At 35.7% G+C, this 72089-nt stretch overlaps 1 protein-coding gene and 1 long non-coding RNA gene across 5 annotated transcripts; one reads left to right on the forward strand and one right to left on the reverse strand.

Annotated features, from left to right (window-relative positions):
* The first annotated feature begins 29233 nt into the window (after window positions 1-29233).
* On the forward strand, window positions 29234-31769 carry LOC113353228. 4 transcript variants are annotated; one of them, XR_003361163.1, is made up of 9 exons: window positions 29234-29354; window positions 29434-29484; window positions 29889-30021; window positions 30104-30176; window positions 30266-30420; window positions 30664-30792; window positions 31022-31250; window positions 31365-31427; window positions 31541-31769. It is a non-coding gene; the product is annotated as an uncharacterized LOC113353228 (long non-coding RNA). The 4 variants fall into 4 exon arrangements; XR_003361162.1 differs by having other exon boundaries at window positions 31022-31243; XR_003361165.1 differs by having other exon boundaries at window positions 30668-30792; window positions 31022-31243.
* A 22649-nt stretch (window positions 31770-54418) lies between these two features.
* Window positions 54419-58000, reverse strand: LOC113350970. The gene is made up of 8 exons (XM_026595063.1): window positions 57376-58000; window positions 56928-57316; window positions 56457-56768; window positions 55963-56180; window positions 55711-55794; window positions 55330-55653; window positions 55142-55241; window positions 54419-55060 (listed from the first exon to the last, which is right to left on the reverse strand). Exons 1-8 carry the CDS (start codon window positions 57998-58000, stop codon window positions 54419-54421), a joined length of 2694 nt encoding a protein of 897 aa, XP_026450848.1.
* Between the last annotated feature and the right edge of the window lie 14089 nt (window positions 58001-72089).

The raw sequence follows: 72089 nt of genomic DNA on the forward strand, positions 1-72089 counted from the left end.
CGATAGCGCAAGATATAAAAAGTAATCACAAACATCTTCGTCTCATCGTTTGTGATTCTACAACATCTTGTTTCACTACCATACAATTAAGATTGTTGTGAGGTGATTGATATTTCTAGGTTATTCTTAGGGAATATAAGTCCGGATTATCAATTGGTTCCTGTTCACCTTGATTTATCAAAATACGCAACAAAACTTGTAGGTTTATCTGTGGGAGACAGATTTATCTATTTTGTAGACTTGTTTGTGTGATACAGATTTTTCTATTCATGTCTTTGACTTTGGGTCGTAGAAACTCTTGGTTGTAGGTGATATCAGCTAAGAGAATCAAGTTCGTAGTATCCTACTGGGATCGAGACGTAAGGAGCGCAACTTTACCTTGAATCAGTGTGATATTAATTAGGGTTCAACTACAGTCCATACCTAAGTTAGTTTGTAGTAGGATAGTGTCTGTAGCGGCTTAATACAGTGTGGTGTTCAATCTGGACTAGGTCCCGGGGTTTTTCTGCATTTTCGGTTTCCTCTTTAACAAAATTCTGGTGTCTATGTTATTTCTATTCTGCATTATATTTTGTTATATAATTGAAATATCACAGGTTGTGCGTTGTATCGATCAATAGTGAAATCCAACCTTTGGTTGTTGATTGGATATTGATTGATCCTTGGATATTGATCTTTGGTACCATCCAACTTTAAACCTGGTATTTGATTAAGACTCGCAAATTTATATTTTCTTGAGTAAGATCAAATCAAGAGAAGAGATATTAACTGTTTGATATACTTTTATCTAGATTGAGTCTGACTGTCTAGTTGATTCTCTAGAAAGTATATTGGAGTTAGTCCATATAGATTGCTAATCGAAATATTGGGTGTGGTTGTTAGACCCCTGCATTTTCATCCCCCTTAGTCCATGCTTTACTCTTTCGTTATATATTGTTATGAAGAACATATATCCTTTCTTAGTGATCAAAAATCACCTTGTTTACTCCATATATTTCTCCCCCTTTTTGTCACAAAAAAGACAAAGAAATAAAAAAACGAAAGAGCAAACCTAAAGGATCTTAAAAGTTCATAAGACTTGTACAACCTACAAAAGTTAAGCATGAAGGTTTCACATAATATTTTAGATAACAAATACTAAAACCGAAACTACAAAATCAATTTAGCTTTAGTATGTTATCAAGGAAACAATTTACCGAAGAAATTTTCCCTTTAGTTCGACAAACCAACTAAGAAAACTTAATTCTTTTATCGAACCGATTATGTATGTAAAACCGATTATTTTGATAAGACACAAATAAAGATCATAATTAACTCTATTTCTTTTATCAGAATCTAATTATTCTAGAAAATAACTTAGATTTCTTTTTAGACACAACAAACTAGGATAGTTAACTAGTTTTTCTTGTCAGGTCATTTGATTAGAATTGAATAACCGAATCCACCAATTGATAAGTCTAACTAAGATCAGAATTAACTTAGTTTCTCTTATCCGAAATCAAATGGACTAAACACAAGAGCCGGTAATCTTTTGTTAAGGAAAAACAAAAAAATACACAAACCAAAATAAATTGATTTGTCATAGTTTTTCTTAACCGGAAGAAATTGAAACGAGTATAATCAATATAAACACCGCAATTGCATCGAATTTCGTTAAGAAAATACAACTGATAACAAACAATAATGAAAATACCAAATCAAAGTCAAAGAAATTGACACAGTTTTTCATAACAGGAAACAATTAAATCACAATAGACAATTGTACTTAGGTTTTGTTAAGAAAAATCAAAGAGTAATTAATGGTAAACTAATATGGATTAGTGATATGATAATTTCTATGACTCTAATAGCCATAAGATGTTACTAATAAGGAGACGTGTCGGACGTGAACTTTCTCAAATATCATAAACTCCGAACTATTTCCAGAACTTGACTCTTTTTCAGTTTGGAAAGTCTAAACGCCTATAAAGTTTTTACACGTTAATTAGGAAAGATATTAAGAAGAATACTCACGTTTCTAAAAACCGATGATATGCTGCCATGGGCTGAAAAGTAAGTTTATTTCAGCTAGTTAAATCCGGAATAAAATCAGAAAAAAAAATGATTTACCAAAATTTTCTTTAATTACATGATAACTAAAATACAGTAATTACCTTTTTCAAACAACTCAAAATTTCAAGGTTAAGTATTAATAATTTCCACTTATGCTTCTCCTCAATTTTCAAAAGATCAAACTATGAAAAGAACTAGTCTTATGTGTAAGGATCCTTTATCACGACTTTAAATCCGTAGGCCCTTAACAAGAACATGATGGACCATCAAATTTACACCATAGAGCTTGCTCCCATTTCAGGATTTTCCATTTTTTTTATGAAGATGATTTCCCAAAAATAAAGTATTAATTTTTTATAATTATTTTTGGAAACTCGAATTTTTAACACACACCAAAAAAGAAGATAAGAAAATTCAATTATATGGTAATCCATTGTAGTAATAATTTTGATTAATTTGGGATGTGTCCAGCTTTTCATTATTTACCAATGACCTTCCTTTATTTCTCTTGAGTCTTAATTTACCACATTTTGAGATTTTATAGAAAATCGGTTTCTGAAGTCACGAATCTTCATAAGAAGAAAATGCATGTAAAAATCTCGGACTTCAAGGTCAAATTCAAAGAAAGATTATAGTACTATATGGTAAAACCTCCAGATATTAGTACACTTTGCGATCAAAAATTTATTAACATATGTAAGTTATTATCATAGGGAGGTATACCTAGAAAATATAATACTTCTAATTCAATGTATGTAAATACTATTAGATAATGTACTTATATGTTTATAGTTCCACCACACAAGCACATGTATATATCTTGGAACTTGTATGGTTATTATGATTTTTTTCCTATAGTTATACATAGTAGTAGGTATATAAGAAGATAATTCATCAATTCTAATAACCCAAGAATGCGGTAAAAACCCAAAATATTACATTTTCTTCTCAAACAACTATAAATAAACAACTTATTTCATCGTAAATTTCAATGTAATAAGATCTATATTTCTCTAATATAGTGTCGATAATTAATATATGGAGGTAGATTTCTTAAGAAGGGACTGAAAAAACACAGTAATATTAAAATGTGGATATTATTACTATTTATAACTGAAAAAACACAATAATATTACCTCTTCTTCTCAAACAACTATAAAATATAAGTAAGTTATTTCATCATAAATTTTAATGTAATAAGATCTATATTTCTTAAGTACAGTTTCAATAATTAATATATGGAGGTAAATTTCTTAAGAAGAGACTTAAAAAACATAGTAATATTAAAACATGGAGATTATTACCCCAAACTGTAAAAAATAGGTATATGCAATTCAAAGAATATTATACAAATTTTTCAGAAACCTACATTTGGCAAAATTTCATTGAAGATTCATGGCTCGAAGTCGTAAAAATAGAGGTAATGGAAACAAAAGATGCGGAGACTTTAAAAGAAAAGTTCAAACATTAGAAAATGCTAAAGGTACGAATCTTAAAAGTTAATAAGCTAAACCAACAGAATGTTAGAGAGGTATAACTACTTGAGATTGGAGGGAAGTAAAGCTTTCATAGTTAGTGTTTTTTCACTTTACATGAAATGACTGTAACAAGGTTTACATAACATAACTGAGGCATCATGTAACAGTTTAGATAAAGATTACCTTCTATGACCTAAAATAGAGGAGAAAAATTGTGTTAGAGAAATCAAAGAATAATATTAACCTTTATAAATTCTTAATAAATGTTATCAATTGTTGTTTAACTAAATATAATGTCTTATGCAGTTCAGGTAAGGAACAACAAGACTCCTCCACCAATCTATCACAGTGATGACTGTGCTTATTCAGGGAAGCGTAGGAATTTTAGAAAACACATATGTAGGTACAACCACGCAGTAAAAATTTAGTCGGTAACATGGAAGCTTTAAGAAAAGAAAGGGAGAAAGGAAGGTATGATATGAGATAATGAAGTTTTGATTTGAAATACTCTTATAATTGATTTGAAAAAATTACCTTTAAATTCATGCCAGCACTAGTTGTGTAGGTCTGCCACTGAAGTATACATGTCATGGAGTTAGACAATTCTGTGAAAAGAGGGTGTGGGAGTGATGGTGAGAAGTTTTACATGGTGGTTGTGAAGATTTTGAGGTAATTTTTATAGGTAGAGTTTTGTGGTGGTGATTGTAAGGAGATTTTATTTTTATGGTTATGGTGAAGAGATAAAGGTACCTTTGGAGACTTGTAGAGATAACTCTCTACATATGTTCACAACATCAATACCAATATTAATTATAAATATTAATAGAGAGAGATGTGCTCTATTGTGTTTTTGATGTTTTATTGGTGATTGGAGAATGTTTCATGGTGTTTATGGTGATGTTTTCTGAAGGGATGGAAGAAGTTTGTGAGAGAGATATAACACCTATTTAATATGAAAAGAAGGAAATCCTCTCTGGAGTCTGGCTTTGAACTAAACAACACCTAATTGATCACAAAAGAAAATAAACAAACAATTATAGGAATCACATAAACAAAGAGAGAAACATCCATAAAAATAAAAAATTCTCTAATTGATCAATTGATATAAAAAAAAAAAATAAATCAATTTTTTTGAGAGGTGGAGAGATTAAATCTCTCACCTTTAGGATTTTGAATATTATGAAAAATCAATAAACAAATAATTAAAAAAAAACTTGAATTAGAAGTGTTAGAGCACTGCTCGGTCGAACTCGCAAGCGTTGCTATCTCAAGCTTGTTTGTGAAATTTAGTTGTCGAAACTATAAGTCTCGGTTTCTAGTCTATTTGTAGATATATCTCGGAATAAGATAAAATGTGTAGTTGATCTTTAGAATTCACAGCGTTCATCAATTGAAGACGAAGAACTACTAAGGGGAGCTTGTGGAACTTTATCAACAAAAGGTATGTGGAGATTTGGACTCATCTATCACTCAGAATTCTATTTCTATTAATTCTATCTCCTATTGAGGAAAAATTCGTATAGATATATAGACTTTACATTATACACATTTGATATTTCGAACTGAGTTTAACTCGCTTACGTATTTCTCGGAATATGTGTTGGTAAGCTTTCGCTTTAACCAAGTTCATCTTTTATCCTTGACGAAATTCAAAAGATGATCATGTGAAAATCATATGGTAACATCTTACATGATTTTTGTGAGACACTCGTTTGATGTAGGCTTAGAATGTTTCGTATTGATCATCAGATCACTTTGAAATTAGTTTGAAGCTAATAGTTTGTGTCAGACAACTATTTTCGTCTTCCAAGAATGTTTCACTGAATCAAATGGGAGTTTAGAAAAATTAACCTTGGATTGGATATAACACAATATGCGTACTTGTATGCTAACTGTTGCAAGTATATTCCAAGTCCTGGAATTTAGCATGCATACCAGTATGCGTACCGATTCAACAATTGAAGTCCGAGAACTTTTATGCATACACGTATGCATACTGATTTCAACTGAGTTCGGTCATGAACGACAGTATGCGTACCCATTTGCGTACTAGCGAACAAGACCAAGTCCGGGAACTTAGGTATGAGTACCCGTTTGCATACCTGAGTGGGTTAAGTTCTAAAATCAGTTATGTATGTTTACATACTCATGAAAAAATACATTTATATAATAAGGAATGAAATCTTTGCAAACCGTGGCTATAGTGTTCATGAATCGATTCAAGTGAATCAAAATTGATTTTGCTTCAATTGTGTCTTGTATACTTCTATGAGAATATAAAGAATTGAATAACTCTATAACTAGTTTCATTTGAGTCATATGAACTAGTTGTGACTAAGATGAACAAGGTTGATATGAAAATGTTCGTATGGCTAACTTTTATTGTTGATCCAACCAAGTGTACACGTTTAGGTACAGTTACCCATATCTAAATAAATGAACATTTCATTTGTGTATAACAAGCTAAGTCAATCTAATGGTTGAAAGATATCAGCTTGAATCTAACCAGGTTTTCATCTACCGATGAATATTGAATGCTTTGTTACCAAGGTAACATTGATTGCAAACCCTGATTCGAAGACTATATAAGGGAGAACTCTCTCAACTGGGAAACCTAATCACCACACCTTCAATGTGATACTAGTTGTAACTGGTCGATTCTTCTTTAACCTAGGTTTTTCCTAAAACCAACGTAGGTTAATGACTTGAATACTTCATTGGGTTTCTGAAGCAAGACCCAACTATTTTCTCTGCAGTTGCGTGTTCTGATCTTAATTTGTTCTATAATATTGAGTATTATCTTCTCTAAGATTTTTTCGATATTCAATCTCTGATAAGTAAGATAAAAAGTAGTCACAAATCTCTTCATCTCATTATTTGTGATTCCACAATATCTTGTTTCGCTACCATACGATTAAGATTATTTTGAGGTAATTGGTATTACTAGGTTGTTCTTCGGGAATATAAGTCTGGTGTATCAATTGGTTCATATTCACCTTGATTTATCAAAAGAAGGAACAAAGACTCGTAGGTATTTCTGTGGGAGACATATTTATGTAGTCAATAGAATTGTCTGTGTGAGACATATTTTTTTATCAAGTCTTTGATTTTGGGTCATAGAAACTCTTAGTTGTGGGTGAGATCAGCTAAGGGAATCAAGTGCGTTGAGTCTTGTTCGGATTCAGAGGCGTAAGGAACGCGATTGTACCTTATCAGTGTGAGATTGGTTAGGGGTCAACTATATTCCATTCCGAAGTTAACTTGTAGTAGGCTAGAGTCTTTGGTGTCTTAATACAGTATGGTGTTCAAATCTGGACTTGGTCCCAGGGTTTTTATGAATTTGCGGTTTCCTCATTAACAAAATTTCTGGTGTCTGTGTTATTTCTTTTCCGCATTATATTTTTATATAATTGATATATCACAGGTTGTGCGTAGTTCAATCAATTAGATAATCCAACCTTTGATTGTTGATATAAATTGATTTCCACTTGAACATTAGTCTTTAGTAAGGTTCAAGTTATTTCTCATATTGATCCGGCTCATGGATTCCTAACTGTTCGATTGCAGATTGATTTGAGAATAAAGATATAACTCATGTATGTATTTTCCTTAATTGAGTCTAATTGTCTAGTTGATTCTCTTAGAAATATATTGGAATTAGTCCATACATATTGCATAAACGAAATATTGGGTGTGGTTGTTAGACCCCCTCTTTTTCAAGAAGAGCACTCATCTAGATTTGAATTAACCAATACATAATCTTCTCTTAATGATGAAACATCCCATTGACAAACGTTGGAGAGATGTAGAATTTTCTCTAACATGTTGTCAAGGTGACCACAAATAACAAGAACTTGAGAGATATATACAAAGATTTACATACATATATGGATATATGCACAATTATATTTTCCTAAAAGTTTTTATTTTTGTTGGTGGTTCAATGACTTTTAAATCCTACTCTTTGAGATGGTCAAATCATCATCCACCAACATCAGTATCAAAGCTTTCCACGTAACCATCAAATTACATATTTATAAATGTTTTGACTTGACAGTTTTTTTGCAAAGCAACTTGCGGTTATGGTATCAATACTAATAGTAATTATGGTATTTTTCATGGTTTTGTTGCACATATAGGTTGGTTTTTGAGAGAGGAGAAGAGAGAGATGCATGGATAAATAAAATGTTCATTAAAGAAGGAGTTATGAGGAGGACTTCAAGGAAAAAAGATAAACCAAATATCACAAAAAAAAAGATTATGCGCGTCAAAGAGTAATTAATGGTAAGTTAATAGGGATTAGTGATGACAGTCTCTATGATTCTAATTTCTGTAAGATGTTACTAATACAAATATTTATTATTATTTATTTATTTATTTTTCTAAGACATGAATCGTAGATACATTGTTTTATGGATATTTATTAATAATTAATACAGTTTGATATTGGATCGTTGTTTATGATTAATTATTTACTTTTAGGCATGGATATACATGCTGACATTGGTGCATAGAGAATGCATTATGTCAAAACTTGATTGACATGTAACTAGGTACAAACTGACTTACTAATATAAGCAATCACCTTTGGCTCTAAAGAGAGGGAGAAAAGATGAGATGATGCATCACCCTGACAATACCAAGATGAGATCTACGTACCTACTGTTCATCATACCTTAAAGAATAGCCAAATCAGAAATATTTTTTCACGATGCTTGTTGAAAGCGAACAATTAAAAAATTTGGATTAGGCGCAAGAGTTGCGACTAAGTCAAGATTTGTAGAGTGTAGTATTTTGTGACATATACTTGTATAGACAAGTAAGCCACCACTCTAGCGCATTTTCATATTATGCGTGCTTGCGACCACTACGGATATGCGGGGATGGTTCCCTGATTTTCTCACTATGTGAGTCAGTATGATATAATTAGATTATATGCATGTAACCTTACGACTTCCGACTTTGTTATGAAGTAAAAATTCGATGATTTCTACTTTAGTATGTGTTCTATGGCCATGTTTGATCCGGCTTAAAAGATACATATGTGTGAAAGCAATTGATTTTTTGAACTTCATGGCAATAGGGCGAGAGGAAGGTCATCAAACTCATGATGTTTTTTATGCACAAACGACAACTTAAGTTGCTTTGCTGGAGTTGCAACACAAGTGAATGTATTTACATGAAGCTAGCACCAGGGTTAGACTAGCTCTACGAGGGATCAGAGTAGTCTAGACCAATGAGATATTGATGGACCTAGGTGTTGATGGTGGTTTTTAGCTTAGGGTCAAAATCGTAAAACCTTGCATCTGATGTGACGTCACTCTGCAAGGAAACAGAGCCACATGTACTAACCTCTCCACTGACAAATTTATTGAGCCGCTCAATATACTTACATGAAATTTATCCAGACTGGCGAATCCCAGATGTCCTGTAAATTTCGGCGCCTCGCGTATATTCACTTAATATAAGTTTTTCTGAATGCCTTCTATGTTGTTCCCCAGCTGAACTCTTAATGTTGATATGGCATGGCGATTTGTGTTCACTCGCAGCAAAGTAGCACCAATCTCGAAGTATCAAGAATAAGATCTTTGCACAAGGTATTCAATCAGAAAAGCATGCTGCTCTCTGGCAACGAACTTAAAATAACTCTATGTCGACACATAAAATTCAGTCAATCGTCCTGACTAACTTGCAGAAGTTAGGGTTTCCCGCCTCGCGCAACGCACCAGACCTTGCTTGTCAAAATTAATTAAATCCGCCGCAGTGCACTGGAAGTGCGGCCACGCCCTAGCTTGCCAGACCCACTTCCCATTAACCAATCAGGTCATCCTAAAAGCGCCACACCCTCACCAGAAGTGTGGTCGCGTCTTATGTTTTGCCGCCCCCCTTTTTGTGGCCAATCAGGTTATTCTAAACTTGCCATCATACATTGAAGGCCAAACGCACCCGACCGCGGCAACTTCGCAACATGCCAACTTCGTGGCAACATGCCTTAAATATCCACCACACGTCAATTCCTACTCCTGTGGACGTTTCCACACTATGGCCTTGCCATGGCGCCATTTGCACAAAAGTAGCGCCATGCCGCAGCCGCACGCCACGTGCACTAATTAGGGTATTCGACAAACCCGAATATGAGCAAATTACTACCAAAACCAAATAACGTTCCCAGAACAACGGGATTGGCGTGGCAACAGGGCCAACATTGTCACGCCACATGTGGGTCCGACTCCATGATGTTTTGGCCACGCCAAGCCCTAATTCTACCACGGAGAATGCTTCCACGACGCCTTGGCCATGCCAAGCCCTAATTCTTCCACGGCGCCTTGGCCATGCCAAGCCCTAATTCTTCCACAGAGAATTCTTTCACGGCGCCAAGACTTGGCCATGCCAAATCCTTCCAACGGCGCCAAGACTTGGCCACGCTAAATCCTTCCGACGCCAAGACTTGGCCACGCCCAAGTCCTTCCAACGGCGCCAATACTTGGCCACACCAAGTCCTTCCAACGGGGCCAATACTTGGCCACGCCGAGTCCTTCTAACTGCGCCAAGACTTGGCCACGCCCAAATCCTTCCACGGTGCCAAGACTTGGCCACGCCAAATCCTTCGACGACGCCAAACCCTAACTTTGGCTGCGGAGCCAATTTTTAGCTTTGTCCATGCCGCAACATCACTGGCATACCACTATGCCGCGGCTACTATCATGTCGCTATGCCGCGATGCCATGGATACGCCACTGGCATGCCATTAGCATGTGGCTGACGCCACTTCGCTATACAACAAGATGTGGACATAATCAATGACCATCCTTTTTCATGAGATGCAATCTTAGCCATCCAAGTTCGCCACCAAACTCATGAGATCGCGACAAGTTTTAGGCGACTAGCCAAGACGAGCCTAGCATTACATGCTGTTTACCTGCGGCAAGCCTCTCAATTTTAATTTTCCACACGTAGAAAAGTGCTACATGTTTTCCATGAAAACACTCGAGACATCAAAATATGTCACAAACTGGGGGATGCTCATCAGGGTATTGGTCTGGCGGTTTACAGCGTGCGGCATGCAATGCGCCCGTTACAAGAAAGTGTCATGAAGTAGGATATTAGTGGTGGTGAAAAGTAACGATGTAAATAATTCATTTCCTTCATCATGGAAGAGTAATAACCGGAGGTTACACGAATTCACTTCCTTCATCATGGAAACATAGCGCCTGGCAGTTACACGTTACTCTTTTCTTCCACCACTCAATTGTTTCCACTTTCTAAGAGACCAAGGCACGTTTCACTATGACTTGTATAAATAGGTCCCACCTATTTCCACCGAAAAACAATTTTTTTGGTCGGCAACACACAATATCTGGAAATCACCTGGTAGATTTCCATCCGGCTCACCAGTTCTACTTTCTGATACAAGTCACAAAACGCCCACATTTCTCGAATCAATCATTCTGTTCTAATCACTTTCTTCGCTTCCATCCCTAAGACCAACCCTTCTCCTTCTCTTTGTGACCGAAGCAAGCATGGAGCGTCCATTTCTTGGTTTAGGCTAGGATTGTATATATGGATCTCTCGAATCAAAAGTACTCCCGTGCAGTACACTGTTTAGGGTTTAGATTCGTTCTCACCCACACACCCGAAATTACCGAAATCAGCAGAAACGGTTTTCACCTTCAAACACTAGAATACTACGAGATACAAACACTTTTTTCTTAAAGGCTATGCTGACTCATATTGAGCTGCTAGTATGGAGCTCCCAAAATGATGATACCTCAACGGTCGCACGAGCTACTTACTAATATGAATTTTTCTTTCTTTTGGTACAATCCACACACACTATGTGCGAGTGAGAGATGCTAGATATTCAGTTTGGATTCGAATATGGTCGCCCATATATATATGGAAGGACCGGTAGGGTTCCATATTCCTTTAGGATTTGGACCCTATATAAGCATCTTATCATATGTGTAGAGGTGTAAGTGGTTCCACCGATATCACACAAAAGTTTTACCATTAGAAAAGGGGTAATTTTAACCCTAAAGAGAGTTATCATCGAAAATGTTTCAAGTTCTTAGCATGTGAATCAAGTTTATGCTCATCTTTGGAGATTGAAGTACCTGTAGATCGTCGTGTTGAAACGTTGCTGATGTTGTTGTTCCTTGTTCTTGCTTATCAGCGTTCAAGTTCAAACTAAGAACCAATATCCGCTTCCGTTTTAATCGTATAATCTCTGATATTGGTATCACGAGCTATTGGTTTGATGGGTTTTCGTGCTTGAAACAACATGCTATGTGTGCTTGAAAGATGTTGGTTTTCAATATAGTACATGGTAATGTTATACGTCCCGGAACTAGAGCTTTCCAAGTAAAAATATCCCTAGAGTATCAGCTTCGAATCCGTCATCCTTTAAGTTTTATTAAGAAAAATGTTTGCCCAAATACGAGATAGTGTGGTTTAGCACTGCCCATCTTCATGAATGCAGCCTTTGACAGTCCCGTTTTGGATTCTCGCTGTCCTGAACAGCTTCGGACAGTGGTTCATGAATGTATCCTACAACCATTTATCACACCAGAAAGATAGCAGCTCATCTGAATTCAAACTCCAACCGGAATTGACAGAACTCAAAGTAAATATGCCAACTGACTAAATGATAACATTTTGCACCATGTTTGGTTTCCCAAAGAAAATTCTTCATATTCCTCTCCAAGATTTTAAGTCACTGAGTTTAGGAGCTTTAAAATAGAGCAAAATAATGCCGACCTCTCAATACTCGTTATTCGTTAAGAAGTCTGGCCTGGCCTCTATATCTGCCTCATAGTTAGTCAGCAGCACCCAAGCCCCAAAGACAATAGATTGCATCCCTGAGGACACCGCCAGTACAACATTAGCTTATTCTCCTCAGGTGGTATCCATTTACATTCCACAGGACATCTCACCCTAACCTTACGATGACTGACATTAAAAAAACCTGACTAAGGCTAGGTCTTCTTAATATAGCTTTTAACCCTATGCGAATAATTCACAATCAACAGTAAGATCTTTGTTTCCAGATCCTGAAAATTGATGCTTTCGCCTTCAAAACAGGCTGCATTTCTAGTCTTCCATAGTTCAGATTTCGTAACTAGAATAGCTGGGAGCCAGAGTTCTTCAGCTAATGCACTTCTGTTTGTCATGGCTTTATAACAGTCTTTAAAGTCAGCTACCAAACGACAATTGAAAACCACTGCCAACCAACTCCAACATTGTTGAGCAATTGGACAGTCCCATAAATGTTACTGAGACTCCCCACAGCATTCTTGGAAAGATAACAGCGATATGCTAGTTGAAAACCAATATCCACCAACCGATCTTGTGTAACACAGCATTGCGGATGAAGAAGTTTCCAGTTTAATGCATTAACTGTAGGATGCATTGCCAGTCTCCATAGTAATATACTACTGTAAAACCTCCCGGTTACAGGGTCCCTAATTGACTTTGAATTCACATACCCGAAAATAGTTAAAAAAGAACTTTATGAATAGCACATCCTAAATCACCTGTCCATTGGCTAATTTCCAGAGAGAAAGATGATATAGGAAAGAACCAACCAAACTCAACCTGTTGGTATCAATTTTCAAGTGTGAGAGCACCTCATCTCGACATTGGAAGACAACTGTTCCTTTAATCTTTCCCAAATATCTGGTCTTTCTGAATGAAGACTCACATAAAGCTTCACAAATCGTGCATCTGATGGCCACAAAATCGAATAATCCAATGCCTGTGTGTGTGAACGGATAATCATGGCAATATCTTCAGTTTCCATTTTAATCTCTGACAGGTAAACTACCAGCAGCAGTTCACGAGATCGTTACATGCACAATCCATGGCTAAAGGACATGGAGCTTATTTTGTTTGCAAACAGTTAGGAATTGAGTTTTGGTGAAAGGCTTCCACACATTAAACTGTGGAGTCTGTTTGTTATTTATATCAGAGAATACAAAGGTTGTTATAACTTGTCAACCTATTCATGAGAAACATACGCTAGATTCAACTGAAAACTAAAGACCCGTAAGACTAACTAAGATGCACAAAACTCGGTCATTCCTTCATACACGGAATGCAAGCTCATTTGGTTGAGAGTATTCAGCAGATGACTCTCTATTGCTAACACTCCCCCTCAAGTTGTACTCTAGTTTACGAATGTGCAACTTGTCACGTAAAAATTGAAATTTTGGCGAAGGTAGCCCCTTAGTAAAAATGTCAGCTATCTGATCCGGTGAACTGATGAACTGAACTATCAAACGTTTGCTTGCCACCCTTTCTCTCACAAAATGATAATCTATTTCGATATGCTTTGTACGAGCGTGAAACACCGGATTAGCTGTAAGGTATGTAGCGCCTAAATTATTACACCACAGCACCGGAGGAGAGATATGAATTCCAAGTTCACGAAGCAAAGACTCAATCCAGATAATTTCAGACGTTGCAATGGCAATGCCCCGATATTCAGCTTCAGTGCTGGATTTACTTACCGTCTTTTGCTTTCTGGCACTCCATGAAATCAGATTGCCACCAAAGTAAATACCATAACCACTAGTGGATCTACGGTCATCCAGGCAACCAGCCCAATCAGCATCCGAGTAACCATGCAAAGAAAAGTCTCGTGAAGACCATAATCTAAGGTATGCTTCAGATAACGAAGAATACGTTTTACTTGATCCCAATGTTCAACATAAGGATTGTGCATATACTGGCATACCTTATTTACAGCAACAGAGATGTCAGGTCTTGTAAGATGGAGATATTGAAGAGCACCAACAACGCTGCGATATAAGGTGCAGTCTGCAAACTTTTCACTGCATGTCTGCCTTAATTTTAAGCTAGAAGACATTGGACTCGTCACCGGTTTTACCCCATCCAACTTAGTACGCTTAAGGAGGTCTGTGATATATTTGCGTTGAGTAAGAATTATACCACCAGATTGCCTGATAACCTCAACACCTAGAAAGAAATGAAGGTCCCCTATGTCTTTTATCGCAAACTCCCTACTGAGGTCTTGAATGAGCTGAGCAACCCTTGAAGAGTCCGACCCTGTGACAATAATGTCATCCACATAAATCAACACATAAGTAACTGAAAGCTTGGTTTTACAGACAAACAAGGAAGTGTATGCAACTGAACCTGTAAAACCAAGAGTCATCAGATAGTTACTGAGCCGTGAAAACCATGCACGCGGAGCCTGCTTTAACCCATATAATGACTTATGCAGTTTACACACATGAGATGGACGATTAGCATCTACATATCCTGCCGGTTGTTTCATATATACCTCCTCATCCAGAGTACCATGGAGGAACGCATTCTCAACATCTAGATGCTTCAAAGGCCACTTTTTCATGACAGCAATAGAAAGAACCAGACGTATAGTACATGGTTTAATAACAGGACTAAAGGTTTCTCCATAATCTACCCCTTCATGTTGATTAAAACCCTTTGCCACCAGCCGAGCCTTACGTTTATCAATTGTCCCATCAGAATTTTGTTTTACTCGATAAACCCACTTTGAGCCAATTACATTCATGCCAGGTTGAAAAGGAACTATCGAGTATGTGCCATTTCTGATGAGAGCATTAATATGATTATCCATAGCCGTACGCCATTCTGGAATTTTGCATGCTTCTGAGTAACATGTAGTTTCCATGAAGTCTGAATCATTGAGGGGATGTTTAGATGCAGACAGACACAATTTTTGAACAGGCTTGTTAATACCAGATTTTGCCCTTGTCTGCATAGGATGTGTAGAGGACACAGCATTAGTAGTAGTTACTTCAGAGCAGTCCTGAAGAGGCACACTTGTGACAGAATCAGCAGCAGAGGTACTTTGAGCATGCAGATGTGAAGTAGAATTTGTAGGAGAAGCCATGGAAGGTTCCAAAATAGCCATATCATTGCAGATACCCAGATGCTGATCTGCATTATTAGATACCACTTGCTGTTGCGTAGGAAGATAATTTCTACGCATAAAATGAGGAGAATAAATAAATGAAGTATCTGAAGGCACAATACCTGGACCATGCAATGGTACACACTGCTGCTTTTGACTGAATGGAAACGACTGTTCTTCAAACCTTACATGGCGCGAAATGTAAATTCTACCAGACTCTCTATGTAGGCAGACATAACCCTTATGAGAACTACTATAACCTATAAAGACACAAGAAAGTGATCTAGGCTCGAGCTTGTTTGAGTTATAAGATCTGAGGCAAGGATAAGCAAGACAACCAAAAACCTTTAAAAACTTGTAATCTGGTTCTTTATGAAAAAGGAGTTCTAGAGGAGTTTTAACTTCACAGGATGATTTAGGCAGACGATTAATTAAATAACAAGCAGTGACAAACGCATCAGCCCAAAAAGAAGAGGGCATATGTGCTTGAAATAAAAGTACAAGGCCAGATTCAGTGACATGGCGAATACGTCTTTCTGCAATGCCATTTTGTGGTGATGTATGAGGACAGGAGAATCGGTGTTGAATACCAGATTCATTTAAATACTTAGTGAACTTTTTGTACTCTAATGCATTGTCAGACTGAAATTTTTTTATTCTATGATCTGTAAGATTTTCAATTTGTTTTTGAAAATTAATAAAAATAGACAAAGCATCAGAACGTTGTACCAAAGGAAACACCCAAGTGAAATGCGAATAAACATCCATTATGAGCATATAATATCGAAAACCAGACCTGGAGAGTTTGGGGGAGACCCAGATATCAGAAACAACCAAAGATAATGGCTTATCATAAGATGTTCTGCTTAGAGAAAAAGAAAGTTTTCTGCTCTTACTAACATGACAAGAATCGCAGAAAGTAAACATTTTATTAGAAACTGGTAGTGAAAACCTATTGCAAATGCTAGACACGGTACGGAGCATTGGATGACCCAGACGATGATGCCAGGTTGGAAAGGAAGACGCAACATGAGCTTGAGAAGAACCTTGTCTGCTGACTTGCGCCACGCCATCAAGAAAGTACAGTCCATTCCTATTCAGTCCCCGCAGCAGCAGCTTTCCCGTTGTCTTGTCCTTCACAAATAAATGAGATGAGTGAAACTCAAAGAAAACACCATTATCTTTGCAGAATTGAGAAACTGATAACAGGTTCGTTTTTATATTGGGCACATGAAATATGTTATTCAAACAGAATAACCTTGAGTTATGTGTGAAAGATGCATTACCAGTATGTGTGATGTTAAGTGCATTACCATTTCCCACATACACTTGTTCAGTGCCTGAATACTCATGTGGAATTGTCAAGTTGCTCATATCTGCTGTCAGATGATTTGTAGCACCAGTATCTGTTACCCATTGATTACCATAGGAAGCTTCAGGAAAATCAATATATGCAGCTTGAGATTTCTGCACATTAGTGCTAGGTTTGTAGCGGAACCAGCATTTGTCACCAAGGTGTCCTTTCTTTTTGCAGATTTGACACTTTTCAGCAGTGTTGTTGTTTTGCACAGGAGACTTGAGCGAGGTTTAGACTGATTTTGTTGATACTGAAAAGGTCATTGACTTGGATTATGGTTGTTGTGTTGGTAAGGTTTTCCTCCTGATGAAGAAAAAGCAGCAAGATGGGCAATTGGTTGTTGTATATCCTCAAGATGACGTGTAATACACATATCAAAGTTTAGAAGATGTGAGTAAAACAGTTCCATGCTCAGGTTTTCTAATGTGCCTAAGGTGGAGACAATTGAATCATATGCCTGATTCAACCCATTGCTGATGGATTGTTTCTTTTCATCATCACTGACTGTATATCCGGATGCTGCAAGCTGTGCAAATAGTTCTTTAGCCTCATTTAAAAAGACTCGTAAAGATTTATTACCTTTGCTCAAGTTGTGTAACTGTTTTTTGAGATTCATCTGGTGAAACTTTGTCTTTGGAGCATATTCTGACTCCAGAGCATCCCATACCTCCTTAGATGTGTTAAGATCACGTACAACACCAAGATATTCAGGAGTAAGAGTTGAGTTCAGCCACCCAACCAAAAGAGAGTCTTGTTCTTCATATGCAGTGAACTCTGGATTTTCAGTGTCAGAATCAGGTAGAGTTCTAGGAGGTATAGGTTTGGAACCATCAATGAATCCAGTTAGTCCATGGCCCTTCAGAATTGGTTTGAACTGCGTCTTCCACAGTGGGTAGTTGTTTTCTGTTAACTTAAGAGTTACCAGATGATGGATCTGGATGTTTCTCAATTGAGTTGTTGTCGACATTCTATATGAATTGGTTTTGGAAGCGTAGCTTGGATCAAGGCTGATACCAAGTTAGGAATTGAGTTTTGGTGAAAGGCTTCCACACATTAAACTGTGGAGTCTGTTTGTTATTTATATCAGAGAATACAAAGGTTGTTATAACTTGTCAACCTATTCATGAGAAACAGACGCTAGATTCAACTGAAAACTAAAGACCCGTAAGACTAACTAAGATGCAAAAAACTCGGTCATTCCTTCATACACGGAATGCAAGCTCATTTGGTTGAGAGTCTTCAGCAGATGACCCTCTATTGCTAACACAAACTACCAGCAGGGTCACGAGTTCTTTCAGGGTTTCAACCACCCGATTCTTTCATTATTTCTAGACAAATGCACATCTCATGTGAAGAACACTTGGTCATCCGTCAACTGAACTAATTTGTTATGTAAATCTTATGTGTTATGTCTACCAATATCATTGGCACTTCATGATTTAGAAACCGCAATATCATTGGCATTTCATGATTTAGCAACCGAAAGTTTGAAGAAAAAAGTGCAATGGTTTTTCATGTGCAATAAATATTCATATGTTACAGAGGGGTAAAAATATGAGCAAGTAATAGACTCCCTCCGTCTCAAATTAGATGAGCTAATTATACTTTGCATAATTCTTAAAACAAGGGAGAAAGGGGAGTATGTTTAAGTATTCTTTACACCATTATGAATAGTAATTAATAAAATTTAGAAATGATTTATCTCTTAAACTATACCACGATTTTCGTAAATTTTATATCGCTGAAAAACATTTTAAAACACCTACGTAACGAATATAAACATGGCTATCAAAGTATACATATATTTCTTATATTAACAATTCTCTATATAAAAATAGAGTTTTTTCGAGCGTTGTGGTTAATCGGAGCTTCTGGTTGATTTTGGCCCCACCATTTATAATTTTTTAGTAATTTTTTGATATATCCGGTAAAAAAAGCTAAAAAAATATTTTCAAATCAAAGGAAATTTTACAAAATATTACAAATCACCAAAAATGGTCTAAAATATATTTAATCACAATCAAACAATAAAGAATTACATCGAGATCTATATTTTTCATCATGATTTCATCATAAAATTACATTAATAATAAAATTTAAAATTAAAAAGTCCAATGTCCAAATACACTTCTAAAAATCAAATTAGCCCCAATTACAATCCCAATCAACTAATTCAACCTGGATTACAATTTCAATTTCATCAAATTTAGAACAATGTTTAAAATTTGAGAAATACCCGGAGTTATCGATTTTTACACGTTGATTTACTTCTTCCTCCCCGAAAATATTGATCCTTTAACCTGTCAAACAGATGAAATACAAAATCATCAAAAGAACATATTAAACAAATAGAAAACAAAAAGAAAAAAATTGAAAAGAAAAAAGAAAACATTTGTGCGAAAAACAAAACAAAAAATCCCAGGAGTATTTCGTGTGCAATTATTTTAGGAAAATTTCTTGTTTGGTCCTAGGCCCATATAGTTATTTATAGTAGGGTCCAACCGGATTTTTTTTTTATCCGGAGGTCCAAAATTAATTAAAACATGGAAATGTCCATAATGCCCATTACTACCAAACGTGTGTGTCTACACTGCTTACAAATTTGAGTACATATCTGGTACACTGCTTAAAAATTCGAGTATATATTTGTTACACTGCTTACAAATTTGAGTACATATCTGTCGCACTGCTTAGAAATTTGAGTACATATCTGTCGTACTGCTTACAAATCCGATTATATATCTGAATGCTTACAAATTCGAGTACATATTTGCTGCACTGCTTCCAGGTAGAGTACAAATCTGTAAGAATCAATGATAAATAAATTAAAAAACATATTACATCACATACATTGTGATGATTATATTTTTTCTTCGACTGTATTGCCATGATTCTGGGGGCAAAGCAAGGATCTTCTATTATCGTTTTCTTCTTAACTGCATATAGATTGACTCGCTTTACGTACTGCTAGTGTCAATGCCTGCAGACACACAAAAATTAAAACGTTCATCATAGGGGCCATAACTTATGCCCAAACATACAGAGTCTAATTTGAGGAACCATACAAACCAATGCAAATAAAACTCATAATGCACGACAAATGGTCTCCACCAATAAATCCAGAATTTAATGAACCTGAAAAACTGTGGGCTGCACGGTGATATTACAGACTGAGCCATCCTGCTCTATTGCGGTCTCCACCAATAAATCCTGCAGAAATACATCGAAGTCTGGTCAACAAAAGCAGCAATCTCATAGAAATCCAGTCATAATATAACTGAAAAACTATATTACTTCTGCTGAAATAAGTCGTGCAACTATGTTTTTTGTTTTTGCTAGTTTCTTACAGTTAATCGACAACCAAAAAACTAAACTTGAAGCACATAATTGGCATTCTTGATGCCCCTTCCATTAATCCAAAGCATCTAATATACAACAGTTAATACATTAAGAAAAAGAAAAAAAAAAATAGTATCAACAATGAGAAGACATTTACAGCATAAGCTGCGCTTTACCCCGAAGCTAACATTAATAGTTTTCCTCAATCATAGCCATAAAGAATTTAAAAGGGGTGTAATTAAATTCAAATTACCATGGGAGGTTATCAATGATTTTACCTGTCGATTGTTACCATATAATGAGAAATTTTTTATCAGCAGTAGCTTAATCAAATCTAAGAAGAGCCGAACCTGAAACGCATGAGACATTAATTTAACATCTAAAATAAAAATGGTTCTAAACAAGCACATGGATTGCAATTCGGTGGATCAATGAAGGAACCCCAACCTTGAGGGTTACTGAGAAATGTACACATCTATTCCAACAACGAACTTAACTTTTCGGTCCAAACACTGTAGTTTGTATGCTTAGTAATTTGTGCCCATATCCATCATCCATGGATGTAATGTGATGCCAAGCAAGGTAGAAAGATCCTGCTAGCTTTCGTATTAAACATGTATGCACAGGCTTCAACTCCAGAAATGTACCTCTTCGGCTGGCTCTTTGCTGGTAATCCGAATAAACGTGTGGACAAACCATATACAGTATATAGGTATGGTACCAAATAAATATCAAATAGACGTTATTTTATCACTTTCCTGAAGGAAGAAAGACGTCATTTTTATGGAGAAACAAGATCATATATGGATTTTCCTGATGTCCAAGAAACGAAAGTTGCAAGTTAACCAACATGATGATATCTTACAGAGAAGTTAAATAGTATGGGTTAATAATAACGAACTATAAAGGAAGATCTAAATTGCCTAAAAGCACCAAAAGTTGATCACTACATTAGTTTTATCAGATCATTCAGCACTACCAAGAATTTGAATCATTTGATGTCTGAACTATAAAAGCAGTACCAATGGAGTAACGGTGGTTTTGAGTAGCAAAAATAACACAGGGCAAAAGGAAACACCAATGAAAGCCTATTCTACACAGTAATCTACTTTTCATGGATTTCATAGGTACATCAGCGGGAGAAAAAGAAGCAATACCAAAAGGAGAGAAATTAAACCGTGGTTGTACCTGCAAAATGGCGAGTAAAAACCTGTATATGAATACGTACCGCGTAAAACACATCAACAAAACTAGAATCTATTTCAGTATTTCACACACGTACTGAATCAAACACAACAAAAAGCACTTACTATCACTATGTGACATATGTACTAAAGATTCTTGAATTACAAATCAACTGCATGACAAGAATAGGTGACAGATCTATGAAAAATAAGAGAATCGAAAGACATATTACCGTATTTAACATACTTACTGAAGGATAAGACTAAAAAGGTGACAAAACTATGAATCAAACACAACAAAGAGCACTTCATATCAGTATCTGACATATGTACTTGTGGATAATAACATCTGAATCTACAAACAAGCGTGGTTTTGAAGCGAAAAACAAAAAGATAATCAAATTAAGGAAGTTCTTTTCAGTATTCCATATATGTACCTATGATTCATAAGTTAAAATCAACTGCATGTCAAAAAAAATTTATAAATCTACAAATACAACAAAATCAAAACAATTATATCTCAGTATTGCATATATGTACTTCTAGATCAAGCAAAAAAAAAATTAAAAAACTATAAATACAACAAAATTAAAGCAATTTTTATCAGTATTCCATATATGTACTGCTGATTCAAACAATTTGTAACAACAAACAAGCATGATCTGAACTATTTTGATCAAAAACTACCAGTACATCATATATGTATTGATGGTTCATAAAGAAAAGCAAAGTGAAAAAAATCTAAAACTAACAAAAAGAAACTAGTATAGGCAAATCTCATAATGAAATAAACAAAAAATGTGAGGATCCATCTAGATCTGACCTATTTTCATGAAAATAAACTAATAAAGCATGGAGATCGAAAAATCAAACATCAAAAAGGACCATATATGTGTACAGATCGAAAAAATCACCAAACAATTCAAGATCAAGATAATTCAAGTGATTATGTAAAAATTGTACATTCAAGCAAAGATTACTAAACTGAAGTGTTGACTTAGCAAGACAGAGCGATTATTTGGAAGCACTAGGATAAAGAAAAGCAGCAGTGAAGATCGAGAGACTTGTTTAGTATAGAAACAGCTTATATCTGGAATCACAATGTTTAACGGGCCGCCATTAAAGAGAAAATCTGAGAACTGGGAAGGAAAACCCTCGAGAAGGAGAAGGAGATGTTTCTGAAAGAAAAGGTTTAAAGGAAAATGAAAAGAGGGTTTTGATTATTTTAGTGTTTCACATAAATGAATCACATTATTGTGTTTTATATACTCGAGGGTGTTTTGGGAATTATAATAATACGTTTCATGTGTTCCGCACGTGTACAGGACCTAGGCTTAAAAAATTGGGTCCATTTTTTTTTGTTTTAATTATGGACCTCTGGTTACTGGGCTTTAGCGGGTGGACCTGCCACTAACTAAGACTACTATATTAGTACCTATTGGTAATTCCTACATTATTTTATCATTCATTTCATAACGAAACTAAATAAAATAATTTCTATTATTATTAGATATGTAAAAGATATTCAATGTTTTTTGGGAAAAAGAAAATATCCCAACAGTAAATGCAGTATCTTAACATATAGTCGGAAATCTATTATTATGGAAACTATACAAATTTTAAGATATTATTGTTAAAAGAAAAACTATTTTTGTATAGAAGTTATGGGTTCGGCGATTCACTATATAAAGCACTCGAGCAACAACTAAATTTCACTTTTTCCACGTTTTCTTTTTACTTCTAGGGTTTTACTTTTTTCTTTCTTTTGCTCTTGCAGTGCAGGGTTTGTCAGTTTAAAGTCTTATATATTTTTGTGATTTGTTTTGCATGTACCATCAGAAGTGTAATAGCTGTGGCAATGGGAGCTCGTGAATGCTAATATCAGAGGTAATGGAACTAATGATGTTTTTGTTTTCATGTGGGATTTTTTGATTTTAACCCTCCTATTTTACTTTTGTTGTGGATTGGTTTACTATCTACGAAATAAAAAAAAATGTAGCATGACGAATCCAAGGTCGTGATATTTGTTCTCCAAGTCGAATGACCGCTTAGGTAAATATATTTGTTAACCGGAGGTTTTCTTTTTTCAAGTGCCTTTGCATGGTTTTTCGCTTTGTCCTAAGAACACACCCGCGATCTCTTCTCTTTCCTTCAGTTTTCCTTTAACTGTATAGGTCCCATGTTAAGTGTTGTCTTGATTAAGGGTACGCTGAATAATTGGAAGAGGACGTGGGTGAGTTTTCGCTAACGGCTGGAGTCAAGTGGTCCACAGCACAGCCATGGATATGAGTCGTTTCAAACAAAATGAATCCTTCAAATACCGTGAGAGAAGAAGGTAACGGCTATCAACACACTTTTTATTTTCATTACAATTTTTTTTTTTGCTCTGTTTTGTGTTGCAAGATAGTTGGATTGCATGAAACATTCTATATTAGCTTAGTGTGCTAAAAAAATACCAAACTTGGGTCTTGCCGCCAGTACTGAACCTGTTAAGAAGGTAAGAAAAAATATCATGTTTGAGTTGGTATTACTTTTGCAATTTATCTCGTCGGTTTATTTTTGATTGGTTATTTTTTGTTTTTTGTTTTTTTTTGTAGAAAAGTAATGTTTTGTATCATCTGAAAATATAGTAAGTAGTTGTACATGCTCCCAAAACAGTTGTGAAGGCTCCTTGTAACAGCCAAGAAAAATTTAGTAAGTTTCAGCTTTTCAAAAATCAAGATCGAACCAGGCAACCTTCTATTGGCATATGGTCTTCAATACATATGGCAATTTACTCTTTCTGTATGATTAAGTAGTTGACTTGATGCTAATTGATAATAGTACCTTTATGGTAATTGGAGTTGGTGTTCTTAGCTCTTATGGTAATTGGAGACGGTGTTCTTAGCTCTTACTCCAGTAATTTCAATTATTTTTCGTGATCCATGGTATCTTTCCTTCACAGGTGGAAAGAAACCTTAAACTGAATACAGAAACATCATGTTTTTGTAAATTGAAATTATCATTGCTGGTATTTTTGAGTAATCCTGATAATCAATCTTGCCTTTTTGGTTAAAAGTGGAAAAATATTGGGGGTGATTTAATCTCTTTTTATGGCTACATAAATACGCGCGTATTTGATTGATTTTTTGTGTTAGATCGTCTTTCATTTTTCCTTAATTCCTTAATTAATGAGCTATTAAACAAACATTCTGTCAGTTTGTTTCATGTTAGATATGTAGGTCCTTATACTTGATCCACTGATAAGATTATTTGCAAACGAATCCAGATTATTCATGATTTCAAACTTGCGGACTCACGTTAGACCTTCATTTTGGTTTTAATAATCGTACTTCGGTCATATATGTAGTTTCTGTTAATGCTCTAGGTCTTTTTAAGTTTCTCTTTGTACTACAATCTCATAGGGTAGTACTTAAGATCGATTTTGCCTTGGCTTTTTGTTTTTTTTTTTTGTTTTTGTCTGCTGTCAACTACAGAACTTCATTAGTGGTTGTTTTTGCCTTGGATTTTTTTGTTTTTATGTATGGTTTAGTGGTGCAGGTGTATTGATTGTTTTACATCATAATAGTTTGCATTGGTTTGGTTGTTTTTGTGGGATAGCAATGTTGCCGGATAGTCGTTGCCGGATAGTCCAATTTGTTAAACGAACACGAACACCCTTTATATCTAAAAATGTATATTAGTTGGTGATGACGCACATGCTGTGATTGATTAATTAATTTTTTCCATGTTATGATTATCTTATACTGTGTTGTAAACCAAATTGGTGCATTTTTAGGAGTTCTTTTTAAAAGGTACTGTGACGGCGACAAAAATGGATACCAACCTATGGAAATTTATATGGTGATCCCTATCACATCATGATACTGGCGTTCTTCATGGGATAATCGAGAGACCTAGGGCTGCATAGCCGGATAGCTTATTTCCAAGGTTAACTCTACGGCTTGCATGGTTTTCCTTCTCCTAGCGAATTCACATCATGTGTTTAAATTGTGGGTTTCGGCCTTCTGGATCATACCTGCGTGGAGGTTCTCTTCCCTAAGAAGGTTGACAGTGTACGTACGTATACGTAATTAGTTAATTCAGTTTCACGTTTATTTGTCAAGGGTGGCTAAATATGGATGTACAAGGTTTCTTTGTTTTTTTTTTTTTTTTTTTTTTTTTTTTTTTCGAACTAGCTCACTTGATACTTTGTCCGTCATATATATTATCCGCACCCACCCACTCATATCTCACTTGATACTTGATACTTTATCCGCACCCACCCACTCATTACAAGAAAACCTGGCTTAAGCGATCAAAATCCCAGCAAGAGCCCATAATTTTAGTCACTTTAAGGATTTAAGCATCCAAAGTTGCAACTGCCATAAAGTTTGGCGGCTACAAACCTGTGTCATCTAATATCTAGCCACGACCGAATGTGTTTGCTCGCTACATCACTCTTTCAAGTCATCTATAGCAGCTTGAAAAGTGCTCAGGTAGCTATTCACTTTGAAGCACCGACTCCTAGCAACTAAAAAATGAATCGGTTGGTACAACCTCTCTGAGCAACCAAGTTTAAGCGGCCACCACATGTTCAAAAGAGAAGTCAGTTTTGTAAGTAGGCATTTGAAACCGATAATGATCTCATTTTAGTTTCTTATTGGTTAGATTAGTGTCATACGGATCATGGTTGTTATCTTAGTTTACTATTAGGGGTGCACAATGTTGTCGGTCCGGTTTTTAGGCAAAACCATTGACCAAACCGTATACACCTCGGTTTTCGATTTCAAAACTGCCACGGAACTGTTGATGGATCGGTTGCGTTTGAAACCGATCCTAGTCCGCTTGGTCATTTTTCTGGCTACTACTGTTTTAACTGGTTCCAAATGAGAAAAAAAAAACAAACAAAAGAAACCAAAAAACTATGAAATAGATCTCGGAGCTTTACCGAAACCTTGAAAATTTAAAACTATATCGATAATCCCTCCGGTCAAAAAATATGTGGAACTTGGTCAATTATGCCGATTAACGCATCAGTTCTCATCTCGGTGAAAAATAGAAATCAGCTTGGCGAAGGTGAAATTTTTGGTCTCGGATAAATTAAGTGAACTAAATGGATATCTGAGTTGACTTAATAGTCAACCATATAAACGCATGGAATCCAAGAAAAATCGAGTAACTATTGAATAAAATTGATTAATAACGGGTGAAATTCATTTGAAATTAATAGGCAATAATACAATTATACCCATGGAATCCAAGGAAAATCGTGTGGAGCGAGCGATGTTGGATAAGGTTAATATATAACAAGTGAAATTGACTAAAGAGTATGGACATTCAGATAAAATTATCAATAACATGAGAAGCCGATGTAATCCAAGAGAAAATGGGTGAGGTTGACCAACATAAAGTAAAACTGACAGATAAAAAAAGAAATTAAGTGTACTAAATGAAAATTCGATTTGATTTAATAGTTAACTATATAAACCCATTGACTCCAGGAGCAATCGAGTGATGTCGAGTGATATTGAATAAAATTGATTGATAACATGTGAAATTGACTATAGTCAATCGGCGCATACGGTTAAAATGATGAATAATTAGAAGAAAACCGATATATCTGATTGAAAAAGAATGCGTCAACCAAATTTGGTAAGATTGACCGGTAACAAATAAAATTAAATGAAGTGGATGGAAATTTGATTTGAATTAATTGGTAACCTTATAATTAAACCAATGGGAATCTAAGAGAAATTGAGTGAGGCCGAGAGAGATTGGATAACATTAATATATAACGGATGAAACCTTTTTCCGGCGACTTCGAAAAAGAAAGTGGCTCCGAGGTCGAAACATGGCCGGGAGTGGACTACTATAAGTCGGAAACTATGTAAGAACGTACCAATATACAATATGCCAGAACATGATATTACTTCAAGACTTCTTGACGATATGTATACACGGTATGCGTATAATATGCCAGAACATGGTTTGTTTAACGTTTCAGGATATATTTCGAAGGAATCTTATCTATAAATGGATGTATTCATCGTTCGTACGGAGTAGATGCACTTATAGTAGTCCACTCACGGCAAGGTTACGATCTCGGAGCCAAGGTATGCGTACAATATGCCAGAACATGGTTTATTCAACGTTTCAGGGTATATTCCAAAGGAATCTTACATGTAAATGGATGAATTCATCGTTCGTACGAAGTAGATGGACTTATAGTAGTCTACTCATGGCCAAGTTACGATCTTGGAGCCAAGGTATGCGTACAATATGCCAGAACATGGTTTGTTTAACGTTTCAGGGTATATTCCGAAGGAATCTTATCTGTAAATAAATGAATTCATCGTTCGTACGAAGTAGATGCACTTATAGTAGTCCACTCACGGCCAAGTTACGATCTCGGAGCCAAGGTATGCGCACAATATTCCAGAACATGGATTGTTTAACGTTTCAGGTATATTCCGAAGGAATCTTACCTGTAAATGGATGAATTCATCGTTCGTACGAAGTAGATGGACTTATAGTAGTCCACTCACGGCCAGGTTACGATCGTATGCGTACAATATTCCAGAACCTTGCCGAAGCTTCTTGGTTCACAGTTTGTATTCTGTTATACCACATTTGAAGTTCGAATCAACACTGAGCTTCATATTTATCGATTTAGATGATGTATCATGCTAAGTTTGAAGTCAGAACCCTCCCAGAGCTTCTTGACTCATAGTTTGTATGTTGTTATACCACATTTGAAGTTTGAATCAAAACTAAACTTCATATTTATCGATTTCGATGATGTATCATGCTAAGTTTTGAAATCAGAAACCCTCCCGGAGGTTCATGGCTCATAGTTTGTATGTTGTTATACCACATTTGGAGTTCGAATCAACACTAAACTTCATATTTATCGATTTCAATAATGTATCATGCTAAGTTTGAAGTCAGAAACCCTCCCATAGGTTCTTGGATCATAGTTTGTATGTTGTTATACCACATTTGGAGTTCGAATCAACACTGAGCTTCATATTTATCGATTTTGATGATGTATCCAGCTAAGTTTGAAGTCTGAACCATCATGAATTTCGTGGTGCATCTCTAGTAATCTTATAATCTGAGTTTACCAGTGTGAACTAAATCTACTTCATGACCTGTATGACTTGTAAAAATTACTTCATGACTATTCGAAATTCAAACCCGAAACACAAAAACACAAAGAGAAAGCACAAAGAAACACACCAATTATCGAATTCATTTTTCGTTTTCCCGATTCATTCTTATATATTTTTTGGATTTTTTTATATCAGAATGTCGAAAATAATGTTCTAAATTTATTTATATTTTTTTTGGATTTTTTTTCATGTTAAAGGTTGATAATTAAACCGAAAACATGAGTTCGTATTAACACAAAAGAAACACAAATGCGTCTCAATCCGTATGAGCATCACAAATAAAATCTCAACCGTCAGATTCTTTTCTCAATCCGTATGGATAGATCCAACGAACTCCGTCCATCACTTTCATTCACCCACCAAACCCTCCCAACCACTCGAACTCTATCTTTTTTGCTCTATCTTCATCTTCTCTGCTCTTCGTCTCCTCCATAGATCGATGACCGGCGGCATTACTTGAGAAAATCTAATTCACTTAACCCATCTTTTACTCGTCATCGTCGTCTCCTCTCCCCCTCTTCACCTGCTTCTTTGAAACTCATTTTCTCTTCTTATTCTCTCTTCTTATTTCTTCTTTTCGTTCTTCTTTTCTGCTCTTCTTCAGTTGAAAATCGAGAGGTCAAATTGAGTTATGGCTTGAAGAAATTTATATCGTGAGGATGTATAAAAGAAGCAGGAGTTGGTGTTTCTGCTAATTATGAAGAATAGGATTGAGTCCTGTTATGAATCGAGAACTAGGGTTTTCTCAGTGAATCGGTAATTGAGTTAGAAATTGAGAAATTAAAGTGGGTTCGGTGAACACATTATGATGAGGAAGAATTAGTGATTGATGTGTGAGTTTTAATGAAGATTAGAGAAGCTAAGTTTTAGGTGATTATTATTGTTTTGATTGATGCTAATTTTTTGTTTGAATTAGAGTTTGAATGTGTGTTTGGGTTTTTTTGTGCAGATATTGTGGTGGATGATTTTGCGAGTTGCAGGAATCACATTATGGATCTCTGTAAGTGGATCTTTGTGATTATTTTTTGCGGTTTCTTGAAATTGGAACTTTAATTTCCTGTTTTGTGTTTTGGGGCCATATGAAATTGTAATTAGGGTTTTGTTTCTCGTTTAAGTATTAGAATTGCAAGTTATCAAAGTCTTGCAGCTGAATTTCTTGTTGTGTCAGCTAATTTGTTATAGAATTTGTAACCACTTTCTAGGATTAAGTCAGCTAATTTGTTTTATTTTGTTGTATGTAACCTCTTTCTAGGATTAATAATTGAATTTGGAGCTTCATTGGATTGAATTTGATTAAGTTATTGCAATATTTACTTCTAGTTGTATTCACTGGACTTAGGGATTGTATATCATTTCTTAGTTTTGAACTTATGATTGTTTTGGATGTGTATTGGATTGGTGTAGCCGAATTTTGTGGCTGAAGAGGATGTGGAAACAGTTGAAACTGCTGGAACACAAACAGTTGAATTCTGTGTAGACATATTTCTAAAATTCATGAATCCAGGAGGACTTACAAGTTGATTTAGGCATACTTAGGGTATATATCTTGCTTCCTTTTAAATTTTGAGACTACTTTGATATGATACTGACTGATTATCTTGTCTGCATCTCACTTTTAGGATCTTCGATCTAAACTGGAGGAATTCTTCAATGCACAAATGGCTTACTTGTGCGGATAGAATAGAAATCATGGTAACTCAGACTCCAGTCTTCACTTTTATTTTTCTTCTCTCTTTTATGTTGGTTTGCTTACTTTTCTTGAATTGTTGAGCTTACAACAGATGCTCGGTAAGCTTCACAGTTTCTTAAACAAAGAGATTCCAGAAAACATGATTGTGAGGATTTCACATGGCTACATATAGTTCCCAATTCTCAAAGGCTGTGGCTCATGAAAACATGACTGCGAGGCAACGACAATTAAGAAAAAGGAATTTAGGTAACTCACTCTGTCTCTCTCTTTCTCTTAGTTCTTTATTACTAATTTCAACTTGTAGTTGATTCTTCCTGCCAATCTTACATGCTCAAGAGTTACGACAACAATGCCACTCAGTCTTAGTTACATAACCATTTCTAGGACAATGATACTGCCAAGTGAGCTAGTGTTTATTTGTGCAATGATGTTGTGCTTATTTCAGTATGGGTGAAGAATATTTGTTTGACCTTTACTGTTTTGTTGTAGGAAGACTGGTGGAGATGAGGAACGAATGGCAGCCATTGCAGCTTACATGAAGCTTAATTGGCAGGGCCTTCAGAAGAAGGTTGTCTTTGTTACTGTTATTACAGATCTCAACACCTTCCATCGCACATGGTGAGTTCCTTATTCTTATTAGTGTGAATTAGTACATATGTTGCTTTCACGTTATCAGATCAATCATTCAAACTTTCCTTTCAAATGAGTGAATCATTTTATCAGAAGAATATTTTAGACCATGCCTTTGATGTACAAAAATGGAATCAGTTTATTCATAATACGAACGAACCATAGTTTGCTTGAGAATGATCTGTGAGCTTATACAATCATTCTTTTTTTGTTTCAGGTTCAACACTGGTGTCAACCAATGCTACTGCCCTTCGGACGAGGTTTCCAAGAGGGCGTTGGTTGATGGCCTAGAGTCATCCCAGATTCGCGTGTTTGCTTTGCCATCCAGGCCCTCGTTTTTTCGGCTGTAAAGAAAACTGCAAGAGCTCTCGGCGAAGCACTATTCAGTGCAGAACTTGGTAAACCAATTGGACAGATCACCATGGAAAGTCCAGTAAAGGTAATAGGTAATTCACTTGTTCTGTATATCTAACTATGTAGTCAAGTGGGATTTTTTTTTGATAAAATCAATTTTAGATGCTTTTACTGGAGTCAATAACAGTTTTCTTTGTTCACCACAGATCAGATGATTCGAGACCCAAATGGAGAAATGGATGGGTGCTTGTGACTGCATTATAACCAAAGTATGGAGACACATTTCTTCTTATTAGTATTTTCCTGGAAACCCATTGGTCACTTTATCCATCTTTACTTGCATTGTCTTGTTTTTAGTTCTTATGATTATTATTTTTTGTAGGCTGGACTTGGAACAATTGCGGAGGCCTTGATAAGGGGCCTTCCAATCATGAAGCAATGGCTAGGCAGTTGTATTGCAGGCTCTGGTGTTGTGTTGGTGCAGTCGGTGTGTCCAAGGGCTAGAAAGGTTTTACTAAAACAAAAGTGTTGTTAGATTTTTAATTTTTTTTGGTGTTGAAGTTCTGTAAAACTGATCTTATGTAGTAACAAACAACAGATCTTGTCTTTTTTTTAAGAAATGACGTAAATGATCTATGTGATATCATAAAACTTGATTCAGTTTTTAATTTGGTTCATAATTTGTTTTAGTATCAATTTTAATTTTAATTTCAATTTGGGATTATCTAAATCGAAATCGGACAGATACTTCCGGCACCGGCAAAAATTTTGGTAGCTCAAAAATATAAGCAACCAACTTCAGGTATTTCACTTGCTCTATTATTATGGTTGGTCTATCTATGAAGCGATCGGAGTTTCACTTGCTCTATTATGGTTGGTCTATCTATGAAGTGATCAACGTTTTACTTGTTGTATTTTGGTTGGTCTAGCTTTAAAGCGATCACTATTTTGCTTGCTCTAGGGAGGTCGGTTTATCCATGAAGCAATTAAGAAAAAAGACGCTACATGATAGTTGTTTGATTACTAAAGCGATTGCCTAGCTTCTCTAGACTTGTAGAAATCCCACCTTTAGCAACTCGAGAGCGAGAGCCAAATTAAGTCGCTTTAAGGGTTAGAGCGACTCAATATGGGCTTTTCCAACCAAAAATGCCTGGTCGCTTAATCCAACTTTTCTTGTAGTGACTCATAGCTTACCCCTAACAAATATATATATATATATTATCCACCCGTGTCCAATACATTAAAATGACGGATATGGAAATGTAACCGTGTCCAGTCCATTACTTGATGGGTAAAATATACACGAGTGAACGGATGAATGGAGTGGATGCGGGTGGATTGGCGGAATTCAAAACATAATTACAAAATACTAATTTTGTAGTGTGTCCAATAAACACAGACAACAAAAGATTAGTGATCATGCATATTGGGTCCATAGTATCCTTAACTTTGTCTGTCTCTCTCATTCTGATCATGGTTGTTTCTATGGTTTCTAAATGTAAGTACCTTGCTCACGCTCTAATATTTCCCTCCGGATTGGGTGTCCTACGGATGGGTAATGTCTTACCCACGTCCAACCGTTAAAATGACCGGTTTCAAAAATTCACCCGGACCTAATCCACCCGAGAGACGGATTGGGTTTCCACCAGCTAAAATGCGGATTGGTTTCATAAGTGTGGATGTTTTTGGTCACCCCTAATATAGATTGCCCCAACAAGAGGTTGGTTACTTGGGTTATTTCTCAATCGACATCCATTGCCGCAGCGAATTCACATCATGTGTTTGCAGACTTCACTAGGAGTTCTTCGACATCTGAACTTCCAGTCCCCTTCCCTGTTGCAGATTTATGTTTCAACTGATAGTGGGCTTATTCAAACTCAGTACTTCCCACAAATATAATTTGAAACAAAAAAATGGAGACCACCTAATTTATCAGTATAAGATAAATTCTGGTGCATCTCGGCTTGATGAAGTTTCACCTGCACGATATGAATTAATCCTTCATTCTGATTAAGGTACAACTGTCCAAGCTGGATTCGTGACCAACAATTCCTCCAGCCATGAAGAGGCAGAAGACCGACTCTGCTAGAAGCAACACAGTTGGTTGCAAACATGGACACTCAACATTTTTTGATTGAAGGAAATTGCAATGGGATAATAGGCTGGGAGCTGTATGAGCGGTAACGTCCAAGCACGGCTCTGTGAGAAGGGCGGTGGACAGAAATGGCCTTGTTGTACCTCACTCCCGTCTTCAATGGGGTCTGCTTTTCTTTTTTGGGAGAGTATGCCAATATGATCTTAATGAGGTGCGAGGCTTTGCATCTGACATTCGTAGGGCCGGGAGCCTACAATAAATCCCTCCGGCCGGATATGACACTAGTGGTAGGTGGTCCCGCGGAGCTTTCGGAGAAGGGTAGCCTAGTGTTTGTCACAGCGTAAAGTAAACACAATCCAGTGGAGAAACGAGGCCATAATCTCTAAACCAGAAGTTCTCAAGATTTTTCTTTCAACCATAGGAGTAGTAATAAAATGGTAGATACTTTAGCTAAGCAGACAAGGAAACAAGGACATAATACCTCATAAACGACAATGGAGACTAATGCCTAGATTTCTTTTCTATAATTTACATAATGATTTTCGGTATTTAATTTCAAATGTAAATCCATTTCAATCTTATGAGGATAACTTTTTGTTGAAAGATACCCATATTTCAAAATACTCGCTTACCATGCAACAATACTTGAAATTTTTCTAGAGGAACAAATTGGTATTATATATTACATGGATTTCAAAGTGTGTTGTCCCAAAGCAAAGGGTGAAAGTAAAAGTTACTGGTGTATTAGATACAATTCAATCGTACTTCCCAAATCACAGTAATTTAGGAAACACATAATTTTGGATTCTTGAAACAATTATACTTCCCAAATCATAGTAATTAAGGAAACACATAATTTTTGATTCTTAAAACTATTAAGCCGCATATTCTTATAAGTCAGATACATACACTACAAGATAAAAAATAGGAGAAGGAACTGCAACAACAATCGATATAGTAATAGGGAGGTCAGCTAAACAATTGGTGAATTGTAGTATGATTACACATTCAACAACAACGAGACACTTCGATATTTACAAAAATAAAACTTCTTTCTTTGAATTGCTGATCAAACAATACAATCTAGGTATCATTGTTGATCAGACGATGCAATCTAATGAATCGATCCAACAATGAATTCTCAATACTGAAGATTATCAGAATCAGCACACGAATGTGCCATACTTTCCAGATGACTAAGTAGAATTTTTGAAATTTGATCAAAAAATATAAATTAATGCACGACCATAATTTTTTTAATTATAATTTTTTTTTCTATCGGATTACATTTTTATTAATTTTTAAAAATCTGTATAACATTTTAATAATATTTTTTTGGTTTAAATGAAATTATCCAACATCTCATAAAACAAAAATAGACCCGCGCATCGCACGGGTGACAAACTAGTAATCAATTAAAAGGATAGATTTATAAATACCCTCTTGATTAGTGAGATAAGTCGTCTATTTATGAAACAAAATTTAAAACCAACTAGCTCATCTAATTTAGAACTGGGGGAGTATTTTTAATGTTTTTGATCAGAAAAGAAGATATATTAGATAAGGAATGTATAGAAGCTCTACCACTCTACCAGAGGTAAAGTGAAAATAGAAAAAAATTAAAAATTACAAAGCTTACTGGAAGATAGAATCCCAGTCATTGAGAATTGAACTCGCAAAGTTCAAGCGCACTCTTCTACCGACAACACTATCCCAAAATAAGACTAAGGATTTCACCTTAATGCCTAATTCTGAATCTGTTTTGAAACTATGATTCCTATTAAAGATACAGTGATTTCTTTTTATCCAAATTGTTGATATGACAGCAGCAGGGAGAAGACTCCGAATGAAATTTTCCTACACTGCAAAAGTGCTTATGATGCGAACAATGAGCCAGCATACTCATATTCCTGGGCACAACCCAAGACCAACATTGGATCTATAGAACCATTGATAATATTTTACAGTGTAAGAAAATGTGATCACAGGTTTCAATACCATTTCCACAAAGAACACATGAATTATAGATTATGATACCTTTATGCTCCATAATGTCGATGGTATTAAGTTTACCATATGAATGCACCACATCAAAAAATTAAATTTTGGGGGAATATCCGGCTTCCAGATAAATGCATAGGAGAAATCATTCACACCATCATCTGCCACCAGTTTTGAGTATAATGATTTTACTGTAAAAACACCTGTATTATGCAGGGACCATCTTCTTGTGTCTTGAAGATTATCAAGTGTCAAAGGGGAATCATTAATGAGAGAAAGAAGCTCAGAAAACATATTTTTTTTGTACCCGTAAGATTTCCATTAAAATTGAATTTCCAACTGCCAACCATAGTAACTATCTCTGCAATCTTAACGTTTTTCTCTCTTGAAAGTTTGTAAAGATTACGAAATGTGGAAGCTAAAGAAGCATTTAATGTCCAAGTATCATTCCAAAAGCTATTTGTTTTCCTGAGTGAATAAATAGAGTTGAATTTTTACTCACCAGATGAGCAGAATCCGTTATAGTCTTCTAACAAGAAACTCCATGAGATTGATTTACTTTACCAGGTACCCAACAAGAGAAATCGTCACCATACTTATCGACAATAATTATGTACCATAAGTTGTTCTTATTCATACCAAATTGCCAACACCATTTATCTAGCATTGTCATATTCATTTTTTTTTAAATTGCAAACACCAATTCCACCTTTCTCCTTGTCAGCACGAACAGGGTCTCAGTTTACTAGATGAGAAATTTGAGAACCATCAGTATATTCCCAAAGGAAGTTTCTTATCTTTTTCTTTAGAATCTTTGTGACAGAGGCGGGTGCTTTAAACAAAGAGAAGTAATACATAGGCAATGAAGAAAGAATGCATTTCAGAAGGACAAGGTTACCTCCTTTTGAAAAAGAAATTTTCCTCCAGACTGATAGCCTTGCATCAAACTTTTCTAAATTGGATTCCAGATTAGTTTGAATGTTGTTTTTGCCCCCAGAGGCATACCAAGATACATGAACGGTAAGTTATCTGTAGCACAACCAAATTCAGCTGCCCATGTAGATATTTCAGGTACATTACCAATAGCTATCTATATAGTTTTAGAAGTACTTACCTTTAATCCTGCTATAAAAAAGCATTGTAATGCAGAGAAAAGGTTATGCAATTCTTCTTTGCTGTAATCAATAAAGAAAATTGTGTCATCTGCATCTTGTTGCAGTAACAGAAAAACCACTAAATAAGTTCAGATCTACAACGCTATCCATGTATTTTGAAAACCCATCTATTGAAATATTGAAGAGTAAAGGAGAGACTGGACAACCTTGTCTTACCTCTCTAAAACTACTAAAATATCCAAATGATGAGCCATTAATAAGAACATAAAGAGTTGAGGTTAAGTAACAAAAGCGTAACCAATTACACAATTTGCTACCAAATCTGTTTTGTTGAAGTACAAACTCCAAGTACTTCCAGTTAATTCTGTCAAACGCCTTGTTAAGGTCGATTTTGCATATTATACCATCCTTCCCAGATTTGAGCCTTGAATCAATAAGTTCATTCGCAATTAGAAAACCATGTATAATCTGTCTACCTTCTATATAAGCACATTTTACAGGTGAAATGAGTTTATCCATAACCAACTTGAGCCTCGTAGCAAGAACTTTGGAAATGAGTTTATAAACACTAGTCAACAGACAAATAGGCCTGCAATCCTTTATAATCTCTATGTAATATTGGAACCAAGGTGATGAAGGTAGAATTATGCTTGGCATCAATATAACCTGTAGAGCAAAATTCAGCAACAGTATCCATTATATCAGATTTGATGAAACTCCAACATTTGCTAAAGAAAATAATAGGGAATCCATCCGGGAAGGTGCTTTATCATTTCCTAAGTCTTGATGGCATGGATAACCTCTTCTTCCGTGAAATTAACTTCCAGAATATCAGATTCTAGATTACTTATCTTGTCAAACTCTATGCCTTCAAGTACTATCCTTATAATCTCATCTTAGGCAAAAAAAAATGAGTTGTAGTAAGCCCCAATGTGTTCTTGAAGTCTAACTAGTTCTGTCAGAAACAAGCTCTCCATCAATGTAAAGTTGTTTCATTCTATTATGTCTCCTCCTTGCGGTTGCATTTTCGATAAAGAAAGATGTGTTTTTGTCCCCTTCCTGAAGCCACTTAGTTTTTGACTTAATCTTTCAAGTATTTTCCTCCATTTGGGTGGGTTATCTTCTCAAATTCAACTTTGTACATCAACTTTTCTTCCTCCTCCATGGAGAATGGATTTTTACAATTGCTAGAAGAGTGGTGGCTTTCTTTTTGTTTTGCAGGTACACCAAGTACAATGCTTTGGATGAAGCTTAAAGCTCTCAAGGAAAAGATCAAGATATGGAACAAGGAAGTCTTTGGCCATACCAGTACCAAACTGAATTCAATCATATACAATTTATTGACAGTCTTGAGGAGGACAACATTCTCTCTGAACTACATATTCCGGGTGGAAACGTACATAGGAAGATGCACAGATGTCAGAACGGAACTGAAAACAGATGAGCGAACACATTAGAAAAGAATTTCTAGTTGTTTTTGTACTTTGGTTGACTGTATGTTTCCAACTTATAACATTATTTCTCTTTTCCTAATCAGAACTGGTCATAAAAACCCAAGGTGACCAAACTTGTGGTACAAAAACCTCGTTCAAATGTTGGGATCCATTAAAACTCCATCTTAAATTTTTTTTGATAAACTGGTACAAAACCACAAATTTCAAAATTGGTTTCATCAAATTCTACGATGTTTCATCAAATTTTATGATGAAACCAAAATTTGCTTCATCAAATTCTTTGGGGGTTTTGTGTTACTTTTATTTTTCGGGGTTTTTGTGTTACTTTTGTTTCAATGAATTTTTTGTGGATGGATAACGACACCTTTGGGATTATAACTCGCTGACCTTTTATTTTTCAAACATAAAAATCTAACATAAAATTAAAATAGAAGTGGATGATGTATGGACCAAGAAAATGGACTCGTTACTGTTGATAAGCATGGGCTTATTTTTATGGGCCATAACATATATCTATAGCAGAAAAGATAGGCTAATGAATGTTCTTCGACAAAGGTATCAATGTGAATGTATCATGTTTTTACTGCTCGATTTAAACCGTATGTCTAACTAAGAGTAAGATGGTTCAATGTTCTTTCTGGAGCTGGAGACCTTCCGTAGCTAGATATATGCAGGTGCGGTGGTGACATTACGCTGGTGGTAGAGGTCGCAACGACATGTAATCTGAATACACACTTAGAAAGCTTCTTGAGTAGTTGCTTTCCGCAGGTTTGAAGAGACCTCTCCTTTCACTACCTAGCGGAAAAGATGCTGAGTAGAACTGCGGTCTAGTATCAGCTTTGCGAGAAACTGCATCTTCAACTTCAACTTCTGGTGGATAAAATTCCAAAATGCACTTATGGCAGGTCTGTGTGGAGAGCAATCATGAAGAAAAATTCATCTTTCAGTAAGTTTGTTAGGTTCAAAGTTAATAATGGTCTCTTAGTGAAGTTCTAGCATGACAATTGGTTATATGAACAGCCTATTAAATCTCAGTATTCTCTTTTTTTTGCTTTATCCAGAGCTAAGCATTCTTCAGTGGCAGATTTGGGTGTTTTAAATGTTAATGTTATTACCTGGAACTTACATATTTCTAGAAGACTGAGCGTTGCTGCAATAAATAAATTAAATCTTCTTCTAGTTGATCTGCAGTCCTTTAAGTTCAATCAAAGTCAGGCAGATGAAATATTTTGGCCATACACTCCTAAAAAGGTTTTCTCAGTCAAATCAAAGTATGACAAGCTTTCTGTGGAAGAGGTTCAACACAATCCAGCTTTTTCTTATATTTGGAGTTTAAGATGTCCTCCAAAAGTGTGATTCTTTCTTTGGTTGATTGCTCATGGCAGGTTGGCTACAAGAGACATGTTAAGAAGAAGAAGAATAAGTGTTCCAGAGAATTATCTTTTTTGTACTGCTGCTGAAACTACTTCTCACTTGCTGCTTCACTGTGACTTTGCAAGATCCGTGTGGGATTTTTTGACTGCAAAATTAAAATGGCTTTATGCAATGCCAAATGAGGTAATTCCTGCAATTCAAGCTTGGAAGCTATCACTTTCTGACAATGTCAAGAGCCATATTTGGAAACTTGTTCCAATTGCAATCATTTGGTGTGTTTAGAAGGAGAGAAACAATAGAATCTTTAATGATAGTCCTAATTCTGCTGTGGCTGTTGCTAACAAAGCAATTTATATCCTGTTCACTTGGTCTCTAGCTTTTAAGGAGTTTGAAGATGTGGACTCTAAGAAAGTGATGAGAGAATGGTGTAAAATTTACTTTGATATTGTTTGAGTGCTCTCAGCCTGTTCTTAGCATCTCTTCTCTGTTTGTTTTTCTTTGTACTTTGGTTAGGGTGGTATAATTCTTTTATACCCTCTCTTTTTTGATCAATAACATCCTTTCTTTACCGATCAAAAAAAAAAACCTTATGGTGGATACTTTCTTTAGCTACATGAAGAGGACGTTACTGTTGGATAGTGAAGGTCATGTGTGATTGGAACCATCTCGGACCCTATCTAATATTATCAACAAGCATCCGCCATTCCCGTGCTGTTATTACAAGTTAAATCTAAACCTCTAACCGAACTACGAAATTATGGATGGATTTCTGGTACCACCTTTCATTGATGATGAGAGTTTGTGTTTTCTCATCTATTTTATTTTGATATTCCCTGGTGATTTAGTGAACGGTCGGTTACTAGGAGCCAATAGTCTTATATATTTTAGCTGGCCAAGTATATATAATTCGGCCCAATATAGGTCTAATCAGTAAATTTTTATAAGAGTTATATCTTGCAACAGTGGAAGCCACTGAAATCCCAATCTAAAAAGTATCTCTCTCCATTCAAGTGATGTGTTCTCAAAACTGCAACCATATTACAATTCAACTGGGCACATATTAGAAACTCCAAAGCAAAAATAAGTAAAGAATCAACTAAGCCTATTATCACGAACACCTTAAAAACTGTAAAAATGAGGTACTTCACAAGCAAACTAGGGAGTGGAATCCTTGCTTCCTGAAACAAGTCTTCCACCCTGATATGGTGGACAATATCGAGTCAGTGGACCTTTCACAAGCAAGGGTGCCCAGTCTGACAGACTTACGTGGCCTTTCACAAGCAATGTCATACTCACAGTCATCAAATTTGTCTGATCCCCAGAACAACACTTTGATTCACCAGCACAACCCCAAAGTAAAATGCTAACAAAGAGTCCGCGCCTTTGAAACAAGATATAGAAATAGAGTGTCATGCCAAGAATACAAGGGTTTATTTGGAAATGCTATAACGATATTCTACCACTGAGATCTAAGCTTAGCCGCCGTACAGCTGACATTTTTCCTAACCGTTGCATATGTGATGCTGCGGAAGAAACTCTTACACACATATAGTCGCACTAACCCTTCAGTGGAGTAGTTTGGCCTTGGCTGGAAGGTACCAATAAATATAGATGGAACAATCGAAGAATGGATAAGAGTTTGGCAATGTGTTAGTACTGGGTATAGAGCTAGGGGAGTTGTTAAGTGCCTGTTAGTTTATATGGAATACAAGGTGCCTATAAGCGTTCACAAAACATACCAACCAATCTACCAGATCTGTCAGTCAAAATCTCCAAGACATCAAAAGCATAAACCAGAAAAACTCATACTTAACTTACAGGGGAAACCCAACTCAAGATCAAATGCAACTCATAGTATTAATAAAGAAGCAATACGCAGTAACTTACTGTCACACCATTAGTGGTAATTGTATTGCTAATAGATACAGAGGTCCAAACAGAAAGCCAAAAAGTATTCATCTGCAGAGTAAGGGTTAGGCATGATGGAAACACACTTGGAGAAATTGTAGCGATGAAAGAGACTCCACAAAACAAGGAACGAACCTGCATCAACAAGTGGGTGATAAGAAACTAGCGAAGGAAACCATTATGAAGAGGAAGAATCCAGGAAATCAGTCCAGCAACGCTGTTTTAGATAATTATGTGGGCTTTCTTTGTTTCTTTCATTTCAAGATCTTTTAACAGAGGTTTATTAGTTTGAAATATTTCTTTCATTTCCTTTTAATTATAGCTTTAAAACATAACATTTGTCTCAGAAACAAGAAGTGTAGACTCATGATAATTTGTAAAGGAATTTACAACGGGCACAATAGAAGGTGCAGAAAATTTGCAACTTGCAAGTAAATAAGTTGAGACACGACTTAGACGACTCTAGAATGGATAGATGCTACAGTTTGAAACGATGCAAACTGAAATCTAACTGACCCAGAGCTAAACGATACAGAAACTGATACAACTGAGGAAGTAGGCATGAAACGTGTGGATAACTACAACTATAAGAAAATTTATCCATCCGAAGAAGATAGCAAAATCGTCGCAGTCAACAGAAATATCATTGTCCTACAACCTGGTAGTAGTAGTGTGTTTAAGGTACCTAGGCAGAATTAAGTTTTTTAAGGCAGATGGAAAATAAGCATTATTTTAAGACAAATATTTAGCTTGGTGTAGTTGACGATACAGTTGACACGAAAATCATGAATTTCTATCACACTGAAATCTTGCTACTTGACTCTATTGTTCTTACAAAATTATTGATGAATGATGTTGTTTCCAGATCATAATTCTGTGCTACGAAAGTGATTGTGCCTTAACATAACATGCGGATCCCCAAATTATCGGTCGATTATGTGAAGAAGCAAGAACAAATTAGAACCCCTCGTGCTACAGGGGAAAGGTCTCACTTTCCACAATCTTGCTTCCACATATGTACGAATAAGACCAAAACAAGTTACTAACATATGCACCACATCCTTCAATTTCAACTAGATCAAGTCCGCAACAAATTAAACAAAAAACTACCATAAAATCGAGACTGCTGACACAAAAACAGACTAACAGCAAGCTTTATACAATTGTCATTAAGATAATGACAAAAGGTTTATGCAATCTCAAGTTAAAACCCATATAAACATTTATAATGACATGAATATTACTTCAAAAGCTCGGCGAAGATTACCAATTAATAAGTGCATCCAGGCGCTAGGGATCTCGACTTTGTCGGCAATTCCCAGCTTTTTGTTTCTTGAAAAATCTCAACTGGTACTGGTACTGGTACTAGTAGTGTATCCATTACTTTTATATCTTCTTCTCCTAATTCTTTCAATGATACCAAGGTATTCTTGTGAGGGAATATTTGAGAAATTCCACTAAATTCCCCAAGCTCTTTCGAGGTTGAAACTACTGCGTCATAAATAACGAGAGAGCTATGATTGAAACATAGAACACCACCAGTCTTGGTAAAGGAAGATGGTTTTTTACTGTCAGGAAGGCTATACTTTTTACTCCAACCCAACGGCCCGTGCTCCACCTGCTCTTTCATGCAGGGCCGTAGCAAACTATCTGGGGGCTCTAGGCGAAGCTAGAGAAATGGGGCTCTCTGTAAGCGATTTTTTTTTTCCTGGCTTGATATCATAAACATTCAAATGACAAAATTGGCCAAAAAAAAGGATATCTAGAAACACCGAAAAACACATAATCATACAGAGGTCAATATTGCTGCCCCTTTCGAATCAAAATCATCTATCATACTATCGAAATAAATTTATCCACTATCAACTTCCAACATTTGTTGGACAAGCCAAATGTTGCAAAAATTGTCTATAAAATTTTGTATTATATAAACACATTGGGACAGCAGGCCTCCGTATCATTTAAGAAAATCAACATTTTTTTTGTTTTTGGTTTTTCCTGTTTGGGCAGGTAAAAACTTCAAAAAAGTCTCTGCATACAAGTCATGCCCGTCAAAATATGGAAACTCATATCATGCCTTAGATAACTTTCAAGCTTGATATAAGAAGATGCAAAATGAATTGTTTGCCAATTGTGCAACTTAACACTTTTTTTCAAAGCATACTTGCACCATATTACACAACAACTAAATTGAATGGTTGAATTATTATTTTTTTTAAGCAAAGGAATTGTCGAATTAAAAGTTTGGAAGTGGAATCAGATAAAGTAAATTAAATGTAAAATGATAAAATTTACTTTGATTTTATTGGCGTAAAGCTTTTTTTTTCTTTTATTGGCGTAAATCTTTTTAAGCAAAGTGACCTGATGGAAAATCAGATATAATAAATTAGGGGAAAAGGAAAGATAAAAGTCAGAATACATAAAATGGGAAATCACATAACCGATAGAATTTAGGGGCCCCTAAGATTTGGGGGCCCTAGGCCGTTGTCTAGCTGACCTATGCCCAGCCAAGGCCCTGCTTTCATGTCAGGATGATTGTTCTTCTCTTTCAGCAGCCATATGTCAGAGATTCTACTGTAAAGATATCTAATATATAAAACACCACCCAACTCTCCTATAGTACAACCATACCAAATATTTTCTGGTGGAGGAGGCGGTGAAATATGTTCACGAAACTTATCCTCAGTAAAATCAAAGGACAAAATCCTTTCGCTTCTTTCAGTTCTCCAATGCAGAGCTCCATTAACAAATACATCAACTCCTCCCTCACAATCTTTGGAAAATTCAATGGCAAAACTCCCAACAGTTCTCCACCCATTGCCACTGCTAAGAGTATACACAGCGACCTCAACAATTTTGAGGTCTGTCATTAATCTATACATTCCAACAACTTTATACTCATTAGTCGTAGGAAGGTAACAAAATCCAATCGAAAAAAGGATACACAGATCATCATCATCACAATTTCCCTTAATACTTGGAAGCATCACATATTTTTTAGTCACAGGGTTAAAAACACAAGCAGTATAATCTTGGTATCCTTAAAGACATACTAAACCATTGAACGAACCTAGAACCCTATAGTCAACAGATTCAGATGTAAATGGAGTGCTTGAATTGATCTCACTAGTACTGTGAGTAGGTGGTGTCTCATCATGACTACTCTCATTACATTAAAAATAATGTGGTTTTTTTGTTCATATCGATAACAAGAAAACTCAACTTACCTTCAGATTCATTGGGGTGATTAAGAATATGAGTTAGATGCAATTGAGAGAAGGATGGATGATATGAAACAAGATTTCTCCATTTTCTGCACACAAATTTGCAGTCTAGAATCGATTCAGCCGGTAGACGAGTTATAATGTCTAGTGCAATCTCTGCTGGGAGATCCTTGAAATTCCCCATTAAACAAGAGGGAAGGGTGATTTACAGAGCGAGCGAAGAAGAAATGTGGCAGCAGGAGTAAATCTTAGGGTTTCAGAGATTTGGGAACATTGGTTCGGTTGTTTGGGAGAGTAAGTTTAAAGAGTAAAGACCCAATTTCTTACTAATTCCACCCAACAAATTTGGTGTTTGTTGGTATCTGCTGAGGGCCAGAGGCAAGTGACTAGGGTTCCTCCCCTTGTGGTGTATGTGAAACAAATCAAATGCAATGGATATTTCTTACTAATTCCCCTTGTGGTGTATGTGAAACAAATCAAATGCAATAGGCCATGAACTAGGTCAGAATCATTCTCAACGAATATCATCGAGCCATATGCTCCTTTATCCGAGAAAAGATTATTTATTTTTTCGGATGGTCCAATCGTTGATCCCGATAATTCTACAATAAATTAGGTAGGTTACTAGTATAGTTCCCTATCCATGATTTTGCTATTGTAATGGAATAAATTTACTAGAATGGAATACATGAAGAATCTACGGGATGGGTATAAACATAAAAGGTGAGTAACATTTTGAATGGTTTGTTTATATATGTACAAAAAAAAGTAATAAGTTATGTCTTGGTCCGGGCGGGAATAGTCTTTCTCTTCTGCGTGTTCATGGAGTTTTGAAAAATCCAAACATCTCATAGATGGATATAGAGGTAGGAATTTATCGAATGAACCACACAATTTCATATATGTCAGAAGTCCATTGATGAGAATGGGATGGGAAAAGCTTGAACCATCACAAATTCTGTGGAATTATACGTTTTTGTATTATATGACCATTCACTATTACTTGAAGCTCGATCTCTCCTTCGGGTTTTGGTATAGGGTCAAATCCTATTAGATGCAATTTATTTCCATCTATTAAATAAGAAACATTTCTCGACGATTTACTAAGAGTAATCAAGTTCTTTATGCGTGTTCCTGAAGTAGAAACCTGGATGATTTACACTGCTTCCTAATAGCAGCGTGTCTACCAATTTCACCACAGTGGCTTGCTCGAAAGCATAATATCCCATCCGCACTCAAATGTCGATATTTTAAGGTGTCAATTCAATGTAATATGTTTTAGGAAAATTGAATGTCGTCGAAAATCTATTTTATGGTGTGGACGCTTATGACCTCCCCTTATATGCCTCGCGGTAATAATGGCTATGGCATTACGACCTTTGCTACAGTAACGCTGTCTAGAGGTCAAATTATATCTTGGATTTCACTTGACTGTCTACGGCCTCATTACATGTGCTCGAAGTAAAAGTTCTGGGAATGTGAGCTTTTGCATTATGAATCGTTTGGATAGAAGGTTATGTTCCTTCGAACACTTTTGACTAAACGTATGCCTTCTGTGTTCTAGACCATAAGAATCTAGTGCAAGTTAAGTTTCCTATTTCCATGGGCCTCTACCCCATGATAGATGTAACCCAAAAGACAAACTGAAGACTGGTCAGTCAACATGAGTTTAGCTATTATGTTTACCAAGGAAATAATGGTAAATGGACCCGAACAGTTGGGAAATATTCAAATTCTTAAAAATCCCGTTATATGAGAGTAATTATGTTGGAACTCAGTCATATACTGAAACAACAATTCCAAATTTCCTCTGGTCGGGTGAAAACACCTGCACCTAGTATCTTAAGTTTCTCTCCCTATCAAATGATTGCATTTTTAAGCTAAACCATGGTGTTTTCCGTGCCTCAAATCTATTTTAGTAATGAATTTTGTTGCACCCAAACCATAAATAAAGTGAAGAATATAATGTTACAAATATCCATGTATAAAATCTAATTGAGCTCAACTGTCATTTTTATTGTTTGAAAATCGTGAAAATATGGTTAAAAAAAAAATCTCTATGTGCTACTATTTTCTCATGAATACTTTTTTCGTCAGTCTCATAATAATATCCACCCTTTGTTTATAATTCTTTTTTTCTAATAAACTCTATTTATATACTCAATTTAAAATCTTTTTGAAAGGGACTCAATTTAAAACCGGAAAAGATTTATTACTTTATCTTCGCTACTCTTTAGAAAAAAATTTAAACATATACTTTCAAATATTTTCTTTTTTAATTTTCTGAAACTTTTATATCTCTTTTATTTTCTTTATTCTTATAAACAAATTTTCTGAAACTTTTATATCTCTTTTATTTTCTTTATTGCTATAAACATGTAGTCACAAATTCTATTTAATAGTAATTTAATTTTGGCAAAAATATAACATGCCGTCTAGTATGATTTTCTTAGGGAAATCATTGCTCTAGATGGCCCATATTGATATATCCAGCCCGAACGATTCCTTTATTGTTTTTCACATTCTCTTTTCTTTCTTCGCCAGTAAGAAAATCGTTGAGAACAAGAAAAAGGATTGCATTTTCAGGGTTAATCTATCAAAATGAAGAAGAACGATAAAAATAATCGAAAAAATCATGAAAAGATTGCCCACTGGACCCGCGGACAGAACGTACTTCACACTGCTGGTAACTATTTTCATAACCAATAATGAAAATGGGGTTTGATTTCTAGATCTTTTTTCTTGAGTAATATCTTCAATTACCACCTAATTTGTTAGTGATTATTGAAGGTTATACACTCAATTAATGATTATAGACCGTCATACGTTCAATAAAAAGTTTCACTCTTATCCAAGAAAATCTAGTAATCAAATAGATTTACATTATTAAATGATTATAGATTTACCTTATTAAATGATTACTGTGATTGTAATTTGGTAATCAACTATTGTTTCAATATATTAACATTCCCAAAATATGAATCATTTTTTATTAGTTGTTAACACAATGGAAAGCATTTTTGTAATTAAGTTAACATCAAACAATGCGCATAAATCCTAGAACTTTTTTTACTTTTCGGTCATTATATTTAAACAACGATTAACTAAAGATAATAGAATGATAACAATGATAACAGTAGAATAATGAATAAATTGGAAATAAAATGGGCTATTAGTAGTCGTATACACTTTACTCTTTACTTTTGAGGGACTCCGTTCATGGATAATGATCAGGGAATTATAATGATAACAGATGTTGTTTTCCTGCTGAATTCTATGAAACAAGAGTTGTATTCACTTAACTGAACTGTTTTCCTTAACAATTTTCTAAAAATATGAAGGTTTTTTCAATTAATTTAATACTGAATTGCGTGTAGTGGTACCTTATGGGATGTGCTCCATTCTAGAACAACAATTCAGTCGATTCAGAATGGTATAATGTACATTGATTATTATGATTGAATGAACAGTCTCAATTCCTTCGAAGGACTATTATAATGTAACTAAAGATCAGACCATAGTCAAACAATAACCCTAGGAAATAGAGGACAATATCAACTTCAGGGATTCTTATATGACTAAGAAAATTGACCTATCCAAGATTCACACTAGTAACCTTAGGAACCGGATGAGTCTCAGTTTCAAGTACTAGGATGTGATTCGTGAGGGTACATCAAAAGGTTACAGGTCCTCTAGGCAAATGGTAATACAAGGACACTAAGTGGATAGCTAGCTAATGACTGGATTTTTGTTCCAGGCTAAGAGTTATTTCTACACCTAACTCATATGTTTTTTTAGCAAATAATATACAAATAGCTTTTAAGCTGAACCAACAAAATGTTAAAATAGGTATAAGAGAATAAAGACTTGGTAACTTAGATCTCAACAAAAAAAAGTGGAAAATATATTATCAAGAACTACATCCCTACATCTATAGAAGTAGCGCGCATATGCAGCAGAGAGAAGGTAAACTTTATAACGATGATTATTTGTGTTAGAGCACTACTCGGTCGAACTCGCAAGAGTGTTGTTATCCCAAACTTTTTTTCAAGTTTTGTTGATCAAGACTATATGCTTGATTTCTAGTTTACTTATAGCTATGTCTCGAATTAGGATAGAAGTGTGTAGTTGAGAATTAGACTTCACGACGTTCACCAATTGAATAACAAGATCCACTGAAGAGCTTGGAGAAAATTTATCAACAAAAGGTATATAGAGACTAAAACATATCTATCACTCGGACGTCGTTACAAAAATAGGTCTTATTAGTGAGGGTTCTTAAACCGTTACAAATAGAAGAAAAAAACGCCAAAATAGACGTCACAAATAAACATTTGCGACTGATGACCATCCGTCGTGACTGGTGGCGCCACAAATGTTTTCTGTGACGGTTTTCCTCATTTTGTGGCGTTTTGGTAAACTGTCACCAACAAATTTTCTATTTGTGGCTCTTTTTTGGTCGTCACCAATTGTACTACCACCACCGGCTAAATTTTTCCGGGAACGGCTGTCGTGTCGGATTTTCGTATTTGTGATGCTTTACAAAGCCTCACTAATATTTTTCTATCGTTTTTAGATTTGTTTCCGTCGTCAATAAATTTCCGGTATTTATCACTGATCAACGATCAACATCATCGGTCAACGATCAACTGTAACCGGTCACCGGCACCGGATTTTAGATTCTAAGAATTCTCAAATGTCTTGGGTTTTTTAGAACATAAACATACACCATTTCATATAAAAAAAATAAACTAAACTTAATAATAGAAACTTGCATTCATAACAAAGTTTTACAAAGTTTTCCATTGAAACGTGCATATATGTAAGTAAGATTAATGTTTTTGGAACAAAAATCTGAGCAATTGAACAACACTCAGAGAGTTCAAAAAGGTGGTAACTAAGCTTAAAAACATCTAAAGTGCATGTGTAAAGTTTGAGACAAACTTTTAACACTCCTGATGCCATGAAAATGAAAAAAGGCATCATCTCATTCCCTTATTTTCAAAAAACAAGCACTTGTCACTACACCAAATTCCCGTATTAGTAACAACAGCCGTTACGAATTTCCCGTTACAAATGGCCGTTACAAAAAATTCGTAACAGGTGGAAGCCGTTACTAATTTCTTAAAAATTTGTAACAGGGCTAAGCCGTTACAAATTTTTTTATACGCGTGCCAGTCACACGCTTGGTCACACTTGGGTGGTAACACCTTCAGAATGTGCATTTGCCATTCACATGTGTGGCATTATGTTTCCACCCACGATGAGTTATACCAGAGGATATTTCCTCCCATGCGTGTGCGATTCACATGCGTGCTTTTGAGGATATCTCACGAGTTTAGGTTTCGATTTTAGTTTCGATCTGCATAAGTCATCATCAATTTTTCGATTTTAGGGTTTTATCATCTGTTAAATCAGATTTTTGGGTTTCATCTGATACCATTTTTTGTTTCCATTTCATTTTAGGGTTCATCGGCTTGGAGCTTTCAAGAACTGATCTTGAATCTCAGCTTTAGGTATATGTTTCTTCTTTTTGTCTGTTAGATTTTCTCTTCCTTATCTTTTTTTCTTCTTCCCTGTAGAATCACATATGTTAATCAAGTTCCGAATTTGAATTTCATCATCTGTTAATCGAGTTTAGGGTTTCGATTTCATCATTTGTATTTCATCTGTGTAAGTCTTTCGTCATATGTTTTAGGGTTTGGGTTATTTCGAATTTAGGGTTTCAGTTTGTTAATCAGATTTAAGGTTTTCAGTTTGTTAATCAGTTTTAAGGGTTTCAGTTTGTTAATCAGTTTGAGGGAGTTTCACTTGTAAATAAGGTTTGTTTAAGGTACTGATTGTTTCGGTTTTTTATACCAGGGTTGGAAATGATATTCCTAAAATTGAAGTGCGATTTGAGAATCTGTCGGTGGAAGGGGATGCGTTTGTTACAAATAGAGCACTTCCTACTTTGTTCAATGCTTTGTTGAATGCTATGGAGGTAATTTTTATTTCAATTTATTCCCATTATCGATGCCTAATTATTGCACTTCCACTTATTAGTATTAGCCAAATATGAGTCTTCCTTCATTTATAGAAAAAGAAAATGAGTTTCTGTTTGTATATTTGTATGCAACTCACTTAGGAAAGAACTCGACTTAATGTGGCAGGTCATTAAGGAGTGTGTGGAAGCAGAAGCATGGTTGAGAGAGAAGCAGCAACAGGAAGACTCTCTGCCTAAATATGTTAACCTAGTGTTGTTGTTTGCTGACGTTAATAGGAATGTAGAGGCCCTTGATAGGTATCAATTTACACTTGGTCAAGAATTAAAGTTAGCAGATGTTGTTGTATTAACTTATGAATGTGATAGACCAGCCACTCTTGATGGTTTAAGTACGTTTTGGTTACCAGAACTTCGTAAATTGGAGGTTTGTGTTTTCTTTTCTATTATTTTGATTTGATTGTTCTGGAATTACTGTGTTGAGTTGGATTTCATTTCTAGAATCATGCCATACATCGTTCTTATGGATAAATTTCTATGTTAATTGTGACAGGTCATTGACTACTGTACTCTTCTTCTGGAAAACCCAGTTGTTGAAGGACGGCGTGCCATTATTCGTAATATGTGGACTGAACGTATACAAGGAAAAAAAGCATAATGTAGAGGTGGATAAGATTTTATTTTCCTCTCTGTTTTATGATTATCTTTTCTCCATTTCAAAGATTTATTGTTCTGAAGATGTGAAATTGTTTAAAACTCTTGTAGTTTGGTAATCTGCGATTGGTACTGCACTTGACGAGTCTCGTGATTCGCTAAGGTATGCCATTTTATTGGATGGGTCTTTGTTTGAAACTCTTGCAAGCAAGTTTGGCTTCGTGATTGATTGCCTCATCCACTTTCTCCTGAGTGATGAATATATTTTGTTTGTTTCGTTGAAACAGGTTTTGCAGGCCAGTGATGACGAAACCCAAGCCAGCAGCGCCAAAGCCACCTACTCCAGCAGAATCACCATTACCTCCACCACAAAGCACAGCCGAACCCCAAACTGATGGTGCTGACGTCGATGCGAGCGCAGGGGAGGGTGAATTCGCTGCAGGCGAGCCGATGGACACAGACAAATATAGAACTGCTCCTAGTCCTGCATAAGTTTTACATATAGTCCTGGGTTTTTACAAACTGGACAAGGACTTGATTCAATATCCACTACATTTGAAAAGGTTTGCAAACTCGTAATTATTTTAATTTTTGATGTGGGCAATCATGTACTGATTTCAAAATCTTATAATAAGTTTAATTGATGTATTGCCAGCCTGATGTGATTGTGAACTGTGCTGCGTTGTCTCTACCTCGTGTATGCGAAACAGATCCAACATAAGCCATGGATATAAATGTACCATCTTCTGCGGTGAAATGGTTATCAAACTTTGGTCCTACACAAGGAGACCAAGTACGCACATCTAATAACCTTGGTCCTTGTTTGATTAGTTTCAGGGGTTTTAGTCTTGAGTAAAGTTATTGCAATAGTTGTACTTATTTGTTTTTTTAGTAGTATGATTATTTTTTGTATGTATGTTACCTTAGGGGGATGTACCTCAACGTTATGCTGATGCTGGTCCGCGCCAAAGGGCTCAGCTAGATTATGGGGAAGGTGGCAGTGCTTCTCATTACGGGGAAGCTTACAATGACAGGTTTGTGAGTTCCATCTTACTGCACGTAGCTGTAATTGGTTTCTTTTAAGCACCTATTTATAATACCCTGTTATGATTTAGGCTTGGGAGATCTCACCTAGGGTATGGTGCTAGCAGCATAAGTTCTCTCTCTGCTCAGGACTCGCATGGGATTTATGGCAGTCGTCAGAGTCTAGGTTATAGTGGAGGTAGGGAGTTAATTATTTATTTTTGGTGTTGTTTCGAGTTCGAGTCTTTTCTGGGTGGTATGAGTGTTTACCAATTGTGTGTATGATTCCTATTTACATGAATGATATGGTGCCAGGATCTTATGGCACTAGTACAAACCTTCACATAGGCCACGTTTTTTAGTTTACAGTCCAGCCACGTTTCAGGTTATTTGTGTGGCTATTGGTCATCAGTATAACTATAGCCACATTTTGTTTTACCATGTAGCCATAGTGCACCATTTAGTCATGGGTTTATTCCTAAACCCATCAACTGTATCCATAGGGTATCGTTTGGTCATGGTTTTCAGTTTAATCCAATCACATGTAGCCATAGATGCGTATATGGCCACATTAAATAATTTTGTATGTGTCAAAAGTGTCGGATGACAATAGACACACCTTTTAGACTGTGACGGAAAGAGGATTTATTTAGCCACATTGGTTTGTTTATGTGTCCATAATATCTGGTTTATTAGACACGCATATACTAAGGAATTGACACATTATATCAAACATGACAAAAGATTGACATATGGTTACTCCATATTTTTTTTGGGAGGATTATGATATGGCTACACGAAAAACAAATTGTGAACATAGCGTCGGATCCATTAGACACATGAGATTGAATTTTAACTTTTAAAGTACTAGCCATGGTTGTTACCGAGTCTTTTCTAGGCCAAATGCTCCTAGTATGCTTAATTTTCAAGCAACATATGCTAGGGTAATGTTTATGCATGTTCACTGCAATAAAGAAACCTCAAGCTCTGGTGTATAGAAGGATACATTACAAGTGATTGTGGCTTCCAAGGTAATTGCAATACAGCGGGTGCAGCCGGGTGTTTTGTGAAAATAAAACATGTATAGTGGAGTTCTGTTGTGTTACTTTCTCCCAGAATTCCCGATATATAACCATGCCAAAATCCAAAATAGGAAACCATATCTTAAACTTTTCATACAAATCTAGAAGGGACTGCAAACGACAGGAGCCATCTGTGAGACCAACCAAACCTGTTTAACTTATCAATTCACAAAAGCTTGTATATTTTTAGCCAATATATTTAATGAAAAAATTTAGATCTACAACCAATATTTTTTATTTACCTCTTTCCAAAAGAAAAAAACAAAAATATTACATCAAATTGATTTTGGAGCCAGCCACTCCAAAACTACGATTGCAGTAGGAATGCATTTCTTTTGCTCTTTATATAACAAGACAAAACAATCCCATAATCAAATTCTTGATGTTTTAGATGCAGAGTTCGTGTCCTACAATTCGAGTGTCAAACTTATAGAGGCATCTGATGGCATAAAAATGACTTCGTCAAAGCTCAGGGACAATGTAGAGTGTTGAATAGCCACAACGAACCTGCAACAGGAAAATAGGGTTCTGAGTTCAAAAAAAACAAGGAAGAAAGAACGAGGGCACAACAATTAATACAAGGTGTCAGCCCAACTCAACATAAATTGTGGTCAAGACTTCTTACAAAGAGGACTTTCACAAGATATGGGAAAAACCCTGTCAAGTATGGTATTCAAAACGGTTGAGGGTTAAATTGGAACAAGGAAAATGAGATTAAAATTCACTATTCTTCACAGGCTACACAATACAAACTCCTCACACAAGCAAGTGAACCGCTCCATGCAATTCACTTAGGAAAAAGCATCAGTCCGCCCCCAAATGCTTTCACCATAAAATTGAGAACCATAAGACCTTTAGCACCATCATTTTAAATGTTTTTTTTTGTGGTTAATGAACTGGAGTTTCCATCATATATCTACAGGGTTACGAATCTAATTTGGGTACTTGGAATTCAATTTCACCATATGCTTTGAGTAATGTTATGAAGTGTATAAAAGATTTCTGAAATACAAGTACAACATGTAGTTATAGTGCATGTGCCCATAAATATATTCAAGCAATAGGACAAAAACATACCAACTCTCATTCTCTTGGATATCTATTTAAAAGTGACCAGAGTAGCAAGTTGTAAAGTACAGTAGTAGAAATTTCAATTGAAGTTCCATATGAGACACGGATAAAATGATGTTATTCATTTTACAAAGAATAAAGCACGCAAACATACAGAAAGCATGCTAAGGAACAGGATTAAACATAAGTTCCATCTTTATCGTTCTTTCAATATCATGTCACTAACCGAATAACCACAGATTAAAGGAAATAAAGCGATGTACCTGCGGGAGTGTGTCATTTTGGCTTGCGTATAAGTAAACCTCGGCAGTCAGTTCGGAAGTAATCATTTCGGGATTCTTTACCCAAGTCTTGTGGATCTACAGACGGCAAGATATTATCATTCGCAGAAAAGATTACTGTACTGAATTCCTCATCGTTGCCATCGTCATCTCTATAATTTTTGGGAGGTGTCACAAAAACAATAGACTTTTTCTTATCTAACTGGTCTTTGACATAAAATACCTGCTTAGCTTGTGAGGCTAAAATAAAAGGATCATTTTTGTATCCCAACATAGTAAGGTCAACAATCTTGTAGCCAAGAGCATCTCTTTTGACCCCACGTTTATTATCAACCCAATTGCACTTGAACAGATGAACTTTTCTTTCACAGTAATCTAACTCCCATATCTCTTGCAAGACACCATAATAAGAGGCTTTACCATATGTAACATCATCATCTCTAGATATGTGCATGTCATTTGCTGCAACGCTAACCCCACTATTCTGGTGAATTCTACCATCACGGGATCTTGTGCGGAATAGATATCCATTGATGCGATATACAGTGTATTTCGTTACCTCGTAGTGCGGGCCGTGTGATATCCATCTTAAGTTCTCTGAGATACTTTCTCTGTCGTCTGCCAACTCTTTTTCAACCTGAAATTCATTATTAGGATGAACCTTGAGTTTAAAGGAATATAACACATCAAACAAGACACTTTTTCTATGACCTATTACCTCATTTTTTAACCAAGCGCCAAAAGTGTTAGAGTGCTCTTTCTCTAGCCATGCTCGCTTTTTAGTAGAATAGTTAGTTTCCAAATATAGCTTGTGTCGGCTGGTATGTACAATAACCAAATGTTATTATACTTTGTACAAAAAAAAAACAGGAAAAAAACAGGAAAAAAAAACAAATTAATACTTACTCTATGTAAGGCTCAATTTCAGGCGTGTTCTGCATTACATAGAAATGTGCTTGTCTCAACTGTTCAGGGGTAACTATACACGGCTCTTCAGCTGATAACGGTTCTCCCTCCTGAGATGTATTATGCCTATCTAGTGGAATACCAATTGTCCTGATGCTTTTATGGTACTCACAATATATCTCAATCGTCTCTTCTGCAACATTCTCTTCGGCAATGCATCCACAAGGTTGATTCTTGTTTCGCACATGCCCCTTTATAACCTTCATACACCTTTCGAAAGGATACATCCATCGAAAGCAAACCGGACCGCATAACTTCACTTCCCTGGTAAGATGTACAGTTAAATGAATCATGATGTCAAAGAAGGATGGAAGAAAATACTTCTCTAGTAAGCATAACGTCACACAGAGATCCTCTTGCAATTTATCTAGCTCTTCCACCATGATTTCTTTGGCAGATATTGATCTGAAAAAGAAACAAAACCTGATAATAGCATATCTCACAGGTGTAGGCATAATTGATCGAATAGCGACGGGCAAAAATTGTTGCATAAGCATATGGTAATCATGTGATTTGAGTCCGATCAGCTTACGCTCTTTTAGGTTCACAAGGGTGGAAAAATCCGAACAATACCCTTCTGGAACTCTTAACTCGGATAGTGTCTCCAAGAATATGTCTTTTTCTTCCGTAGTTAATGTATAACATGCTGCGGGAAGTATCGTTCCTTTGTCATCTGTCTTAGGGTGTAACTCCGATTTTAACCCCAAACGCACCAAATCCTTTCTGGCGTTTAATCCATCTTTTGTATTCCCGTTGTGCAGCAACGTTCCAACAAGACTTTGTCCCACATTCTTTTCGACATGCATGAAATCAATACAATGTTGGACATCATTATAGCGCCAATATCTAAGTAGTCGCTGCCATATGTTGTACTTGCTCCAGTAAGTGGTTTCCCTGCCTTCCTCTTCCTCACCTGACCTATCGACTTCTTTTGATATTTTTCTGATGCGCTCAATTTTCGTTTTTCCGATGCGCTTCATCTTTCCACCTTTTCCAGGTGTAGCCTGCACGTCTTCCCCTTGAGTATTCGTCCCCTTCTTTCCCCATGAATTCTTTATACATTTTACCTCCTCATATATTTCTTCCCCGGTCATTGGTTCTGGAGCAGTCTCCCACTCTTGTTTTCCGCCAAATGCCCCCTTCTGCCTTCTGAACGGATGCTCATAGGGTAAAAATCTTCTATAACCAACATAAACATTCTTGTTTGAGTCATGAAGCCTAATACTGTGCGTTTTTTTACGACACACCACACAACCATGATATCCAGCGTAGCGACAACCACATAGTGTACCAAGAGCAGGATAATCGTTTATCGTCCACAAAACAACTGCACGTAGAGTAAACATTTCTTGGGCATATGCATCCCATGTTCTCTTTCCCTTCTCAAATAAGAATTGAAAATCTTTAACAAGAGGTTCTAAAAAGACATCGATGTTGTTTCCTGGCGCACCATCTATAAGTAACGACAACATGATGAACTTTCTCTTCATACACAGCCCCGGTGGAAGGTTGTAAATCACAACCAAAACTGGCCATACACTGTGATGTTTGGTGCCTGTGTTTACATCAACTCCATCAGCCGAAACAGCTAACCGCAGATTTCTTGGATCACCTTTAATTTCTGGGAAATTGTTATCTATCTCTCTCCAAGCATGTGAGTCTGCCGGATGACGTAAAACACCGTCTTTGTTTCTAGTGGTATCGTGCCATATCAAATCTTTTGCTGTGTGCTTCGATTGAAACAGCCGCTGAAATCTTGGGATGATGTCGAAGTACCACAATACCTTTGCTGGAACATTCTCGTAAACTTTACCATCCCTGTCAACTTTCCATCTGGGTGCTTTACAAGTAGGACACACTTTTTCATCCTTGTACTCATTCCAATAAAGAATGCAGTTGTTGATACATGCATGTATCTTTGTGTACCCTGAACCCATTGATTTCAATATTTTTTTTCCTGATATGTACTCCTCGCCATTAAATTACCTTCTTTGGGAAGCATGTCCTTTAACAAGGGTAACAATTCATTAAAAAACATGTCTGATGCACCGTGCTTACTCTTCAACTTAAACAACTGCACAATTGCAGACAACTTTGTGAAGTTGGGACATCCTTCGTATAAGGGCTTTTCAGCATTTTCAAGTAACTTTTTAAACTTTATAGGGTCATCTGCGAACTCTTCTGCAGCCTGCATCATATCTATAGTGTCTGGAGCATCAGTGGGAGTTCCCATTCCAAAATCTTCGTCTGGAGCATCAGTGGGAGTTCCCATTTCAAATTCAGCGTGCATACCATTGTTGACGTTAACTGGCTTACTACTAGTTATTGCCTCATCCTTTTCCCCATGCTTATTCCAAATAGTATACGTTTGATCGATTCCATTTACGAATAAATGATCTTCTACGTCGCCAACGGAGCATGCACAGAGATTTAAACAATTTGTACACGGACACAACATAAGAAATTCATCATATGTCTCACCCTCCTCCTTGAGATGGTTGACAGCATACCGCAGAAACGCCGCAACTCCTTCTCTATAACGTTTCTTCGTTCTATCAGTACTCATCCAGGATTTATCCATTCTGAAACGCAAAGAGACCAGTAGATCCATCAGTTGCACTCCAATGAAAGCAAAAACTGATAAATCAATTCAGAAATACAAGCTTAGCATTAACTAATAAATATGTTTCATTTCAAAATAATAGTTATCCCCTAACTTGACAATTTAGACATACAAGTCTTGAAATTACCAATAAATTCAGCACCATTTGAAACATAAAAAATTTATATGGACAAACATGGTAATAACAGATGAAACAGGCAATATGCAATTTCCCTCATACAAACCGATAATCATGCCACACAAACCCATAATCAGACATCCAGTATTAACTCAGGAAAATTGGTCTAGTACTTTCAGTAAATGGAGTCATTTCAAGTTTTGGAATAACACATACTGAAGGGTCTGTATGTCAGCCGCAGTTGGGAGATTTCGCGAGAATGAATTGCAGCAGCTCTAGGGTCAGTGTGTTTGTTAAATTAGAGTAAACACTGATCTGTGCTCTAATTGATTAACTTAGAAATCAAAATGTCATTTCAAATAAGTACTCTAATTGATTAACTTAGAAATATCAGATCATAAGTAGTATGTCCCTAGTTCTATAATTGACATAGTTGGCAACTTTTATATCTCTGGGAGCTCAAATCTTCTTCTTTAGACAGATGTGAAGTCACATCTGTCGAGAAAGAGCTCTAATGTTCATGAAGAATGATTGCACAATGACAATGAGAAAAAAAATACGAAGTACTTAACACTGGTGCATAGTACATCAAGGCTTGAAAAACATACCTATAAGTAACTTTGAGTCAGTTTTAGTGATTCTTTAAAAAAATGCCTTCCTTTTCTGGCTTTTCTCTCCTCGTCTCAAAGTGCTGATTTAGTAGAAATTAGATCCAGAAACAACAAATCCCAGGCAACTGTTGCAAAAAGTTAAGAATTTTATCATTGCAAATTTTCAAATTCTTCCAAAGGTCTTAACTGAAAATGCTCGAAACTGCACGATAGTATTATACATAAAGCAAATCACTAAATCTGTCTCTCATGGAACTGGAAACTCAATGCTTTCACTGAAGAATAATGACACCCCTGAAACAGATTGAAAACAAATACATGTACCTACAATACATCACCCATTTAGCTACAGATTCAAAAACAAAAGGATAACATCAACCATTTAGTTTTATGAAACATCACCAGATTGAATGAAACATCACCCATTCAGCTACAATACATCACCCATTTAGCTACCCATTTTACTAGTCCCTCTAATAGGATAACATCACCAGATAAGTTCTATGAAACATGCTCACAGATTCAACATGATGTACTGAACAACAGTAGTGAGCACAGATTCTATATGTTGCAGGAAAAATAATAGACACAAACTTTAGTGCAGCGAAAAAGAATTTTAGTGCACAAACTTCAGACACAAACTTTACTCAACAGATTCTATATGTTGCAGGAGTTAACAACATTTCAGGCAAACATGGGGTATATCATTCAAGACAGAGCATGAAAAGTTCAGAGGTTTAACTAAATTACAATGAGGTTACAGTTCAACAAGCTATCATGATAATTATCAGAGATAATAACTTTAAGGTTTGAGAATGATACCTCCAGTATAAACTGGGTTTAGGCACTACCACATATTGTGATGCTCCTTCTTACCCCCTCCTTGGTTTGTATTTCAGCCTCACAAGTACCTGGTTGCTCAAAAGAGATTGTCAGGACTAACAAATTCAGAGAGCATCAATGTTGACTAACATCAAGGGAACCAGATGAAGCTAACACAGAGTGCAATGGGTTACAACAAAATTCAAAAAGCTAACATAGTAACACTTATTACTACGCAAAAATCATCTAGTATAATGAGAATTTCAGCAATCTAAGAATGAATGCTACAACATACCTAAGATGGGAGTAAATCAGACTGATTTTAGGGTTGAATCTATAGATATTCTAAAACATCAAGGGGCAATAATCCCGCCCAAAAGTTATTTCTTTTGATTTCAACCCCAAAATAAAAAGGTTAGGGTTCAAATAAAAAAATAATTGACTGGGATTATTACCGCTAGATGTTCTCAATATTCTTGATTTCATCAGATTTTCATCCTATGGAGGTGCAGAAATATTTCCAAAATTGAAGACTAAATCTTCCCTAAAAATCCCCTTATTTTCTGCCAGAATATCAGTTGGAGAATTTTTTTTTAAGATAGAGAGATATGGATGAAGTGATTTAGAGATTTTAGGGATGAACTGATAGGCGTACATGCCTGTTTGAGAAGATACCCATTTTACATTGTTAACATCAAAACCGAGCATGTGTTTGTCTTTTTTTTTTTAAAGTTAAATTATTTCCCCACACAAATTTAATTAAAATTAAATTATAGTTAATTATAAATTATTCAATTAAAATTAAATTATAAATTATTCGATTAAAATTAAATTAGTACTCGAACTCGTTCCGAATCGATCAATATTTCAGGTGAAGTGTCGAGTCTTGATTATGTAATAACTAAATTTGATTATGTAATAACTAAATTTTTACGTGTCTCGATTCCAAAGGACGAAGTTCCGTTTTCATCAGTTTTACTCGAACTCGTTCCGAATCGATCAATATTTCAGGTGAAGTGTCGAGTCTTGATTATGTAACTAAATTTTGATCATGTAATAACTAAATTTTGATTATGTAATAACTAAATTATGATTATGTAATAACTAAATTTTCGTGTCTCGATTCCAAAGGACGAAGTTCCGTTTTCATCAGTTTTACTCGAACTCGTTTCGAATCGATCAATATTTCAGGTGAAGTGTCGAGTCTTGATTATGTAACTAAATTTTGATCATGTTATAACTAAATTTTGATTATGTAATAACTAAATTATGATTATGTAATAACTAAATTTTGTCGTGTCTCGATTCCAAAGGACGAAGTTCCGTTTTCATCAGTTTTACTCGAACTCGTTCCGAATCGATCAATATTTCAGGTGAAGTGTCGAGTCTTGATTATGTAACTAAATTTTGATCATGTAACTAAATTTTATTATGTAATAACTAAATTTGATTATGTAATAACTAAATTTTTCGTGTCTCGATTCCAAAGGACGAAGTTCCGTTTTCATCAGTTTTACTCGAACTCGTTCCGAATCGATCAATATTTCAGGTGAAGTGTCGAGTCTTGATTATGTAACTAAATTTTGATCATGTATAACTAAATTTTGATTATGTAATAACTAAATTATGATTATGTAATAACTAAATTTTTCGTGTCTCGATTCCAAAGGACGAAGTTCCGTTTTCATCAGTTTTACTCGAACTCGTTCGAATCGATCAATATTTCAGGTGAAGTGTCGAGTCTTGATTATGTAACTAAATTTTGATCATGTAATAACTAAATTTTGATTATGTAATAACTAAATTTGATTATGTAATAACTAAATTTTTCCGTGTCTCGATTCCAAAGGACGAAGTTCCGTTTTCATCAGTTTTACTCGAACTCGTTTCGAATCGATCAATATTTCAGGTGAAGTGTCGAGTCTTGATTATGTAACTAAATTTTGATCATGTAATAACTAAATTTTGATTATGTAATAACTAAATTATGATTATGTAATAACTAAATTTTGTCGTGTCTCGATTCCAAAGGACGAAGTTCCGTTTTCATCAGTTTTACTCGAACTCGTTCCGAATCGATCAATATTTCAGGTGAAGTGTCGAGTCTTGATTATGTAACTAAATTTTGATCATGTAATAACTAAATTTTGATTATGTAATAACTAAATTTTTCCGTGTCTCGATTCCAAAGGACGAAGTTCCATTTTCATCAGTTTTACTCGAACTCGTTCCGAATCGATCAATATTTCAGGTGAAGTGTCGAGTCTTGATTATGTAACTAAATTTTGATCATGTAATAACTAAATTTTGATTATGTAATAACTAAATTATGATTATGTAATAACTAAATTTTGTCGTGTCTCGATTCCAAAGGACGAAGTTCCGTTTTCATCAGTTTTACTCGAACTCGTTCCGAATCGATCAATATTTCAGGTGAAGTGTCGAGTCTTGATTATGTAACTAAATTTTGATCATGTAATAACTAAATTTTGATTATGTAATAACTAAATTATGATTATGTAATAACTAAATTTTTCGTGTCTCGATTCCAAAGGACGAAGTTCCGTTTTCATCAGTTTTACTCGAACTCGTTTCGAATCGATCAATATTTCAGGTGAAGTGTCGAGTCTTGATTATGTAACTAAATTTTGATCATGTAATAACTAAATTTTATTATGTAATAACTAAATTTTGATTATGTAATAACTAAATTTTTCGTGTCTCGATTCCAAAGGACGAAGTTCCATTTTCATCAGTTTTACTCGAACTCGTTCAATCGATCAATATTTCAGGTGAAGTGTCGAGTCTTGATTATGTAACTAAATTTTGATTATGTAATAAAAAAAAAGTAAAAAGAAAAAAAAGGAAAAAAATGAAAAAAAATTTAAGTAAAAAATGAAAAAATGAAAAAATTTATGCCACATTTATGTCCAGCCCAGTCAATTACATGGTTTAAGCTAACACTCCAGCCCAGTCCATTACATGGTTTAAGCTAACACTCCAGCCCAGTCCATTACGATTTTACTTATGTTATTTCAAAATGCATCGAATAGGATGTCCATAGTAAATCTAACGGTGAATATATTTATCACAAGCCCAACCAATAGTTAGATTAATAGGGAAGAACCTCTTATCTTACGCTATGTAACACCTCAAAATTCTGTTCGTTTTATCTTTCCTCCTAAACCAGAGTTACAGAGCGGAGAGAACTAGAGAAACCTAAGCAGAGTAAAAAGGGGATAAAGTTCTAGGCTTAAAATCAGGGAAACATTGAGATTTGTTAGAGTAAAAAGGGAAATCGGATTTCTAAAGTTTGGAAATATTTTTAGGTCTACCGTAGGATCAAAATCAAATGGTATTTTCTTAGGAGATTTTTCCGAAAAAAGGAAATCGTAGACCAAACTCAATCGATTTTTCAGTTCACCCTAAATAATTTTGAGCGGGATGAAAATGAAACGCAAAATATTTTCGGCGGGATTATTCAATCTGTGCGACTTTATAAAGGGCCGTATGGTGTTGAGGAATTGCATGGCTAAATCTTATAAAGGTATATCCTGTTCTCAATCTTTCTTTCGTCTAAAAAGCTTAGTTATTCAAACCCTAATTGATTCAAACCTTAATTTTTGAATCAGACCCAATTGATTCAAAGGTTAAGTTTTGACTCAAACCCTAATTCTTAATTTTTGATTCATTGAAAGCAGGGTTTATGCACCTGTTTATTTCTTATTAAGAAGAACAATGGTGTGCATGCATGTTTAAGCTTTTCCTATGTTATGCTTAGGATCTTTATGCAGATTGTATTCTAAGTTGCATAGTGGCTGGATAACAACTCAGTCTTCTATGGTTATGGAAATGCTATTCTTTTATGTTTTTTTCTTTCTTTTCCGATGAATCTGATTAATGTTTTTCACACTGCAAACAATAGTTTAAGCTTCTGTGGTTCTCCCTGAAACCACTCGACATCACATTCTTATCTCATTTAGCTGGCCACATTCTCTGTCGTGTATACTCCCGTGTCATTGACGTTTTGTATAATGGGATTATAATTATGTCAGAGCTAGGTCAATTGAATGTTATCCTTGGTTTTTTATCTGTCTATTCTGATGAATGTTTTTCACATTGCAAACCAATAGTTTAAACTTCTGTGGTTCTCCCTGAAACCACTAGAAATCACATTTTTATCTCATTTTCATCAACTTTAGCTGGTCAGTAAGCTTCCATCTGTCGTGTATACTCCCGAGTCATTGACATTTTGTATAATGGGATTATAATTATGTCGGAGATCGGCATCCGTCGTTTGTTTTTAGGGAACTTGGTAGGTTTACATAATTGTGTATGTTTGAACTGGAGTCTTGCTTGAGTTCTTTCAATGCTCTAGTAAAAACCTCAGCGATTAATAATTTTTTAATTGTTATATCTTTAACAATTCTGAGACGGCATCCTGCTCTTGCATCTAATCATACTAATCAAGACCATGTTAGTACTGACATAATCAAGACCATGTTAATTGACTGTTATTTAATTTTTGCTTGTGTCTAGCTTAATAACTTTTGACTTTTGATTGAAAAGAATTCAGACCTTATTTGATTGAATCATATACATGTATATGCAGTTTCCTATATGACTACACAAGAGAATTCGAGTTGGGAGCCAGAGTATGATGATGATGAGTATGCTGAAAATGAGACTGCAGCCCTGGAGGCTCAAGCCTTGCAGAATTTAGGAGAGTCAGAGGATGAAGACGAAGATTCCGATGGTAGTCGCACCGGTTCCGATGGATAGCTCCAGTTCTGATGATGAATCGACTGAAAGTCCTGAACAGCCTGGTAATGCTATACTAGCTTGTCTGTTTTTGTTTGCTTTGGACTTAAAAAATATGAGTACACTCTTACACCATGTTTACTCTTATTTTGGGTTTTTGAACTATAAAAAGACACAGGAGCTCCAAACAATACAGTAGAGTCTAAGGAGAATAATGTTCGAGGTTTAACAAGATTGAAGAAGCTAAAGAAAAATTTTGACGGCGAGAAGCATGTGATAGAATTTGATAATTTTGGTCGATTTAAGGGGAAATATAAAGCTGAAATTGCTAGTTACATGGGTGTATTGGTACGTCGAGACGTTGGTCTAAGGCACTTGAAGTGGAAGGAAGTGAATTCAGTGATGAGGGATAAGTTATGGCACGAACTATTGGTATGTATATGCTGATCTATATTGATTTTTAATACTATATTTGTTATTAATTTGTTACCTGCCGTTAACATCTCCATATTTTGGCAGCGGTTTTATGAAATTGAGGAGACTATGAGAAGACAAATTATGAAATATTTTGGGGAACATTTGCGCAACTTCAGAAGAAAGTTGTATGTAAAGTTCATAGTGCCCAATTGGGTAAACCTGCTAAACTAAATACTGTTCCTAAACAATATCGTGTCATTGTGAACCAAGAACAATGGGACAAGTTCGTAAAGTGGAGGTTGTCTGATAAATGCAAGGTTGTATATTGCACGTTTTAGTTTGGAAATATTGATATTAATTTCATTAATTAGTCTAACTTTTTTATGAATGAAATTCTTTAAATCTGTATGCTCAGGAGTTGTCCATTAGGGGAGCTAAGGCGCGTAAGAACCACAAATATAACCACAGGACGGGAAGAGAGGGTATGCAGGGCTGTTGGAAAAATTAGTAAGTCCAGTTTGTTATACAAAATTATTATTATTTCCAGTTTAAATTATAGTATTATCTATCTAATTTTTCTTCTTGTGTATTTTATAATTACTAGATTAATGAGAAAGAGATCCTTGAAGATGAAAATCCTTCACGGTCTTTACTATGGAGGAAGGCACATCAAAAAAAAATGGAGAATACGATGACGATGATGTTAGGGAAAAAGCAGCTCAGCTTGTAAGACGACTGAAACTATCTAGCTATTTGTTTTGTGCTTGAGTAAATGTGAAAATAATTTTGATTTAATTGATTATCACTTCTAATCCCTTAATTCTTTTTTTGTGCAGGAGGATTTTGATAAGAGCTGGAAGATGGAACTTTGAGAAAACAACCAGGCAATGATTCTATCACCCTTGTGTTTGGGGAAGAACATGCTGGGCGTGTAAGATGTATAGGCAAGGGAGTGACTCCAACAACGTACTGGCACCTGCCACGGAAAGGAGCATCCAAGGAGCACATTGAACTGAAGAAACAACTGGAAGATGAAAGACGTGCGAACCAAATGGAGAGAGATAGGAAGGATGCAGAAATGAAGGAAATGAAGGCAGCAATGAAGGCACAAGAAGAAATGATGAGCAGCTTAATGTCTCAGCTAAAATCTCAAGGCATATTGAAAAAGAAAATCAAAAGCAAAAAGGCACGGGTATGTTTAACATCATCCAAGTAATTTTGATTAAGTATGTATTTCCTAATAATTCTGCAGTATCTAATATGTCAACTGCACTATATAGAAATCTCCTATTAGAGAGAAGTCTCTTATGCTTGAATTCCCTGTTACAAGCATTTCTCCGACTGAAAGGAATGAATCTAATACAAATAGAAATGACCCTGAATCTGAAAATGTATCTCAGTCTACGGGATCGAAAGATAGTTCTGAACTCCAAATGGTATGTTTCTTTTGCAGGTATTTAAAATATAGTGCTTTGAGAGTTCCATTTTTTGTTGATGTTAATATAGCGTATATTTTTGTAGTCTGGAAAATACAAACAAAAGTCTCCTGCATCTGAGCATCTACCTACCCTTAGTTCACCAGACAATTCTCAATCGAAAGACAAAACTGAACTTTCAACGGTATGTCCTTTTCACAGGCATTTAAGCATTTTGAGATTTGAATCTGTTGATGTCAATATAACATTTCTGTTTTGCAGATTGGTAAATGCAAACTGGCTCATGCTTCACTGAGAAATATCATTGCATGGGGTTCGGTTCTTCCATCAGTGCCAGGTCAGAAGGTTCATGGAGATCCACTCCGGGATGATTGTGTCAGAGTGACGGTTGAAAGTCGATATTAAAGAATCATTGTTTGCCAGTCCCATCTACTCATCTCAAAACAGTAGAGGATGCTGAAAAATCTATAGTAGCTTGGCCTAAAGAGTTTGTGATCTCTTGCTCTAGTGTAAGTTGCTTTATTATACATGTTTATTACCTTCTGCATCCTGACCATATAACTGTTAACATGGTTTTTTCCCTTAATTATACATCCACTGGCTTGCTGCAGGGCCATCCACTTTCAGACCCCGGTGAACATGATTCTGACCCAAACGATGAATATGATTCTGACCCAAACACTAAGAAGACAAAGAAGAAGAAACCTTCATATATGAAGAGCGGGGAACTAAAGTCTCGGAGATCCAGCAAGAGACTCAAGACTGCAGCCTAATTATTAATAGAAATAGTCGTGGACTATAGGATTTGGATGTTTAAACTTTTAAGTCTCTCTTTGAAAGTTTGTTTTCTCAAGGTTACTGCACAATTATCAGATTGAGATGTTTATTATATTGTGAAATGAAATTATTTTGGTACAATTCTAATTGTAGTCTTCATTAATTTTTTATGGATGGTTATTTAGGTGATTTTTGAATAGCTACATTGAAAACACTTGATGTGTCCAAAAGGTGAACAATAGCTACATTCAAAACACTTGATGTGTCCAAAAGGTGAACAAAAGCTACATTCAAAAAACTTGATGTGTCCAAAAGGTGAACAATAGCTACATTGAAAACACTTGATGTGTCTAAAAGTTGAACAATAGCTACATTCAAAAAACTTGATGTGTCCAAAAGGTGAACAATAGCTACATTGAAAACACTAGATGTATCCAAAAGGTGAACAATAGCTACATTCAACACACTTGATGTGTCTTTCGAAAAAATTTAGCCACGGTGCTACAAATTTTTAGTAGCCATAACTTATTAATTGGCCATGTAAAATGTTTATCATGTGTCCAAAAATATGGATGGCCATGGTACCATAGATTAAACGTGACTACAAATCATGTATTAGCCATGTTAAATTATTTTCCGTGTGTCCAAATGATAGAGATGGCCATGGTTGAGAAAAATTAGTGTGACCGCAACTCATGAATTGGCCATGATAAAATGAATTTTGCGTGTCCAATTGATGACAAAGGCCACGACTATAATAAAATTTACGTGACTTTAAGGTAAACTTTAGCCACATATAATTAAATTGTGTGTCTATAAGGATCCTATGGCCACGGTGATAGTGAAAATGCTTAACTACCAAAAAAATATTGAGTACCATATAGACACGGTTTTAGAGTTATGGCCATGGTTAATCATATTTTATAGCCACTCAAAGTTTATGCAGCCATAGGGATACCTTTTTGTCTCGGCACCTGATGCCACATTTTTGGAGTGAAAAAAATCCATGACCAAAAGCCTATGGACACGGTGATTAAGTGTGGCCAATGTAAAGATTTGTACTAGTGTGGCAGCAATGATGTCAGTGAAATGTACACCAGCTACGCTGGTGATTATATCTCTCGTGGACCTGATGTATGCATTAAACCTTTTACCAGTTATGTAGTTTAAAGCTTTTCTCTTGACATCTTAAACCATTGTTAACAGTGTTTTGTGTCTACAGGTGAAGTACTACGTAGCTGCTTCTTTCTTGGTAGAAAGATCCTGTAAGAGCAATGGCCATTGGATTGAAGATGCATAGCTGTTGTCGCGTTGGATTCCATCAGATTTGTGAATCCTACTTCAGATGCAGCAGTCTGCGGCATGAGAAGGCTTTTATGTGAGTCGTGTTTCTGTTGCTGTTAGCATGTGACATGGGAAAACTTAGATATAAGTTATGAACTTAGAAAGTTTTTTAAGTTTCTATGAACTGAACTTTGGAACTTAGAAAATTTCTATCTATGTATTCCCTCAGAATTTGATACTTAACAAAAAAAAATTGGTACTTAGAAAAATTTGTGTTTTTTATATGAATGTGTAGATATGAATTAATTGAGTAGAGTATGAATTGATTGAAACTATTGTTAGATATGGATGATTGGTAGAATGAAATGTGTATTTATTTGGAATTCCAGCGTATCCCGGTCGAGAATGAGCTGCCGGTCAACCTTGATCCGGTCAAAATTGGTCATTGATGACTGATTTTGACCAGGTCAAGGTTGACCGACAGTAATATTTTTACAGTTACAAAAAAATTCGTAACGGCTTCAACGTGTTACAACGTTCTGTTACTAAATAAATTCGTAACGGCTTGAGCATGTTACGACGGTGCCACGTAGTAACGGCTCTAAGCTGTTACAAGGGCCGTTACGAAAAAAATTCGTAACGGCTAGTGGGCCGTTGCGAAAAAATTGTAGCACCCCTTTTCGTAACGGTCAAGAACCGTTACAACACCGATTCGTAACGCTCAAAAACCGTTTCGAATCGGAAAAAATGGTGTAGTGTGTGTATCAGTCACCCATTCATACATACCAACATCTTCTATTCATGGACTGTTCCTGATCTCCGCGTCAGTCGATGAAGTAACAGTCTTGTATGTCCTGTAACATATAAACCATTTCCAGCATTATTTTCGCAGACAATTTCATGTCAGGTTCAAGGTTTTAAGAAGAAAATAAACTTAGTTACTTCAATTTTGCCTCCATGTAAGGATACACAAGCTCATCAATGCTCTTTGACCAGTCAAGAGATGATTTAGCCGTCATTAACTCGAGTAATTGAATATGAACATAATTAATAGATAATTTAATAAAATAAAAATTTGGCCATGAAAATATATGCGTTGAACAGGTCTCGAAAAATTATCGGAAATGGATTACTGGAACGCATAAATCATACATTGACGAGAAAGATATCGCACTCGGAAGTTTGGGTGTCGAAGTTTGATAAAAGTCAACCGGAATTGAACCTGTCGCTGACCGTTCACAGTTGACCGACGAACCTTGAATATCGTTATTGACTTGACCGTGACTTTACTGGACCTTTCATTAGTAAACGGTTGTCCCTTAGTAGAATCCTAGTCATGAAACAATATATCTCTTTTATAATTTGAATTTTGGAAAATATGGGAAGTTAATCCTCTTCTAGTTTTGGACGGATAGAGTAGCTGCTGTTAGTAGTAGAATTCTCCCTTGTAAATGAGTCATGCGATTTAGAGGTGGAGGTGTTGTGTTATAGTTTCTCCTAGATACTCGGAGGAATAGAGATATTAGGATATATACTTAATAGGCTATGAGAAAATAGATGTAAAACCATGATTGATATTTGGAAAAGATTAGATAGTGATGTATAGGTAATTCTTACTGTGATTATGTAATGAGTCATGAGATAGAACAGTAGAAAGTGTTGGTAGTAATGGAAACTAATGATGATGATCAAGTAGGGAATGATAATAAAGTTTATCTAAGAAGTTGAAGATGATGAATATTTACTCCTGATGTTGATTATGGATGGAGACTTGTCAAATAGACCAAGGTAAGCTTTAGAATGATTCTAGTTTGGTAGCTGTGTTTTGGGTAATGATTATATGATGAAAATAGATTAAAACCACTCATCTTGATAGTTTGGTATTTCTTGAAAATAGTGATTTTATGTTAATTTGATGTTTCTCTGCCCTGTATATAGAGACTGTATTAGGTGTCTTAGATTGTGATTTAGTCTTTGGCTTTATACGGGACTTGTAGATGAGTCTCGCATCTTTCTATAGACACTGAGTTTGCTTGATTTGGGTAAGTAATGAATTAGTTACGATTTTACAAAGTTGCACTATTTCGATTTTAAAAAAGATATCGACACTTGCTTGTTTCTTCACATCATTTTCCCAAACCTCAACGAGTATCCTCCACTGGCTCTTAACAACATTATCTGGTGGATGTGCAAGACGTTCTTCCACGGAATTCCATTTTTCATACGCAGTCCTTTTAACATGAAATTTTTGATCCCTTCACCTATAATTCACCTTGGAAAGAACCCAGTCCTCCAACAGTTTTGGGTACGCAAATATTGCTAACAATTATACAGCCACAAAAGATTAAACACATTTCAGAATTTGAGAAAATCAATATAGTCAATATGGATTCAGTAATGTACCTTTGTTTCAAGTATCACATTATGAATTAACTCTGCTGACATGTATTTCCAGTCTCATATTGTCAATGGCAGTTTATTTCCATCTTTCACTAGATGACTGATATATTTGGTTAGGTAAGTACCATTATCCCCCATAGGGCACAAGTGATCCATGTCTACTTCAACTTGAAGTTTCTGATCTGGTTGTAGGTCATGCAAGAACTCCATTCTCGACGGACCTCGACCCATATGGCAACCGGCTTGCAAGGTTAGGGAAAGCCGCTGACTGGGCTACACTGATGGGTACGCAAATATTGCTAACAATTATACAGCCACAAAAGATTAAAAACATTTCAGAATTTGAGAAAATCAATATAGTCAATATGGATTCAGTAATGTACCTTTGTTTCAAGTATCACATTATGAATTAACTCTGATGACATGTATTTCCAGTCTCATATTGTCAATGGCAGTTTATTTCCATCTTTCACTAGATGACTGATATATTTGGTTAGGTAAGTACCATTATCCCCCATAGGGCACAAGTGATCCATGTCTACTTCAACTTGAAGTCTCTGATCTGGTTGTAGGTCATGCAAGAACTACATTCTCAACGGACCTCGACCCATATGGCAACCGGCTTGCAAGGTTAGGGAAAGCCGCTGACTGGGCTATACTGATGGGTGATACGGAAACCACGGACACACGGATGGACATGGGTGAGTTGAGAGGGGCCTGGCTCTGATATCATGTTAGAAATCCCCGGGCCTAACTAACCTCGAAAACCGACTTGCAAGATTAGGGTTGCCCATGGCTTATTAAGCATGGATCCTAAGTTTCCCTAGGCTGTGTGGTACTATTTAACAGACACTTATACTTACACTGAGAATTAGAGATTTATCGCTAAAAAGCAAGCAAAACTTGGAACAGACAATTTAAAATAAACAATCTATTCAACCATAATATTAAGACCAATTCATTAAAAGTAAAAGCCCAGAAGGAATGCGATTATATATTAAAACTATCTATTCATCATCTAATCCACTATCAAACTCAACATCAGGACCATCATTATCATCTTCTGAAAACCCATCCACATATTCCTCTTCTTCTTCTGACTCTACTTCTTTGTCGGAGTCTTCTTCTACTGCTTCCTCTTCCTCTTCTTCAACAGATATTTGTCGACTGCCAGTTCTCGTAGGAGCATCAACAACCACCCTATTCCCATCATTTATAAAACCAATACTGTTATCCGCTTCATTGTTCACTACATTTCCTACCGGAAAATTATCCAGTAGCCGATCAGGATTATCATCACCGATATCAAAAATATCCCGAGGTTTATTCTAAGAAGAACATTCCATTCAGGTTCTACAGGGTCTTCGGCATAAAAAAAACTTGGCTGCATTGAGAGGCCAACACATAAGGCTCCTCCCGTTGTGTCCCCAAGAGATGGTTAAAATTCACAA

Source organism: Papaver somniferum, chromosome 2, assembly GCF_003573695.1.
Source record: "Papaver somniferum cultivar HN1 chromosome 2, ASM357369v1, whole genome shotgun sequence".
Classification (NCBI taxonomy): Eukaryota; Viridiplantae; Streptophyta; class Magnoliopsida; order Ranunculales; family Papaveraceae; genus Papaver; species Papaver somniferum.

Bases quoted from the DNA above. Each gene is read 5' to 3' on its own strand.
- LOC113350970 (XM_026595063.1), bottom strand. From the start codon at position 58,000: ATGGATCTACTGGTCTCTTTGCGTTTCAGAATGGATAAATCCTGGATG. The intron at 55,654-55,710 runs GTATTTTCTTCC...ACATCTTACCAG, and splicing joins ACGTTATGCTTACTAGAGAA to GGAAGTGAAGTTATGCGGTC. The intron at 55,242-55,329 runs GTAAGTATTAAT...TGTACATACCAG, and splicing joins GAAATTGAGCCTTACATAGA to CCGACACAAGCTATATTTGG.